The sequence below is a fragment of the Diadema setosum genome, chromosome 20 (genome assembly GCF_964275005.1).
Source record: "Diadema setosum chromosome 20, eeDiaSeto1, whole genome shotgun sequence".
In the NCBI taxonomy this organism is placed as follows: domain Eukaryota; kingdom Metazoa; phylum Echinodermata; class Echinoidea; order Diadematoida; family Diadematidae; genus Diadema; species Diadema setosum.
In genome coordinates this window covers 6,130,711-6,202,799 of record NC_092704.1, presented here as the reverse complement: position 1 = coordinate 6,202,799, position 72,089 = coordinate 6,130,711, and the positions used below count along the sequence as shown (strand labels likewise).

The window sequence follows — 72,089 nt, the reverse complement described above, 5'->3', positions numbered from 1 at the left end:
GCTGGTGGAGCCCCCACTTGATAAGGTTGTCTCACTGCCGGTGGAGCCCCCACTTGATAAGGTTGTCTCACTGCTGGTGGAGCCCCCACTTGATAAGGTTGTCTCACTGCTGGTGGAGCCCCCATTTGATAAGGTTGCCTTACTGCTGGTGGAGCCTCCATTTGATGAGGTTGCCCCATTGTCAGTAAAGACTCCATTTGACGAGATTATCTCATTGGAAGTGGAGACACCTTTTGATTGGGCAAAGGCTGGACTTTTTAGGGTTTCCCCAATACCGGAGGTTCTTCCTTTTGAAGAAGTCGTGTCATTGCTGATCGTGACTGAAGTCGATGGGAATTTCTCACTCCCGGTGGTGACTTTAGTTGATGGGATGTTCTCATCGCAGCCGTTAAAATTTGTAGCAGCAGGGAATGGCGACGGCGTTGACAATGACGGAAGCATGCACCGGATCGACGTGCTATTTGAGAATCGGTCATGACTGATGTTGAATGATCCCGAGTGGTGTCTCGGACATTTTTGTTTTTTCTCATACGTGCATGAGCCACCAGAGAGATTAACATCGACCTTCTGTCCTAGATCATGGATTAGCGGTGTAAATGAACAAGTATACTCTTCACCTCTTTGTCCTGTGACGTTACATCTTACAGTATTCGATTGGTTTCTTTTGATTTCATCTGGAAAGCACGAGCATCGAAAAATGCGAACGTGAAACGTCGCCTTCTGAATATAACTCCCGTCATTCACGGCTGTTGAACATGTATAGTTGTCGGAGTCACTGAAGGATATATTGGTGAAAGAAAGCTGTAAAGAACTTGATTCTTTCGTATTGTTTACATACCTGCTGAAAATACGATCACTTATATTCTCATATTCCTTTAGATTTTCATCTAATGTCGAGTAAAATGCAAAGTAATCGTGGTCTTCACTGGTCTCATTAGTTTGGTGTCCTTTTTTGGAAAACCGGAAGCTGCCGTTTCGTGCAGCGCCACTGCATTCTAGCGTTAAATTATCGCCTACGTTGACATATTTCACGACAAAATTCGATCCGTCAGAAGACACACAGACCTGCGAGAAAATCAAAGAAAACAGCAAAACACGGCAAATATTCCAGTGCAACCTGCAAACACCACGAGACTTCATCATGCACTTGGCGATTTGTTCAAATCAAAAAAAAAAAAATCACTGACGTTGCGTGTTGTCGCCCATCAAATCATTCAAGTACGTCGTATATGTCACGGACGCAAGATTCATCAACTCAAAAACATTCACATTAGATGAATACAACAGAACTATAAGATGAGCCCTTGATTACAGTTCGGTAGTTCTCAGCAGCAAAAATTTGTTACGACGAAGTTTGTGCGTTATGTGATAAAAATCTCTGTCACACATGCTGCTACTGCTGCATTATGGGGTTTTATTAACAGGTATCAATAGGACATGGAATCCAAATGGAGAATAAAACTGGCACGTCCCAATCTTCTGAATGCTGTTCATTTGTTTTATAGCTATCAATCAAGGAAGTGTAATGAAGGCACGATGAACTCCTGATAGACATGGTTAGGATGGCAAACTGAAGAAGGCGACAACTTTCATTTTCGTAGGTGTCATCCACCCCCTCGAAACATTTGTAATTTCGTTATATGCTGTATATCCCTATGTAGACATTTCGATCATTTTTTGTTTGTTTGTATGCTTGTATGAATAGGACCTTGTACTGCTTGAAAGGCCGTACGTGCTAAGAGATATTTGGTTGCGGTATCGATTCTCCTTCTTAAGAAGTGCTTGTACTCTTAATTGGCGAGAACAAAAAAGATCATCTGAACGAAACCGTAAATGGTTGCTGCCATCGAACAATTCTTCGCGTGTTAATTCAAGGGTCTCCCACGTCGTGGTCAATTTTGAGTACTTCACTACATGGAAAATGGAAGAACTTATGGCTTAAGAGGGTGTCTTAGGGAAGTGCTTATGGTTAATTTCGGTCAAGGGTCAATCCCCCCCCCCCAAAAAAAAAAAAAAAAAAAAACAGCAACAGCAAACAAACAAACAAAGCCGCAGGTTGTCGTCCGTTTGCTGTCAGGGCTTTTTGGGGGAGTTAGTTGTTGCTTTTTTTTTATTGTTGATTTTTATTTCTTTTATTGCTGCTTTTTTACTAAATTTTTCTACTATATTTTAGTTGACTTAGTATACTTGAATGTCCAGGTAAACAAACGTACAGATATTTGCGTAGTATGCCAAATAGATATTCACGGCATAATGATATGTATCTCCTGTCATGGAGTATACTTCAATCATTCTACCTTCTTGCTAATGTTCAGATAACAAAATAATGCACAAATTTTCAAATGTACGTACAAAGCATAATATCTCAAGTCAACAACTACAAAAGACCAATTTGAATAAAATCTTTTGCATAAAAAAAGTAACAACTTCCCATCCCCCAACACAGACAAAATTTTGTTTTCCCTCAACATTAATGATTTGATCTGTCCTTTATGTAAAGGTCCTGTCACACCTTTACGGGTAAGCTACGCAGACTTTATCGAGTAGGGATTTTCCAGCACGCAGGAGAATTGAGAATTTTCTGCGGGCGGACAAAGATGTTGGCGAGTTCCGTACTCGCGTCTTACTCGCGTCTTACCTGCCTAGGCGCGTGCTACTTGCCTGCTTTGCGTGTATTCCATGTGATGTGCGTGAGAGCTTCGGAACCAATCCGTTTTCAGTTACGAGCGACATACGGGGACTGCGAAGTACCTGCGTGGGAGTTTCCTGCGAGGTACTGCCGCTATAAGGGCTTCCTACCGGTGTTCTATGTGTACCTCTGCGGGCAAATCCCCGCGACTCACCCGGAACAAGCTTCGAGTATGCTCAAGGCCTTGTCACACCGTGTCTGGGGAAGCCTTGCGGGTTGACTTGCAGTGATTATTTTTTTCTTTTTTGCTACCCGGACCTCCCTGCAGTTGGCCCTCACCTGACTGTATCTAGCGCGTATCTCACTCGTAGTTGCACGGAGGTGCGCACGCGAGTCCGATTTACCCGCAGCCAAGTTCTGAGCATGATCAATCCGGGTGAGTCGCGGGGGTTGTCCCCAGAGGTCTACGCAGAACACCAATAGGAGGCCCGTAGCTGCCGCAAGTCACAGGCAGTTGAACCGCTTGAAGCACATAAGTTGCTCATGGATCTATGCCTATGCGCCGGAAGCGTGTGTCATCTGCGGGCATTCTACGAGCATAATACGGGTGATTTTAATACTGGCAAGGAACGGTGTCAAAACGGGCATGGAGTGAGCTATACGAGCTGGTTACTAGTAGCTGAGAGTCGGCTGCGGCCAAGATAATGGCATTCTGTGGGACTTTTGCCATATCAAATTCCTTCAGAGGGATTCCGTTACCCAGTTGTCAGCCCTCACTTGCAACCCATGAGCCTGACACGCAGGTCACACGGAATGCACGTAAGTAGAACGTAAGTAGCACGGGTCCAGCAGGCGAAACTCTCCAAGATCATTGTCCGCCAGCAAAAATTGTCCTGCGTGCTGGAAGCCCGCGTAGCTTGCCCGAAAAGGTGTGACGGTGGCTAAACTTGGCTGCGGGTATATAGGACTTGCGTGCGCAACTTCGGGTAACTACGGGCGAGATACGTGCTAGGTACTGTCATGTGCGGGTCATCTGCAGGGACCTGCGGGTAGCAAAAAAAAAAAAAACACCACATAATGTTCAGCGCAAGTCGCACGCAAGGCTTGCCCGGAAAGGTGTGACAGGGCCATGTAAGCCGCCGCCATAACGAACTAACATTAATCTTCTCTTATCCCCCTAATCTATACCTATGCCATAATCCTACACTTCTTTCCTACCCCGCACACCCCCATCCCCATACCCCGTGCACTCACGCACACACACACACACACACGCACACACACACACACACACACATACACACACACACACACACACAAAGTGTCTTGCAACAGATTTACAACATATCTCATATGGTTCAGTTGTGATATCAGGAAAAACATCAGATAAAAATTAATTAACCAAAATGCACAAAATCAAACGGTCACCCACACACACACACACACACACACACACACGTACATTTGTATTGCAAAGGAACTATAAAGCTACATTATATCGCGCTTCAAGAGCTCCTCATTACTGATACACAAGTTGAAAATCGCTTCACAAACTTTATACAGATTGCATGTGATTATCTTACCTGATCAAATAATAATTAACATGAAATCGATCAGTGAAAAAGGGGGCGGGGGGAGAATACAATAGTGAAATCTTGAATATCTCATTCCAGTGATGCACTCTTATTTTGGGTTGAGATATTAAATTTTCTCAATAAGTTGTCTCAAAACGGTAATGCTGCGTATAAAAACATGCGATTACCAAAGACAAAAGATGAAAGATACTCATTAATATGTTATGTATTTATAACATATTCACAGTGTGAACATACCTCTCTCTCTCTTATATAATTGTACATATGTTAAGTATTTAATATATATATATATATATATATATATATATATATATATATATATTACATAATATTATGTGTATATATATATATCATATATATATATATATATATATATATATATATATATATATTACATAATATTATGTATATATATATATATATCATATATATATATATATATATATATATATATATATATATATATGAAGAGAGGGAGACAATGGAAAGAAACAGAGGGTTCGCAATGGGGGAAATATTTCTTTTTATTCACGTTTCTTACATTTGCTTTGATGCATGAAGAGTTACTGAGTATTCACTTTAACTGCCTGTACAGTGACGGGGCGATTGAACGGGCCGTTAACGATCGCCGGTCGCGGTCACTATACAGTCATGCTAACCTGGAAACATTGAACTGCATATTACTTGAATATGAGACCATTCTGAAGCAATTGATTTTCACACAACAATAGATATATAATGCACTCTTACATTGTCTTAAATGAATCCCACAAGGATTGGAACAATCATCCCCCAGCATTCCCACTGATTCCCAGTGATCAGTTACTGCCATCCCCTTTAACAAGTTGAATTTCCAAGAAATTACAATTACAGTATAACGTTTACATAATGGATAATTATGCAAAAAAAAAAATCAATGGAACATTATCATAAAGGGAAATAATATGAACGGAAATACAATTATACTACAAGTGACTTTTGTAACTGTACCCATAACACTTCAGAATTTAAACTTACAAACGCGCAACTGGAATCGAGCAGATGTCGAATCAGGAAATACATCCGATTCTAAATTAGATATTCAACGTGATTTGAGAAATATGTTTCGGAAAGAAAATGCGTTTCAAGTTTGCTATCTGACTCAAAACAAAGAATAACTCGATTAGTATGAAACACGGTTCTAAACATCTTTTCAACCGAGTTCTATATGCCAAGCTATGCCTCATATACTCGTCATGGCTGTATCCATAATATTGGGCGATAAATCTTTGACACCATTTTTGCATATTCTGCTGTCACATCATAGTGAGATCTCACACTCAACCGCCTTTAAATAGCAGGCCGTCACCAGCCAGAGTTAAATGTGTCCACGTCGGCCTGTCCAACAATCAATTATGTTAGTCAATATCCAATACAAGCTCAACATGATATAATTGCTTACTTACTTCATTCATCAGAAAGTGCTACTTTTTTTTTTCCTCAGGAGACTGGGGCGCCCCCTTAAATTCGATGAAATTCAAATTCAATTCTATTTTTACATCAAATTTTTGTTTTCGATGCAATTTCAAGGAAAACAAACGAACAATACATATTACAATATAAACATATATTTTGTAAGGAAATCCAACAAACATATTCAATGCGCATCATGATACCTACTACGGTGATTTCAGCCAACAAATTAAGACCACAGCAAGATATGGAGAGCACGTTCTGAGTCGAAGATTATAGTGCGTATCTAGTGATATACATAAATGATATAATGATCCTCTCATTTCAATATTTTAGTGCGAGATCAAGCCTGTACATTAAGAGAGAGAACAGCATCGAATTAAAGCAATTTAAAACGAAACGTTAACAAAATGATTACAATAATTTGAACAGGTGTGATTTTATCATTATGATTGATAAAGCTTACGACTATTATCTCACAATATTATTGACATCTTTAACGGAGTAGAGTTGCTGGCGATGATTACAAAGCATAAACTACCTTTTTTTTTTCCAAGTGTGACAATAACACTGTCGACTAGATTGAGCATCGTTTTTTCTCAGGGTGCTGTAAAGGTATAAACGTATGTAATCTCTCTCTCTCTGTTATATATAAACATATATATATATATATACATGTGTGTGTGTGTGTAAAACCATTCATTCATTTTTGTTTATTGACATATGCACAGTAATGTTTTAACTATAATCTATTATGACATAATGTTATTGTACAAACACCGATACTACCTTCACTGTAACAGCTTGCATTATAGGGAAAGTCTCAGTTCTTGTACACTTGAATTGCGCTTGTTTTGTTTGTTTCTGATTATTCATCTCTGTCTCTTCCAATTGTCAAATAGATTATAACAACAATAGCGATAATAAGAACAGCTAATACGAATACTCCTGCTATCACTGTCATTGCTACTATAACAAGTTCGTAGAGGTAAACGTAAATATTGGGAGTACTCCTTTTAGAAAAAGCAACCAAAAGTAACTCTCCATGACCCCTTTTTATCCCCTTGTTATACTTTTTGAATCTGCTTTCCATTTCTACGTTCGCTATTTCTTTAAACTTAAACAGTTTCGTCATGTTCGTTCTTTCGTTTGCCTGGGTAACACACATAGTTCAAAGTCACATATTCATTATTTTTCTTCCTTGTTTCTATGACTTCCCAACCTTCTCCCATCCCATCTCCTCCTTCCTTTCATCCCCCTCCACCACCATCGTCTTCCGAACCGATCTTACAACCGCCCCTAGCTTTCTCCTACCCCCGAGCTCCATCAATGCAACCTTAATTGAAGCTCACCGCTGCCCTTCACCTACTATTTGTCTCCTTGTACACTCCCTATGTCTTCCCCTTTATTCTCTTTCCTCTTTCTCTGGCATGTCTGGTATTTTGTTTCCTCCAAACAAAAGTCCTTTTAAAAACTACTATTTCCACATGGTGTTCTTATAAACCCTCTTCCTCAAAACCTACGGTAAATTTAAATAACACAACACAAAATTATAGTACAGTTTTAACTATTTTACACGATGTAAGTAATATTCTCGGCACTACTAACACCATAAAAACCTATGCTACTGCTGAAGTGCAGGATGTATATCTGGGATTTTATGACGAATCCACGCTTTAGGAACGTACTTTGTATGCAGCTCATCATCTCTGAAAGACAAGCCAGATACATGTATTTCTATCGTGTTCTCCGCTACCTCCAACAGCGCTTACCGTTGTATTTGAATGTTACATCCACTAGAACATGGATTTTTTTCAATTTCTTAAGCAATGACAACGCGTACCACGTCCTTGTGTAAGATACCGAATCTTCGCCGATCACCGAGCGGTCTGTACCATGTTCCCCGCTCACCTCCAGACACATCTGACGCCGAGAAGAGAACCACCACTTTTTCGTCGGGTGTATGACGTCTGTATATCCCAGGTTTTGTGATTTTCGTCATCTGCCTCATCAGATCCTTGAGCCATGCGGAGATACATAGGAAAAGCTAGCCGGCGTACACTCATACAAGTCGTTCAAAACGACCTCCTCATCTTCAGAGAAGAACTCGCTGCGAATAACGTTGGACTTTCTTTTTGCGTCCTCGACCGTCCCCGATGGTGACCGAGCCGCGGTTTCTTCGCAAGAGTGGGATCTCTCTTCGTTATGCTCACGCGTATCGCTAATCTGACCGCGTTCACTTTCTCGTTTTGACCGCACGCATTTACGTCGATAAAATACTACTCCAATGTTTACTGCAACGAGTAGTATAACAAAAACTACAGTAACGACTGGACAAGAGACTGGTGCCTTCGTTGAAGAAGAACATGGGTTAGTTGGAGAGCAAGCAGGAGAGCTGCATCTTACAGTAAAATTGCTCACACGTGACAAAAAACCTACGGTAAATTTATCGTTATGAAATTTATTTCCATTTGCTTGACCAATAAATGAAAAAGAGTTGTTTTTAATCACCTTTGCATTCCCGTCGTATCCAGATTGAAGGTCAACTCCTGCCAACTCAGGTAAAGTGCAATTAAGTCGTACGTCATTACCCCTGGATGCTGGGCCTGAATGGCACTTCTCTGAACAATGGCACTCTATCGAGTAAACGAAGAAATGACGAATGTCTGTGGGCTTGTTCATCACATTGTGTGATGAGCATGTGTACACGCCCGAATCTTCCTTCTTAAACTTGCGTAACCACACAACTAGTTCTGGTTGAAGTTTAGCAATTGACATTCTTACATCGACCATAAGTATCTTTGCTGAGGGTTTACTCGACGTAACATTTTCTTCGAGTAAGACCATGTCAGTTGATTCGTAAAGTGGAAACACTTTTCTGGAGAGTGTGAGGGACTTACGACTCTGTGAATCTATTTCACAAGTAATCTTCAACTGGTTGCCTTCGTTTACAAATATTATCTCACTGGTCATGATACAATACGACCCAGACAGCGTAGCCAGAAGAAATATCGCCACAAAATTATACACTTTCACTTGATAAAGTGGAAATAATCCCCTCATTAGTACCATTTTCGTTACCTCCTGAGTTTTCAGTTGCCTCTAAATTTGTAAAAAAAAAAAAAAAACCAAGCCCCCCCCCAAAAAAAAAAAAAAAAAACACGATGAATAAGTAGCACGATTTCGTCGGTCAACAATAGTATGCTTTCACGATTCGTCGAGAGCATGCGTCAATTGTCAGACATTTAACACCAGTCCCACGGTCTTTGACACCATGGGTAAATCCTTCGCCGCCAGTTATTACAACTCAACAGCATTATAAACCGATACTCCATGCAGTCGTGAATCACGTAATCGTTCATGAAAAGGGGCAAAAACATCCTAGTGCTTCATCAACGGTGTAGGGAAGCAGACGGTTTATCAAATACTCGGATTACGCGTTCGTTGCAAACACAGATCGAAGAATCATAGACAGCTATAGTGTCAGTCACGTAACCATGGATGACCCGTTGATCAACTCATGCCATCAGAGTTTGTTGTCCTTTGCAGTTCAGCTATAAATTGGGCTTCACCAGGAGGTTGTTACGGGAACGCCTGTAAGGATTGAGTGTGTCAGATACGGTATCGCAGTTAACAGTGGTGGGGCTGACGACTTAATGCGTGATGCTGCAGTAAGAATCCAGTCTCGGCATCATACCGTGTTTCGGTATGTCGCTGGAAATCATAATGGCCACACATTGGTCCTCTGTTACGTCATGTACCGCCTTTCTTCGATGGCTTTCTGATTCCTTTTACGAATAACCGCCGCGCTATTAAAGTCCACCGCGGAAAGAGTTGCACGGTAGGCCTGTTTCTTCGGATACAACTGCGGATACAACTTTCATTCAACTGGCTCCTGTGCTCTGTGTTCGTCCATGTATAAACTACACATTAGATATACATTGTATACGCTTTTTTTTCCTGCCCCGCCCACTTTGCTGGCAATAGACACTCATGATAATATTATGCTTATTCCGGCCATATTTGGCATAATCAAAGAGTCAAAGCGCTTTCATTTTTGGAGAGGATACGTGGTAAAATGATATCCTTTCCGGGTTCTTTTGATTTTTTTTTTTTATTATTACATACATGTATTATACATAATTGTAGTACTTGGAAAACCGCGAAATCATAACAGCATGTGTTCGGTTACGTGTGAGTAGTTTGTCAGCTCGTGTAGAGTTGTATTGGTATTTTATCAGAAACGTTGAATGCTGATTCAAGAATCCAGGAAAAGGGGACATTTCAGAAGTGTGACATGAGAGCGCATGAAGCGATCGGTAGTACCTGATCTTGAGAATGGATTCGTTTCATATAATTTCCGTAGTCACACCGATGAATATCTTTCCCACGGAGATGCCAGCGAGAAAAATGGAACAATTTCCCTACATATTGTGTGAATGATCTGGGTGTTTTGTCTTTTGGTACGCAGGGAAACGAACTTATTTTCACTTCAATTGGTCAAAATATCACTTTTTAAACCTTACACACTTTAAAGGATGTATGGTTTTGGTTGAGACCTAGCTTCATGTTTCTATTTTTTTTTGTGTGTGAGATAATGAGAAAACATCTCATGAAATATGAAAGTACATGTAATTTCAAAAAGCTTCATTGCTTCACTTGATGAAAATTGGTTTTGAAATTACTGAGATATCCACAACGTAGTGATACTAATAAAAGGTATAGGACCCAATTTTATTATGATCACTTTATTTTACGTTGTTTATGGATAACTCAGCCATCTCAAAACCGATTTTCATCAAATAAACTTGTAATTCCTCTATGGTACGCTCTTAACATTTCATATTTTTTTAAAGATCTCGCAAAAAGTTAAAAGCTTAATCCTCATATCCACCTATACTATACCATCCCTTTATAGGGGCGAAGACAGATCAATTTATCATTGATGGGATGTACCTCCTTGTGTCATTTGCTTATACAGGGGCGGATCCAGGATTTCTGTAAAGGGGGCTCAACTAATATTTCTGGTGCCACGTCCGGGTTTCATTTTATTTATTATTTTTATTTCTTTAGTTTTTAACGAAAAATAAGGGGGGGGGGCCGGCTGCGCCCCCTCTGGATCCGCCACTGTTTAGCAGACATGATGTTTTGCATTATTAGCCAAGGCTCCTCTCACTTAAAGGTCCTGTTTACCTTTGGGAACAGTGATTTAAAATTCAAGATATCACGTTTGATGCATATGTGTAGGTCAATTGTATCACAAAACATCCTACGATCCAAAACTTTTGCAATAAAGCCTATAATATAAGAGATACACTGTGTCACTATTTTCTTATTCAACCATAACTGTAGACGGTTTAGTCTGGAAACATTTTTATCATTTTTAACTATTGTTCACATTTTGTATATTTAACAATACCTAACATCGATTAATAGTTCAAATTTTTACATTGGTTGTTCCATCACTAACTCACATTTAAGAACTAGTTTAAAGCACTAATACTGGGTTTTTGTTTCATCTACAAAATAATGATAAATTATGCCTTGAACTTACAGTCAACTTTCCCCTTCATCCTACACGGGTTATGATCCGATACAGGATTCGAGAATCTTTATTCGTTGTTAGGACAACCTAGAACAGTCTAGCGATTCTAGGAAGAATCTTTCCAGGTCTCGACGAAATTAAATCATTTAAACACACATTAGATAATGTGCCATAACACTGTCCTTACTATGGCCTGACGAGTTACATCAAGTTTATACCATCACAGTAGAATCTGAATACAAATGTAGTTCCTTTATTGTATTTTCATCTTGTATGTCACGTTGTCCTCAAGACGACCTAAAGAATTACATCAAGTTTATACGATGAGAGTAGCATTTGAACAATTCTTTTATCATTTATTGTGTCCAACTTCGCTCAGTCACTTTCGGGGTAGTGTGACGTCACACATCTATCCTTAACCTCGTAAACTTGTATTGTTTTCACTGTACGGCTATTCCCTGGCGGTTGTACCACTCGCAATTTACTGTGTGTTCTTAATTTTGGCTTCTCAATTCCTCCCCTTCGTTATCATTGTGAAAACGTAGGCACATTGACTTTATTTCTTACATTTTTACACTGTCTTTGTGTCAGCACTAATTTAGAAACATTGCAGTGAACGCCTTCCATAATTTGGGTGTTTATAACTGTATAAAAAATGTATGAATATATGTGTGAAAGTATTGTCTTTTTGTTAAATGTACACAAGACTTGATTATGTATAATCGTGTCTATATATGTTTATTATTTTTTTTTTCCTGGTGTAGGATCATCTTGCTATGACGACAAACAGGAACGAAAAGCCTCCAAAACACCGCCTTCGACCATCGAACAAAGTAAGAGTTGAATATAATGATGAATAACTTTTTTTTACAGCAGGAATCAGCATAATTGCTTTTGGAGGCACTAATCGTCATCATTCGTGGACTTAGTTAGGTTTAGGAATACGTTACTGTTGTAATAATTCTTTGATATTACAATAGGCCTAGCTGTAATGATAATAACGATAATAAAGGAGAAATAGAAACACTGGCATTTATAAAAGTGGCAGTGAAGATAAGAACATTTTATGATATTGCGAGAGATCATGGCATTAATGTTAATTTTAATGCACTAACATTGTTATCAACCAAATTTTTTGTTATAGACATAGCAAGAATTTACTACACACATATGTCCAAATTTCCGGGGAAAAAGAGAAAAGAGAGAAAATTAATACACAATTAAAACACTGGCATTTATAAAAGTGGCAGTGAAGATAAGAACATTTTATGATATTGCGAGAGATAATGGCATTAATGTTAATTTGAATGCACTAACATTGTTATCAACCAAATTTTTTGTTATAGACATAGCAAGAATTTACTACACACATATGTCCAAATTTCCGGGGAAAAAGAGAAAAGAGAGAAAATTAATACACAGGGCGTGGTGCTACAGGAGAAGAAGGCTTAACTTGAATGCATGTCGGCAAATGTTGAAAAAAACTTGGAAAAAAACCTGAGGTTTAGTATGACGAATATTCTCTTAAGACTAAATAACAATGTTTTCAAGAACAATTTGCTCTGTTTGGACACTGGTAAAGACAAAATTAGGGGCTTTGCATGCTGGCAAGTAAGTTATATGAAAAAGAGAAAAGCTGTATGTGTGTGTGTGTGTGTGTGTGCGTGCGTGTGTGCGTGCGCATGAGCACGCGTGCGTATGTGCGAGCGTGTCTTCCGTTACCTTGAATTGATACAGTATAGTGCAGAAGTGGCCAGTATTAGAATAAAATCGTAGTTTATGGATAAGCCACTATCTGAGAAAAACATAAATTTTCAACGGGACACCAAATTTTCCTCGGACTCTGCATCGAGTTGCTAACTAACCTGAATCCACATTTGTCTGTATACTTGAAGAGCTAACTTGATCGCAAGACGGGTTAGCTGCCATTTTTCAACATTTTATGGTAAGTCCCTCATCAGCCAGAACAAAGGAAAACATTTCTAGTGATACCTCACTTATTACATAACAAGGAATATTCTTGAAGTTGTGATAAAAAATAGTCCATATTTTTTAGTTATTTTCGATATATACGTCTTTTTTAGCAGCTTTAATCGCAAATACATTTTACCTCAAATTAACAAAAATGGAGCTAACTCGTTTTGCGATTAAACTCTTCACTTCATTGTTCTCCAGAGATGCAGCGGGAAGATTCTTGCGTGTCGATTGCTTCATTATAAACTCGCCTCCCCGGAAAAGGGCAACACGTTGGAATTCTACTAAACTGGTCGTGCTGGATGGAGCTGAAGACTTTCTTAATCAAGGGTGGTGATTTGGCTCAGTCCATTTATAGAGCGTCTGCCTCACGATCCAAAGGACCCGGGTTCAATTCCCGAGTCTACCTGAGCAACGTTGTGTGTAATCATACCGTCCCCTTTAGCTGTTTAGTAAGAGGCAAAGCATTCTGTCCCTCGGATAGGACATAAAATGGAGGTCCCGTATGTGAGAGTCACAACCCGTGCACGTAAAAGATTCCGCTTCATTCGTTCATAGCAAAGAACAGGGTTCATAACCCGGTGATGTGGTCCCGCCCCACATTCAAATGGACTACATGGAACACCAGTTAGTGCAGCTGAATATGGGCAATAAAGCTATCTTCTCAAGAAAAATGAAACAAAAATCATTAAAGACAAGACCATTGTTCACCAAGTGGCACGATACGACGGCATAAGATCCAAAGGGTTAGATTTGAGTGTCATGAATGCGTGACTAGGGCTTTGAGGAATCCCGAAACCAGAGTTCAATTTAATTCAATTATTTTATTTTCACTTCTTTCAACGTGGGTGGTACAATTGGTAACAAATTGTTTCATCTGTATACGCATTCGATAAATTTGTGTGCAAGGTATACTGCAGGTTGTCAATAGAGGACATACTTGGTTAGGTATGATGTCGCAAACTCTTCCATAGAAAAATTACCCAGTGTGTAAAATATAGGTTTTCCCGGCCAATTTCGCATTTTTGTCAGTCCATTTGATAGAAGGTTCATTCAATTAAGCGAAAATCCTCGTCACTGCACATTCTGTCATTCAAAATTGCAAGTTTTTCGTTCAGTTTAACATTTCGATCAATGAAATTTGCACATGTGCCTTTCGAATTCGTAAAACGGGCATTCAAATTGGCACGTGCTCTTCAGTCATTCAAATTCGCCAGCACTGGCCGAAAAGGGTATTTCAGTCATTCAATTTCGCGTATGGGCAGTCAAATTCCAAACATATTCATTCAAATTAACGTCATGTTATTTCTTTTGGAAAAGGTGAGAACATTTAAACGCGTATTAAATTTGTATGTGACTTTTTGTTTCATCCACGCACTGTTTAGCAATAAACGTACCATATTTTCGATCCTATAATAACTCTAGTTTGTTGTTCTGTAACGCCGCTTTTCTTTCATACATGTCATTTTAGGCCTACATGTATCAATACTACAGATTAACATACAGACGTATTTCTCAAGAAGACAGAAAAAGAATTATTGGAACATTTTGATGATCATAACCTTGACTTCCTAGAACTGGCCGACACTCTCGGAATAAAGCGCTCAACGGCCAGATAAGTTGTGGCCACATGCACTATCTTCGGATTGGAAGACTCAAAAAGCACATTGAAGAAAAAAAAATGTTGCCAAAATCTCTAAAATGAATACGAAAATATGAAATGTAATGACGCTTGCAAAACAATAACTATGTTAAAAAACAAAGAAAGAACCAAAGCATAAACATGCGTGCTAAATTGAATGCAAAAGATGTTAAATTGGATGCCCCAAAATGAATTCGAATGAACGCTTGCAGCATGTCCGTGATCACGTGACTATATCATTCTAAATTGAATGAACGAATAACGAAATGGTGCTTGCTTTACGAATTTCAAATGAAAAAGTGTTAATTAGAATGAGCCTAAAAGTAATTTGAATGCTCCAAAAAGCAATTTGAATGAAGAGATCATAAAATTGAAATACCGAACATGTCATCTACGCTAAATTTTGCAAAATTGAATGCAGCAATTGGGAATTGGACTGACAAAAGTGCCAAATTTGGCCCGTAAAACCTATATTTAAAATTCAAGTTACAGTCGGATTTGAGTTCATAAATAATCTTGACGAAGTAATAAAAGAGTTTAACCGTATCTGTATCCGAATTTCACTTCCCCTTTCTTTCCCTATTTCTCTCTGCATGATTATATCAAGGCTTGTGACACAACCAACCTGTGTAACAAAGACCCACACACAAACAACTACAATACATGATATTATAGTTGTATTTGACATATTTTATTTGGATTCTTTGGTCCGGCAAAGAAGACGTGACTCCGTGTGTAGGCTTAATACATACTACAGTATTTTTACGTTGTTTGACGATAGTTCCACTTTGTTATACAAACATTGTTCGAGACTGAAAGAGAGCAAATCAGTCCTCTCTCTTTTTGAGGGGCATTTGTGACCGTGTATCACAAAACCAACAAAAAGTCGCAGCCCTTGGATTTACGTGAGGACTCAAAAAAAGGTGAAATGGGCCAACCGAGTCAATCTTGAGTTTTTCATATATTCTGAAAGAGCTATCCTCCTTCTACATTATTCTTTAGTTTGGGATCATAACATGAATATGAAAGTGTGCTTTCAGCATTTTCTTTTACAACCCTTTTTGGGGGAGAGTAGAATAATCAGCTATGTCTTAGAGGCCCCTTTTCATTTCTTGAAATCCTTTGCACACTCTTCACTTTCAAGTGTAATAACTTTCGAAAGAATAATGCTATTGCTTTGAAAGTTTGCGTTAATCATGGACAGAATATGTGAATAGAACATGCTCAATTTTAGCTTAATCTGATAATCTCTTCATTGTTGTTGCTCCCGTGGCTCACATCCTGTGTTTTGTCTCTTTCCTGGCACTGCTAGCACGGCTTGGTAAAGATTAAGTGCTTGAGTTGACCCTGTACTTCAGAGCCTCTTTTCTAAGTAACTTTTCCAGAGTGTGTGCTTTGTTTCCAGTATTTAGGTAGGTTAGGGGAGTCCATTTGAATTGATACATCATTTTAAAGCTTAGAGTCTGCTCTTTCAGAATCTGCCCTTAACTAAAAATCCATGTCTGGCGACTTCTTGTTGGTTTTATGATGCAGGGTAACATTTTATCCAACATGTAAATGTATAATATATACATAAAATATATATGACGTATTCAAGCTATATTTCATATATTATTGTACATATACGAATAAATTCAATGTAAGTATGCGCAGAGATGTGAAATATTTCAGACACAGAACGCCGCCAAATGTGAAAACGTTATACTCCTCTGAATGTGGTACCGTTAAGCCTTTGACGGAGAACTTTTTGGAATAAAGTGAAAGCTAAGTTCAGCCTCGTAAGTAAATCGATATATGATCTGCTACTTTAAAAGGATCGTATAGTTTTAGCTGAGAGCTAACTTCAGGTTTCTAACATTTTGGAGCTAGATAATGAGAAACCTCTATGAAATATGAAAGAGTGTGTAATTCCAAGAGGAATTCAGCGTTTTGTTTGATAAAAATTGGTTTTGAAATGGCCGAGATATCCAAAACAGAGCAATCCTAATAAAAGGTGGGACCCACCTTTTATTACAATCGCTTTGTTTTACTTTATTTTTTGATGTCTCATCCATTGCAAAACCGATTTTCATGAAATAAACTCTAAATTCCTCCTAAAATGGTATGCTCTGTACTATTTCATAAGTGGTTTCTTGATATCTCGCAAAAAGTTAAAAGCCCAATTCCTATCTTGACCAATACCATACTATCCCTTTAACGTCCTTTTCTAACATCCCTAGTCGAATCACGTAAACACTAATCTCTCTTCTAGTCAGTAATATTATACCTCGATCAGAATCCTCATTATTACTGCTGCTGGCATGTTGAGAAACAAGATATAGAATAAGAGGGCTTTTGGACAGTTTCCATACATCCCAGTCTGACGACACAGCACATATGTGTGTATAGGTGTGTGTGATTCAATGTAGTGCCTTTTGGGGGTACATAGACATGACAGAGGAAGTGATTGTCGAGGTTCGATACAAGCAATGTTGAAGTTCGCGTCTTCAAATTCTGGGGATAAAGAACTGTGTTATAGATCCTATCCCAGACGCCGACTGCAGGCACACGGGACTAAGCTTTCCTCTCAAAAGAATCTCACGTCTGTGGTTGCATTACATTTTATGCAGGTTATGAGGATTATAAGGGTTGAAAATACGAGTGCTGTCTAATGAAGATTTACACGCTTCAGCAGAATTGTCTTGAGATTCTTTTGAGATTAACACATTACAGAATTTGGCAGATGACTCCACAACAATATGCATCATAATATATTATTTTCATCAAAGTCAGGGGCTCATTTTCAACTGGTAATATGATGCTGTGGACGATGAAAGGCAACATAATCTGACAGAATGGATAGATCATGATCTATTTTATGACGTAGTAGTGTTTCTCTATGATGTCACATGTCTTTCCATGGCTTCAACGTTTGCATTACTGTTATCAAAGTAGCTGTAAATTGGAGCGGCGAGGTGGCTCAGTCTCCAGCGTAGTATCTGCCCTTTTTCTGACCGAATCGAATCCAAATGAGTCTTTAGAATACTGAGCAATGTTGTGCGTCATCGTGCTGTCCTCTCTAGTCATGCTAGTAGAGGCAAAAAAACTCCGTCCCTCTGATACGACATGAAACGGTGGCCCCGTGTAAGAGAGAGTCATAATCCATAATACTTGTCAAAGATCCCGCTTCATTCATCGCAAAGAGCAGGGTGCACGATCCGATAAAGTGGTCGGCCCCAGATACTTCACAACTGGATCCAATGGAAGATCAGCGACCGCAGGTTAAGATGGGCTATCCAACTATCTTCATTTGTCAGATGGAAAATCAGAATTTAACATACAAATCATAACATCATAATACTCCATATTAAGACAATCCTTCCTATGGCGGACAAAAGACTGGGAGGAGCTCGGATTAACCAGAGATCCCTCCTAGATCCTCCTCCCGGTTGCCATGGGCATAGGTCATCTCCATGGAGATTCGATGGGCGTGTCCAATACGGTCCACTGTTGGGTGGGACGAAAAGAACAGTCCTGCAGAACAAGGAATGATTTCATCACGGATCGATCAAGCTCCGTCGCTAGACCCATACACAGTCCGGTCAGTTGGTGTTCTATACTACGGGTCTGAAAAATAGAAGCAAAGATATCGAACAAGATCAACAGACCATTTAGATTTTATCCATATCTTCATAATTGTTGCATACTATATATATACATGCATATATATATATATATATATATATATATATATATATATATATATATATATATATATATTTATATATATATATATATATATATAAAGGCTGACCCGAATTTGTCTCACGTAGCAATAGGTAATATCGCATACACTACATTGAAAATAATTCAGATGGATAGGTTCAAATGAACAGCCCGGCATGTATTCAAATTCATGAAAATGTTGGGTTTTTCTCTCTCTCTCTCTCTCTCTAAGGACCTTGTGGCAAAATCCAGCTACTATGAATTAGTTGTTGCTAATCGAGTAAGTTTTAGGCAAGCTCGCCCGTTGCCAGACGAAACCTGACAATGCCTGAGCTGTTACGGTTAGAATCATTTACTTCTCCGGTCTTTTGCTCGTTATTAGGTTTTCAGGTATAAAATGTCCACAAATTTGCAAATATTAATTAGTTTGATAACGCATTCTCCGTCACTACTTCACAGGAAGTGCGGAGTGTTAGAGCACCCCCTATAAACTATATAAATATAAAACATTACACATTTTAATCAATCAACATTATACCACATAACAAAATCAACAAAAATTATAGTGATGGAGAGTTTCAGGACCTCAGAAATAGGCCATGGAAGATTTTGGCGGTTCTCCCCCCCCCCCCCCCCCCAAAAAAAAAAAAACAACAACAACAAAAAACAAAAACAACAACAAAAAAAAACCAACCAAAAAAAAAAACAATCTTCTCGGGGGGGGGGGGGGCAGATAAAAGAGTGTATTCTCACTTGATAAGGATTGGAAATGATAAATGGAGACACTAATTTGTTCGTTCGTTTGCTTTCCTACAATATACACTGTTTGCAAGTCGAACTGCAGTGTGTACAGAAAGCACACACTTAAAGATATAAAGTTTTGGTATCACCTCAAAAGTTTCCCTGAATTTCCTTGTCTTAGTTTGTGTTTCAGGTTAAAGTACCTTTCATATAACTAACACTGTGAGACTTACTCGCCCCAAAGTGCTCTCATGTCTTAGTAATCATGCAATAATGGTTTCGTACCAGAGCCGCCGCCGTACGGCGGCGAGGGTAGTACACGTATTGTACGAAACCATTATTGCATGATAACTGCGACCAGCAGCGTGCAGCCCCATACGCTTAAGCCCCAGTCACATAATACTCTGCGTCCGGCGTTACGTCCAAAAAGGTCATTTTTTCTGCGGACTCCCGCGGATCCTTTGCCGTCACCAGAAAATTTGAATAAAACATACGGGGGAAAAATGCGGGCGATACGAACAGATACGACCAGATGCGAATACTTGCGTCCACTTGCGGATATTCTTACGGATTGGCACATAATAGTTTTGAACACTTGCGGAGAGTTGCGGAAATTTTCGGATAGTTACGGATAGTTACAGATTGTTATATTGTGGACAATATGGTTTTCTCTGACGATCCCTGCTAAGTCAGTGTATTATGACAGCAAGGCTATCACATACTGGACTGTCTTGCATTGTACACTGGGGGAAACTGAAATTGAATGGCGTATAATACAAGTTGTGAAAAATCGTAATCCTATAATTTGCTTTACAGTAATAAAAGGTATATGAAATTTTGTAATTTTATTTGTGCAACTCAAATAATATATGACTAGGCGTCATAAATGTAAAGAATACATAACATAATTATACCACAAATAAAATACAATATAGATCGATAAGTTAAACATTAGAGAAGCAGTCATAGAATAGACAAACTGTGGTTACGCTGTCATTGTGCAGCGATATTCATGACTTTTATACTGGGTTATGTTAAGGAGAGTTTTATAATAAATCAGTGCTTATCAAATTTCAAGAAAAAAAGACATAGGGACTTTCAAACACCCCTCCGACATACAAGTACAATATATATATATATGTATATATATATATATGAAGAGTTTGTTTGCAAAAAACAATAAGTCCATTTTTGACGATTTTGAAGTACAGTCTCTGTCATAAAGTACAAAATAATACCTTTTAAATGATATATTGGTCATCACATATAAAGGTATATTTTTGAAGTTATTATCAAAAGAAGCAAAAATGTTATTATTATTCTCTTTATTTTTCTTGACCTTTAATCGCAAATTTGACAAATATGGACTTATCGGTTTTTGCAAACAAACTCTTCATATATACATTCATATGTGTGTGTGTGTGTGTGTGTGTGTGGAGCATAAAGTGGGTAAGACTGCAGAGAAATATAGGTTTTCCCGGCCAATTTCGCACTTTTGTCAGTCCATTTGATAAAAGGTTCATTCAATTTATCGAAAATCCTCGTCACTGCACATTCTGTCATTGCAAGTTGGTCGTTCAATTTAGCATTTCGATCAATGAAATTTGAACATGTGCCTTTCGAATTCGTAAAACGGGCATTCAAAATTGGTATTTCAGTCATTCAATTTCGCGTATGGACAATCAAATTCCAAACATGTTCATACATATTAACGTCATGTTATTTCTTTTTTGGAAAGGTAATAGCATTTAAACGCGTATTTCTATGTGACTTTTTTGTTTCATCCACGCACTGTTAAGCAGTAAAAGTATCATACTTTTGACCCTATATAACTCGAGTTTGTTGTTCTGTAACGCCCCCTTTCTTTCATACATTTCATTTTAGGCCTACATGTACCAATACTACAGATTAACTTCATCTTCTTACAGTCATGACAAGACAAGCACAAAGAATTATAGGAACATTTGATTATCATAACCTTGACTTCCTAGAACTGGCAGACACACTCAGAATAAAGCGATCAACGGCCAGATAAGTTGTGGCCACATGATGCACTATCTTCAAACTAAAAGACTCACTAAACACATTGAAGAAAAAAAAAACTGTTGCCAAAATCTCTAAAATGAGTACGAAAATATGAAATGTAATGACGCTTTCAAAACAATAACTTTGTTAAAAAAAAACTGAAGAAAGAACCAAAGCATAAACATGCGTGTTAAATTGACTGCAAAAGATGTTAAATTGGATGCCCAAAAATGAATTTGAATGAACGAGTGCAGCATGTCCGTGATCACGTGACTATATCATTCTAAATTGAATGAAAGAATAACGAAATGGTACTTGTTTTACGAATTTCAATTGAAAAAGTGTTAATCAGAATGAGGAGAAAGGTAATTTAAATGCTCCAAAATGAATTTGAATGAAGAGATCATAAAATTGAACTACCGATCATGTCATCTATGCTAAATTTTGCTAAAGTGAATGCAGCAATTAGGAATTGGACTGACAAAAGTGCGAAATTGGCCGGGAAAACCTATATTAGATTCGTTCTCATTTTATGATATAGTTATCGTTGTCCCACACCTTCCCCGGCCAGAAAAGTGAATAAAATGCTGTCACCCCATCCCCTACCCAAAATATTGCCTTTTTCGAAAAAAAATACATATTCAAAGAGTGCAACAAAAAAAGTTCAGCACAAGGGACAACCGATGTCATGAGTAGGCCTATGGGTGCCACCTGAAATGATCATTTCATAATTTGACCATGCGGTTCTGCCTCTCCACCGCTCCGACTGTGTTGTAGCATTCCTTCAGGTAAATGCGCTGCAGCTTGGCAACATGAGTTGTGTGGCTTCCCACGAGTCTCTGTGTTCCCATGCGAGTGGAAAACGGAAAACGTAGAAGGATGTAATCGTCCGCAGCATCCGTAACTGTCCGCAAATATCCGTAAGCCGTCGAAAGTGTTGTGATACGTTAACTTGCGGTTATTTTCGGATACTTACGGTGGACGTAAACGAACGCAAACGGACGGGAGGTAAAACTATTTGCGGATGGTCTGCGTCTAAGCTACGGGTAGTTACGTTCAGTTACGGATAGTTACGGATAGTTACGTTTGGTTACGTTTACTTGCGTAAGTTTGCATCCGTGGAGTCCCTCTGCGAAATTTTGAACATTTCAAAATTTCGCAGGCTTGCCGCCGTCATTTTGCGTTTCTTTACGGACGAGTTACGGACAGTTACGTCTACATACGTCCCTGCGGATGCCCGCGTCCACGCTGCGTCACCCTGCGTCCACTCATTCGTATCTATCAGCGACGGACGTAACCCATCGTAAAGCACTATGTGACTGGGGCACTGAGTAGCTAACTGCGACCAGCAGCCCCATACGCATAGCTAAATGGGGCTTCGCATAGTAGCTTACATGATCATGACAGATGTAGTATCGCGGGTAAATATCAACTTAAAATCCAAAAATTTCTTCCATTTGAAGACTTACCAGTTAAGTTAAAGTGTTGAAAACAGGCTTCGGGCAACGTTTGGTTTTGCCAATAGTCCCTTTCTGTTCGAATTGATGACTGAATGTGACTCGGTCGAGAGGACCTTGGGAGAGCTACACTGAATTGACGGCCAGCTCATGCGCACACAAACATCTTATCCGTTCATGGCTTTGAAATTTGTTCGCATGTCATGACAATTGTGTGCGTATGCGCTGGCCGTAGTAGTCAGTGTATGTTGCTCTCTCAAGGTCCTCTCGACAGAGTCACATTCAGTCATCAAGTCGAACAGAAAGGGGCTATTGGCAGAAACAAACGTTGCCCGAAGCCTGTTTTCAAGACTTCAACTTAATTGGTAAGTCTTCAAATTGAAGAATTTTTTGGATTTTAAGTTGATGTTTACCCGCGATACTACATCTGTCATGATCCTGGATGCTACAATGCGAAGCCCCATTACGCTATGCGTATGGGGCTGCCTGCTGGTCGCTATGCGTATGGGGCTGCTAGTCGCAGTTAATTGCATGATTACTAAGAAGTGAGAGCACTTTGGGGCGAGTAAGTCTCACAGTGTTAGTTATATGGAAGGTACTTTAACCTGAAACACGGAAATTCAGGGAAACTTTTGAGGTACCAAATCTTTTTATTATCTTTAAAACCAAGACGTTTCATGATCAAATAATACATACGAAAAACAACGACACACATTAGTACACGGTAACAGACACAAGCACAATAAACAACAACAAATAAATAAGACAAACAAACAAACATAGGAAAAGATGCCAGTGTTCGTGGACTGTCAAAGACACAATAAATAAAGCATGACTTGGACCACGTCATTCAAATGGAATGTACCAATCAGTTCGACCTGATAACTCACTTCTTCATCATATCGCCACTGCTGATTGGTCAGCTGTCTGTTGTTTCGCGCGTCGTGGCAGCCAACCAGCATAACGTGATTGTCGCCCTCTGTCGACGTCAGGCAGAAGTGGTCGTGCTGTATCTGACTTCCCATGTTCAAAGAGAAGGTCTGGTTGAAGAAATAGAAGACGATAATTGTCGAAATAAATATAGATACATCTACCCGTTTTCATTACGCTTTTTAAACTTTCATCTCTTTTCTCTTTCTACGACATTGTATCATGTGAGAACGATGTTTATTCGTCTTTAATGTTACTACTGTAAGGAGAGTGTTTCCATCACAAAGAGTAATCAGCGAGTTCCGTTTTAAGTACGGGTCGAGCATAATGGAAGCAAGAAAATATCATTCTCTTACCAATAAATCAGTGCGTTTAATCTTTGTACCCTTGACATCTCTAATAATTAGGGACTAAAAGGAATGGAAAGCAAATGCTGCAGGAATCAAACATTTTCTATCTGGTGCTTCTTTGGTGTCCAGTCTGACGTCATAATACCTATCACGTCTACAACAAAACACTACTACTAGTACACTACAAGAAAACATCGCAGATATTTTGTCCCATTATACTCACTAATGCAACCTTTCAAACTGTGGGGACCTTTATTCCTACATCATGGAATCAAGTAGCCATTTCAATTATCCAGCTTATTACTATGATTATCTTAAAGAAAAAGAAAAGAAAGGAGACAAAAAAAAAATGAAGATGCACATCCCTATTCGCTGACGCTCAGAAGAACTTCTCGTAACGTGTGTATTGCATAGTACTGTGCCGTATATAAAGAGAGTCTCAATTGCCAACTGCTAATAAAATTGGACGCCATGTCGTTACTCGGCCTATTACGCGTTAGAAGATTGGCAGTGCCATGCACGCTGTGGTACCTGTGCTAGCGCCCCCTCTCGGCAGAGATTGAGAGCCAAGTGAGCACCAATCCGCCTTCCATTGCTGGCGTGTAGCACATCAATACAGAGATTGATACCCTCGTTCATAATCTGGAAGAAAAAAGCACATCATATCACTCCATTAAATACACGAAATCATGACTGCACTTCCTCTTCAGATATCACGATATATAGATTATGTTTCAAAACGCTATTTTTGTTTGAGCGGAAAATGACATTATTAACACACGCATCACGCTGTGACGCATTTTGTTGTCATATTCAGTTTCATGTTATCCAAGATGTTGTTATGCTGTTATTTTAAAGATCGAAAGAAGAGAGACTAATGAAACTTATCCCGTTCCCTTCGAAATTCTGAAATTCCCATAGATATTACTCATGCATGGCTTACCAGGATCCCATACCAGAGGGTTAGCAGAATGAATTAACTACGTATTGAAGGGACACGGGAATTCATGAACAATCTGCATTGTCAAGGGTTGATTCGTCTAAATCTATAGATTGCCAGTAGGAAATGTTTATAATTGAACCAGCAAATAGAATTAGCTGCATAATAAAGGGATAGGGGATTTTAGGAACAATCCGTCTTGTGTTGTTTTAAATCTATGTATTAATTTCCAGTAAGAAAAGTTCATTAAGAAGAATATGAAAGTAAAGAAAAATTATACTACAAGAAGACATCTTTTCACGAGGTCGTGGACATCCGAGGAAATTAGGTGTCACACGAAGTCAATGAGCTGACAGGCTCAGAAATGAATATTACTAAAAAGACTGAATTTGTAGTACCAAAGCTGTTCGTTTAGGGCTGGTAAATCTTTGCAAAGTTCCTCACACCATAATGGTATTGATAAATAGACTAGCCCTTAATGCGACGTTGCGTTCAACGTAGGGGACAAGAAACAGAACTGAGTCTCACTCTGCCAAGAAGTTGGAACTCTGTCGGTATGATGTGATGCGGATAAACCTTTTCGAGATACCACTTAAAGCTCTTGCATCTGAGACGATCCCTGAGCTGCAACCTGGGCGAGATGTTCCCCGAATCCACAGTGGCGTACTCCGGCATCAAGCTGTAGAAGAGGTGTTTGTATTCATCCGCCCACACGTCCAGCACTCTTTTGTTGTTGCGCAGGAGCATCATTTTGGGGTCACCGGGAAAATCGTACGGCGGCTTGGCGCGAAAGACGTGACCTACGCGGGAACACGGCACGACTTCCAGACTCCCGCCACACTGCCACACCTGCGGAAAGGTATTCCCGGAAAAAAAAATGATCATGGTTTTGCATGTCGGTCACCATAACTACAAACTCACCTATGACGACTAATTAGTTTGGACTCTCCCACCTCGCAGTCTCCTATGTATGATTGAATGATAAAAATAGATAACCATGACATGGTTACCTACGGGTGTGATGTCTCCTTTCGTACTTAAATTATCATGATCCCTCTGAATCTTATCTCTTCTTCATGATTCCTAAGAAACAGAGAACAAGATTACAAGTGGGTTTGTCCAATTGCACGTTTTTTCCCCAAGTGTTTTTCTGCTACCCAAATATAATTCGTTTCTATCCCCTCCCCCTCTCAAGAAACAAACATAAACATAATCATCAAACCAACAGAATTACGAAACGATCTGCTGACAGGTTTTTGTTGCGCAGAAATTGACAAGTATGTAATTTAATGGCGACGACGTCATTGCTCACGTGATCCGCGAGCTTTCACCTACATGGCCAGTGTTTACATCTCGCGAACATAATCAAACGGAAATGGCCATCATTCATACGCCGAAGGAGACGTGTTTGTGAAAGAATCTCACGCCATTAACAAGTCTAGCTCGTATCCTCGCTAGTCTTGGGTCTTACAGACGTCTTTTTAGCTCGACTAGTTGTACCGTATGATACAAGGAGACGATAAGGAGACGGAACTACTACTACTGCTACTACTACTACTACTACTACTACTACTACTACTACTACTACTACTACTACTACTACTACTGTATACTGAGTAGTTATAGCAGTGTAAAAAAATATAGTAGATAGTATTAGTGTAGCAGTAATAGCTACACACGTAGTAGTAGTAGTAGTAGTAGTAGTAGTAGTAGTAGTAGTAGTAGTAGTAGTAGTAGTAGTAGTAGCAGCAGCAGGTAGTAGTAATAGTATATATACTATTACTAGTATGGCAGCAGCAGCCAGGGCGGATCCAGGAATTCCGTAAAGGGGTGGCGCCTTTACAAGATTAAAGGGGGCGCACGTCACCCCCCTTTTTTCTTTTGATTTCTTTTGTTTTGACCAAAAAAAAAAAAATGAAGAGGGGGCGAGCGCCCGGTGCGCCCCCTCTGGATCCGCCACTACAGTAGTCGTATGAAATTGTGTTGCTGTTGCTGTGGTTGCGGTCGTTGTAATGTTGATGGCGGTGGGGACTAATGTCTACTATCAACAATAGCAGTAATAATAAGAGTAACAACAGAGTGAAAATGAAAAAAAACTGGCACACGTACTGCAGTAGTTGTATTGATTTTAATCGGTTGTGGAGAAAAATTGCATTTTCTTGATTTAGGATTTACAAGTTAAAACAAAATACACTTAAAGGGACAGGTTTTTGAGTATTAGTGTTTCAATAAATACACGTAGCATTCATTACGTAAATGATGTTGTGGTAAACACAATCACAATCAATACATTTTAGCGTCGGCGGCAAACATGATACCCGCATTTTATCAATTTACTTTCAACATCACAAGAAATCGAGTTTCGAAGACGCAGACTACAATCCTAGATGAGCGGGAAAATAATGTCTGACACTCGGCACGTCTCTGTCTAATCTTAGAAGAGAAATCTCATCCTCTAAATCATGGCAACAACAATTGGAACTAAATGATAGCAGGAGATTGTTCCCGCTATAAATAACAATCAGATTACAATCTCAGCGTATTTATGTGACATTCAGTTTATACATGTACCAGTTTGGTAGTGAAAAAGCTTGCACATGTAGGCCCTACTAAGTTAAAAGTGAGGGGCATCATTCATATTTTTTACACACCATGGAAAATGTTACGGTATAGGCGTGGAGTCAATGTGCACCCTAGAGACACGATTTGAGTGAACATGGATCTACCACAACGTCCAGAGCTGCTTTAGCATCCTAGCACTGTGTAGTATAACCCAGGGGGCATTTCATTTGTTCATTTGCTCTCAGCCAATCAGATGCAAGGATTTCAGTAGCTTATAACAGTTTGTCAGATGAAATATCTGACAAAACGCTTTATGAAATGCCCCCCCCCCCCCCCCGCCGACATACCGCTACTTTCTATACCGAAAAAAAAAAATCATCTTCCCCCTGCTCACCTTGAAAGACAGTTCCAGATTTTCGCTCCCCCAGATTTTCAATTCCGGGTCGTAATAGCCCAGCCTCTCGAAGAACTCTTTATCGATGGCAAACAGACCGCCAGCAATGGTCGGGGTCCTGTGATTGATAAAGAAAAAGGTGCAGATAACTAATAGCGAATAGTAGAGCAGGTCACTTCTATGATAAAGGGTGAAGGACCTTGGTGTAACAGCTTAATTCGATAATGTTCATGCGTTTAGGTATTCATGACGGCACTGGCTTACGGCGTGACGTGAGGGGCGGTCTGGATTCCACTTCTGGCCACATTTCATGTCCACACACTGGTCGGACGCCATCGGCATTGTAATTCAGGGGGGAGAGAATGAATTCTTATTAAAAAAAAAACCGAAATACTTGAGATAATGTGTTAGACCTTCAGGAATTGTGAGCTAATAACAATAACCATACATGATTACATTCAAACCGCAAATACAGTCATAAAGACCTATACCACCAGGTCCTATACAAGAGCATCCAGTTGAATCTTACAAGATATTTCAAATAATCCAAATTGATAGATATGATGTTCATATACCGATTCCAAACGTGGCTTAAGCGTCGGATCATCCATGCAAGTCTTAATACAATCAAACGTGTTTCTCGGGGAAGAATAGTAGGAAAAGATACAAGTATTTGAAGCGCGTGAATTGCAGACATACTAACAGAGGATCTAATATCGTGCGCGTCTCAAATGACAACGCTGACTAACGTCTTCCATAACGTCATGATCATGGAGTACGTGTGTTCTCTGATATGGTTGTCAGCACTGAATCGTGAAAGGTTTCACTTCGTTTTCATCTTTTCCATCTTTCCTTGTATTCCTCTTCCTCCCCCTTCTCCTCTTAATCCTCCTTCTTCTTACTTGGTTTGAAGATTTATCTGTATATGACATATCCATCGTGATGTATGCAGATTCCAGAAAGAAAAGAAAAACACTCGAAGCAAATACGCTGTTGCTCATTATTTTTCGGAAATTGCAACAGTGCACAACATTGCCTCACGACAGCCCATCACGCTCGTATATTGATAAAGCATAAGCACAGCTGCGCGATTATAGTTGGGGCTTTGTCATTTTCCAGCTTACATTGTGTTTTGTTTCTCATTGTTGTATTTTAAATCACCTGTCTTAATCCCCCCCCCCACCAATGTAAGAAATTCATTTCCTTTGAATATGAGGACGCCGCGTATTATACTGTTTCGTCCTTGTCTTTCATCGCCCATTCATGTCAGTCTAATACTCGTTTACTTTATTTGAAATCATTCAAAAACCATTGTCTACTTCATATCCCTCCTTTCTTTCCTTTTCTTTAGGTATTTAATGGGTGTTTGGTGTTGTTGTTTTAATTCCATTCTGTTTTCGTGCTATTTCTTCATTTTCGGTGATTGCGTACATAAATATAGATGGGGATAAGTGTTTGAGTGAACTTAGCACTTTTGCAGGGCCGCCACCTTCCAACGTAATGTTTCTTTCCCCCTATCTATCTACCTAGGATGAATGCATACATACATACATACATACATACAAACACACATACACACATATATTACATACATACATACATCCACATGTACTTCGTGTAAAGAAACACGATTATCTACCCGCCAGATGGGAAGGCTATAAGCATATCTGCCCTACGCCGTCGTTTTGCAGAGCCGAGACCATGGAATTTTGTTGTAGGTCCATGCCGAGACAAACATGCCTGTGTTCTTGGCTCCTTGAAAGGAGGGCGCTCATTACGTTGAGAGCATGTTTCCTCCTCGTAACACTCGGCAGTCAAAATCATCCACGTAGGTAAACAGGAAGTATCGATGTGTGTCACCATGGCAACGAGATGTGGGAGGTGCATCTACAACGGGGAAGTAGTGGAATGTGAAATAAAGAGCGGCTGACGAAGAAAATGTTCGGTTGGTACCTTGTGCTCACAGGGAAAAGACAAGGGTGAAATATGAGTCGTGAAGAACTAAATCTGCGGTGCTAGCAACTATAATGTAATGGAGTCATCTGTTGAAGTCTATAATAATCCTTTCCTGGACATTTTATATCTTTGTGTGAAGCGCACTAGGCGATTTCTCTCGATATACCGACTGTTCACAAATATTTTGAGAGAGATATGTTACTTAGGGAAAATACGAAAATGATAGCAGCATATGAAGTAAGACAGGGTTTCATACCTTCACATTTGTCTTCATTGGTGTAAAAAAAAAAAATGTTATTCCTAAGGAATGTCGCGTATCAACGTTTCAGCCCTTTGGGATGTTTTTCTTGAGTCTAGGACGTGCGAGATCTATGGAAGCATGAACCCACATGTGGGAACATCACCGACTCTCTAATGTACCCATGCACCGGAGGGTCGGAGGGAGGTGGAAAGGACCCGCCTGATCGTCGGTAGACGCAGTCCTCTTTTCCGCCTCCCTCTTCTTCCCTCGCGGCGCTGTCACATGCCATGCACATGTTTTCCAGCAGCCTCTGCGCGTAGGTGCATTATTGCGTCTGACACCGGCGAACGGATTACCTCTTTCCCCCATTTCGTGACTTGACGTAAACGAGTTGGGACGGAATATTTCGAGAGAGAACCAATTCGGCAGGAGTTGTTGATTTGTCAGACTTTCCCCCTTTTTATGTGTGGTAAAGATAAGAGAACGAAGAGGGATTTACTACAGACCCCTTGAGGATTGGCAACAGTTCACTGGCAAAGAGATTTGATGTGTTTTTCGGACTCGTTGAAAATGATGTTGAAATGGAAAAAATGCGGGATTTTTATTCTTCTTTCTCCCTCCATCTAACCTCATGCTGCCTCCGGAAGAAGGGAGAGAGAGAGAGAGAGAGAGAGAGAAAGAGAGGGGGAGAGAAAGAGAAAGGTGGATAAAAATGGTCGTAATATCATCACGTACATACTTGCTGACGCTCTGATAATCCAACAGAAGTGATGAGTAAGAATACATAAGATGCATATATATATATATATGCATCTTATGTATATATATATATATATATATATATATATATATATATAATATAATATATATATAATATAATATAATATACATATATATATATATATATATATATATATATATATATATATATATATATATATTCCACGTACATACATGCATATAAGGCTTATACATACCGATGCTACATAGGTGTCATCAACAAAAACGAAGAGGTCCCCATTTCTTATTTTTCACCCAACATATAATAAGGAAGTAAAACGTTCTATCTGTTGTTCAAAATGAACATTTTGACAGTTAGATGCATTTTTTTTTTCAAATTCAAATTCAAATTCAAATTCAAATTCAAATGAATTCATTCGGAATTTTCTGCATTGAATATATCTTACAAATGAAATACAGTCATTTCTTCTTCTTTTTTTTTTGAACAATTCAATCCCGTTTCTCTTATCTATTCATATTAACCTCCCTTTTTTACCTGACCATACATTCTCCCTCAATCATCTACTCATTTTCCCGAACATGCTACCGGACTGGAAAAAAAAATATGGTAATTTACCTCTCTTGTACTCCCATTCGGCGTGTTTTTATTTTCCCTACATACCACGAAAGATCTGGCTTCCAACGACAACATATTAGTACGCGTCCATCGATCGTCCCATAGGGTCCGTGATCGTCCTAATAAACACATGCGTAATACATCACTCCACATCATGTCCTAATGTTACACGCCATGACTCTACGGTAAATATACATTCCTCGTGGGAGGGTGCACTGTTTGCCGTATTAGGTCTCACTTACCACCCACGGACTGATTTCTATATGATCCCCACCCCCTAACTCCAATCCCTTCCCCTTTCTTAAAGGGAAATTCCGGACCAGTTAAAAGTTTAATCTGAAAGTACAGAGTGCACTATGTTACAAACATTTGATCAAAAATTTGATCAAAATGCGATAAAAATTTGGGAAGTTCTGAAATCGATAAGTTTCGCTAATTTTCATAAAACACTCCTTGAAGAGTTAATATGAATATGCAAATGAAAAACTGATCATGTCATCACCTCACAAATTCCTATTGCTTGTGTACAAAAACCAACGAAAATTCATGTTTTGTTTCGTTTTGTTTTGTTTTGTTTTTCCTGCTATAGGAGTGTGAAACGTAATGTTCTTCCTGGCGAAATAACTTTAAAATAATAATCAGTAAGATATATTCAAGTTCAAGTTCAAGTTCAAGTTCAAATTCATATTTATTCGTTTTTTTCCACAATATACAAACATAAATTATTATCATACGATGTGAGACTGGGACATGATTGCGCTCGAACAACAAAACTAGAAAATGTAAGATTTTGTGTGCAAAGTATATGGCACGTTGCGAGGCGATGACATCAACTCACTTGCATATTCATATTGACTGGTAGGTTCCTGCAAAAGTAGCATATTTCATAACATTTCATAACTATTTTTCATCCAATTTTGATCATTTTCCATTGTTGTGCTTATAAATTTCTACTCGGGTTTTGATCTGACTAACTTTTCACTACATGGTCCGGAATTCCGCCTAATGGACGATTCTACACCTTGTTTACATTGGAACAAATAAACTGAGTAAATTCAAACAATGGTAGATGTTTCGTCATTTATAATCACGCCAGAAGGAGGTCCTTTGTAGTAAATGCTGTTTAATAGAAAAGGTTATCTCTACACCAGAAAAGACTGCTTGTGTGATAATACCCACACAAATGGCTCTTTCAAACATCTAACTTGTGGTCTGAAAATTAATTGAAACCTTTGCACCTCCTACTCTGCAATGTTCCTTTTCGTCAAAGCATTCAACAACATTGCGACTGAATTATACATCCCTTGATTTTAAAAAAAGGAAAAGAAAAACACCTATTAGTCATCAGTGCCACAACAACTTCCCATCGGGCAATGTGTCGGGCAGAACTGGATAAAGAAGGTACTGGCGGAGGTACGTAGGTAATAATCAAATGCCTACAGCTCTTCCACTGCAAGGAGGGAAATTGATGAAGTCACATGCTGCAGGCTGAAATTTACTTTCCCCACCAATTCACCCTGATAACTAAGGATGGGCCAGAAACTGGACATGACATGCCCAAAGGACACATCTGTCCGAAAATCGCTCCCTGGACAAGAGCTGATTTGACACTCGGATCCTTGGTTAAATTGAATTGTCTGTCTTTTCAATCCGGTGTCCACATCGTCCAGCGCGTTGGCGATTAGAATGTGACCTGGGGAAAGTCCTTTAGTAGCCGCGAAACTGATTTAAAGTAAAAGTTCCCTGACATTTCTTTCGAGCCACACCTAGAAAGAGTGACGTCATACTGAAACTGTGCGCACTATGTGTGTGTCGTCGTCGTCGTCGTCGTTGTTGTTGTTGTTGTTGTTGATTTCGTTACTTTCGTTACTTGAAACAAACTCATGGTTTAGACCAGTCTTCAGGACACATCGTACATACTGATACTACCATGTTGAAGGTGATTAGGTCTTGTGTATCTCCGAGAATTTTGATGGAACGCAACTCTCATAGAGAAGACTTCATTATTGTAACACTCTAATGTTTTTGGATTGTTTGTTGTGGTAAGCGTGGACTTGTAGGCGAGTGTCACTGGAGTATAAGTATCAGGATCACGACGGTGATAATAATGCAAAGTCACCACTCGTAACACTTGTGTAACTGAGTGTTACTATAAACGTATAACAGTTCAGTAGAATGTGCGATGACAGTCTCAGCTGGATAACACAATGATAATGATGACGAAGAGACGCGAAGGAAAGTACAGTTCAGCCAGAATGTATACTTTATTTGTAGTAATACAGGAACTTGGTGAAAGTACAATCTCAATATATGAACACTTGGCACTCCCTGGTATGCTCCCAATCGGGGCTAGAGTGTATCGCTGATATCCCTCTGCCGGGTGGCAAGAGGCCTGGCCGAACCAGTGTAAGTTTGGCTGAACAAGAACTAAGAGTATGGATGTACAGGGACATTTATACTAAAACCTGTGAATACATTATTATTGACACTTTGCATAAAATAAAAGGGGAGAGTATTGTTTAGTAATACATATGCAGGATATCTCTTAGAAGGCAATCCAAATTTGGGAAGGGGAAAGTCCTAATACCATATTTGGTCATGAGAGTTTATGAATGAACTCACTATTCTGTAATAGTGGTCGTCAGCACAAAGGAATGTGCTGGTCAAGTGTTTTAGGGAGAAGTCTAAACAAAGGGGCTCATAATCGGTGGGTGGCATGGGTCAGTGGGGACTGACCACTTTCCAAATAAACCAGTGCGTCCTGCGTCATAATGCACTGCAAGGACATCTACAGTGGGGAAGTGAGGAGTGGGGAGATAGACACAATTTTGGGTCTTACATTCGTCCGGCATTTCAAAAAGAAACGTCCTCGTTTCATATAGGAAATAAAACCAACATTATTCTTAAATATTGCAAGGGAATGTACAAATTGTAATATCAAAAGTGTATACTCGAACACACATAGATGTGATTAACCTAACAAAAGTAAGCAAAATTGGCAAACTGAGTAAAAATGGTGATCAAAATGAGTGACTGACTGATACTGGAAACATAGTTCAACATATGAAATATGATATAAATACAAACATGGTAATGTAATCAACTGATTACAGTAAACAAAATGGCATAAAAACACAAAACAAACATAAAATATCAATGTAACTCAAGTACACGTAAAGTTATTGTACCAACTGTCGGCTATGTAACATTATGAACATACAATAAGGACTTAACCTGTTGTATGAAAAACTTTGAAATCGGTGGATTCAGCTTTCACCTAATCAGGAAATGCTAGTTAAAACAAGATTAACCATCACATAAAGTCAGCAGGCATAAAGAGACATAACATATAGGCAAAATCAATTTCTATGAAGATAAACATATCGTATAACTAGGCATCAGCATTAGAATTACATCATTATTAGTGTAGTACCGTTGTACATTTTACATCCACGTGTGAATATCTTAATAAAGGGGAATACCATAAAAATCAGGTCTCTTAATTAACCTACCACTACGAGTGTGGGTGTGAGGGTCATGGTTTCGGGCATGGGCATCATGGGAAGGTGGAAGAGGAGGAGGAGGAGGAGGAGAAAGAGATGGAGCTTCAGCAGTTGGTTGAGAAGACGAGTAGGTAGGAAATGGAAACACAGGTATGTGAAAAACAACTTGTTCCTCGGATGTAGGTGGAGAGGGCGGGTTGGGAGTGAAAGGGGGTGCGGGTTGTGATGTGGGTTCAAGATAGGGTTTGAGGCGGTTGTAATGGAGAACTTTAGGGGGAGAGCTGGGATTAGACAAATCTGATAAGTGGTATAGAATGCCATTGTTATCTTTCCGCATTATGCGATAGGGGCCTTTCCATTTCGCAGAGAGCTTGTCACGAGTTGGGACAGTTACAAGCACTTTGTCTCCTACTTCGTATGGGATGAAACGTGTGGTTCTGTCATAATGCGCTTTTTGTGAGTGTCGCGCCCGTTCGGTCTTTGCGTCGGCATGCTCAAATGCTGAGTGCAAACGGTGGAGGAGGGTTGTTGCGTAATCATCTGGTGTGTGTGATGTTGCAACGGGGTCAGATGAGGTCAAGACTGAGAGAGGGGTGGAAGCTTCACGTCCGTGGACAAGAAAGAAGGGGGTGAAACCAGTAGTGGAATTAGGTGTAGTGTTGTACGCAAATTGATGCTGGCTGAGGACAAGGTCCCAGTCAGTAAGGGCGGAGGAGAGGCGTTTACCAAGTTCAAGTTTGAGGGTGCGGTTATGTCTTTCGACTAAACCATCTGACTGAGGGTGGTAGGGGGTGGTGCGTGTTTTGGAAATTCCAAGTTTTGCACACAACCTAGTCATGAGATTCGACTCAAATTGTCGACCTTGGTCGGAATGAATGGAGTCCGGAATGCCATGTTGACAAATGAAATTGTCGAATACGCAGTCTGCTACAGAAGTCGCTGTCTGATTTGGCATAGGGTAGAGGTTGACATATTTCGTGAAATAGTCAACTACGACAAGTACGTATCGATTTGCACGAGGGGTGAGGGGTAACTCAGTTATGTCAACACCAATGCGCTGAAAGGGACGGGAGGAGGGATGGGTTTGAGGGGGGCTCTGTGAGCAGGGACAGGGTTGCGCCTTACCTGACATGGGAGGCAGCGGTTGCAAAAATCTGCAATGTCGCTACGCATTCCAGGCCAGTAACACATCTGATCAGCCTTCTGTAAGACTTTATCAGCACCGAAATGACCAGATAGTGGTCCACCATGGAGGATAGAGAGCACCAATGGGATGAGTGAATGTGGAATGACAACTTGTCTGTTCATAGCGCCTGAAGGGAGGCGTCGAATGCGACATAGCAGTCCGTCATGAATTTCTAAGCGTTCAAGTTCACTATGAAATTTACGCAGGGGAATTTCATACCTAGGGATGGCAGATCGAGGGGGAATGGAACCAGATCGAATCCATGACATTACTTTGCTCAAAGTGGGGTCAGATTGTTGTGCTTGATGGAGACGATGACCATCAGCCAACAATGATGCACACAGTGTATCAAGATTACCAGGAGGTGTTGCTGTTTGTGAGGGCAAGCTGGGGGTGGGGTCAGTTGTGACAGCAGGATTGTCAGTTTGGGTAGGAGGAGGGGAGACAGGTGAGGAATGGTGACATGAACATGATGATGATGATGAGATAGGTGGAGGTGATGAGAGGGGAGGAAGTGAATGAGATGGAGGGATGGAGACGACAGATATGATAGGAGGTTCAGGTGGTTCAGGTGGAGGTGGTACACGAGACAATGCGTCTGCATTGGCATGACGAGCACCATCACGATGTTCGATGACCCAATCGAACGTCTCTAGCTCGAGGGCCCATCGGCTACGTCGTGAAGTTGCCGTGCCAGAGTCGTGACCAACAGGCAGCCGCCTGAGGCCGACAAGAGGCTTGTGATCTGTGATGATGGTAAATGGGGAAGTCAGCAGATAGTGGCGGAAATGACGTACAGACCAGACTATTGCCCACAATTCACGATCATAGGTAGACCAACGTCGCTCAGTGTGCGACAGCGCACGACTAGCATACGCTATTACATGTTCCTTGCCATTGAGGCGTTGCGTCAATACTGCACCTACAGCAAAGTTTGATGCGTCAGTATGAAGTGTGAATGGCTCAGAAAAGACAGGGAATGACATGATAGGGGGTGAAGTGAGTGTGTCTCGCAATGTGCGAAATGCTTGTTCGCACTCATCTGACCACTCAAACAAGGCACCTTTCATTGTCAGTGCATATAGCGATCGAGCTACATGCGCAAAGTTCTTCACAAATCGGCGGTAATACGAACACAAACCCAGGAAAGCTCGAAGTTCAGTGACATTGCGAGGGGTGGGCCATGAACGTACCTTGTCAATGTTGGTAGGGTCAGGGAGGACACCAGCAGCAGAAATGACATGACCGAGGAATGTAACTTCCTTCTGAAAGAAAGTACACTTGTCAGGACGTAGTTTGAGACCAGCTGACCGAAGACGATCAAACACTGCACGCAATCGACCAAGCTTCTCATCAAATGTGCGGCCAAATATGATTATGTCATCAAGATAGACCAGCACAGAATCCCAGTGCAAACCACGCAAAACTAATTGCATGAGTCGTTGGAAGGTCGATGGGGCGTTTCGAAGTCCCATGGGCATCACAGTGAATTGATACAAATCAGTACCAGTAGTGAAAGCAGTTTTTGGTTTGTCATCTGGATCCATAGCAACTTGCCAATACCCACTGGACAAATCTATCGTACTGAAATAGACATTTCCAGCAAGTGCATCAAGCGTGTCATCAATTCTGGGGAGAGGATGGGAATCAGGACATGTAACTCTATTCAACTTGCGATAGTCAACACAGAACCGATATGAACCAGACTTTTTCTTCACCATAACAACAGGTGAGCTCCAAGGGCTAGAACTAGGTTCAATAACTCCAGCCTCAAGCAGGCGATCACATTGCTGTTTGATTTCTTGGCGAATGTTGGGAGAAGTCCGGTATGCACGTTGTCGAATGGGAGGAGCGGTGTCAGTAGGGATGACATGTTGAACAAGATCAGTGCGACCATAATCATCAGCAGACTGGCTGAAAACATCTGCATATCCATTGAGCAGAGCAGTAACCTGAGCACATTCATCAGAAGTCAATGATGTTGAAGAGAGATCAAATGAGGGAGAGGTGTGAGAGTTAGTAGAGGGGATAGGTTGAGTGACATTCGAAGCACAATATTGTTCTCCAGAGCGGCCAAGGAGGGGGTGAAATTCACCTAGCGGCATCCCAGGGTACAACGTGACTGACGATGATGTCGGATTTGCGACACGAACTGGGATTGCACCATCAACTACTGAGGAGAGAGTACATGCAACAACAACAGGCAACTCATTAGTAGGTTCAAGCACACCATCAATGTCTGATGAGGAATTGACAAAAGTCTCGCCAAGGGAGATGGGGAGGACTGTTTCACTCCAAGGAGGGATAGCAATTTCGACATCGACGACTGCGGACACAACTAGTGGAACAGTAAGGGCAGGTTCTACGAGAGGGAGGGAAACAGATGACAGTGAAATAGAGCCTTGATTCAAGTCTAGGCAAGCCTGATGAGCACATAGGAAATCCCATCCCAAGATGACTTGAGGATGAATTCCACGTGCAACCTGAAAATGGTGTGAAAACTGAGCCGAGTGAGAAGAAAAGTCAACCAAAATAGAGCCTAATGTATCTAAGACATCACCTGAAACAGCTTTGATAGGAGTAGGCAATGATAGATATGGTCGGGAAGAGAGTGAGGGGAGAGAGAAGCGAAGTTGCTCACCAATGAGTGACACCGTAGCACCAGTATCGATCAGAGCATGTATTGCAGTTGAACCAATGGATATCAATAGACGGGATGAAATGGAGGGAGGAGGGGAAGGGCGGGGTTGGGTCTCAGTGGAGGATGCTGACAGGTGACCCGTGCTCTCAGCTTGTTTTAGTTTCCCTGGTTCTGAAATGATACGCGGGCAGGAGAATTGCGGCGCATTGCACTAGGCACTGATCGGGAGGAAGGGCTTTGAGATCGATGACGATACTGGACATCGTCTCGACGTCTATCTTCTGAGTAATGCGACTGTACATCGTCACGACGTCTATCGTCATGACGTCTATCGTCTGAGTAACGCGAGCTATAACTGTAGCGGGGAGAATCGCGCTCTGACGCAGGGTAATCACGCGAATAGGGATCGGCAGTGTAATTGTTGCTATGACGACGAGTGGGGTATGGGCTTGGGCTTCGCCCGCGGGAGGGCGGCATAGGGGAATAATGTCGTCGATCAGGAGTCGGTGATCGAGGTCGGGGGTATGACTGGCGATGATATGTATCACCATAGAACCTATCATGACGGTCATGGATAGAAGGGGAGCGGTAACGATCACGAGAATGAGACCGGGTGTAATCAGGACGATAACGAGGACGGGAACGAGATGCGTCGCTCTGAGCATTCTGAAATGAGTCATATTGTGATTGTAGGGCATGGACTGACAATTGAAGAGAGTCGATTCGTTGTAAAATTTTGTCAAGGGGATCGCCAGGAGCAGTTGCAGTAGCAGCAACATGGTTATGGTTGGGTTGTGAAGAGAAAGGAGAGGAAAATTTTAGTGATTCCGAGGCACGCTCAATGCGTTGAGCTATGCTCAGCGCTTCGTCGGTGTTGCGGGCTCCATGCTCGTGGCATTTCGCCTGCATGCCCGGGCTGAGTCCAGCCACAAATCTCCGAAATATTTCGTCCTCACGGGCGGCAGTATCTAATTTGGGGAAGGCTAGAGTTGTCAGGCGGTTTAGTTCCGACAAAAAAACTTCTAGGGGTTCATTTGGTTGTCTGGGGCGAGCATTGAGCATTCTACGGAAAGAGGTAATTTCATCTTGTCTTGAAAAAATTCTCTCAAGTTGCTCTTTGGCCTTCTTGAAGTCTTGTTTGGTTGCTGCAGGGAAAGCATCCCAAACTGCGAATGCAGCGCCCTGTAGACGGGACCCTAACATTTTTGCCATATCGATATTATCTGAATTTGGGCAGGCATCAATTGCTACTTCCAAGCGTCGACACCACTGGCGAAAATCAGTGGTGCCATCACCCGAAAAGGATGGGGGGAACGTGATTGGGACAAAAGCACCAGGAAGGGAGGGGGAGGTAGAACCAATGTCAGAGTCAGGCATTGTGAAAGTAACCAAATAACGTAAGTGACAAAAAGGCTACGAAAAATAAAACTATGAAAACGGATCAGGGGACTGGAGGAGGATGAGAGCACTATAACTTTGCAATGCAAAGCTATGGAATCACATGTACTATGCTTAGTAAAGTGTCTGCCGACAACACAAAGAAGAAAACAATTGCTACAAAGGGAGGGGTAGTATAGTGTATAGCAAAGAAAACAAACTATATGATATACTACTATAAGCTATCACAATACCTATATCATATATGTATAAATCATGGAATGCAGTGCTAATGACAGCTAACATAAAACTTAAAATAGAACGTATGGTACTATACACACAAATGCAATATGATTCAGACAGTAGAAATAATATACAATGTAGAAAGAGGGCAAATAAAGTTCGAAAGTAGACTTAACAATCTGGAGAGATGTAACAGATGAACAGGCGAGGTTTGCCGGGAAGACTGTGTTGAGGAGCCCACGAAGGCAGCTTCCTTGCAGGCGCAGCTTCAGGTAGCACAAGTCCAGAGACAGGATGAGGAGGATGACCACAGTAGAGGGAAGATGATGGGTTGACAGAAGATCGTCAGGCACAGAAGATCGTCAGGTAGAAGCCGAAGGTAGACAGGAAGAAGATGAACAGGATCCCAGAAAGTCGATGAGAAGAGATGACCAGGGGGAGTTGAACAGGAAACACAGACAGAGTAGACGGAAACACTGACTAACTTGAGTTAGTCAACAGCAGCAGAGCGTCCAAAAGAAAAATTATCGTACAATTGTACGATATGCAGGAAACATACACATGTACCAGGCTCATATAAGTTGACGTCCGGATGAACAGCAGCACGACGAGTAGTCAATCACGCCAACGGGTTGCAGGTCACCGTTTTGCTGCTGCCACCAAGAGTAACGTCGAGCGGGTAGATGGCTCCGCTTTACCGCTGCCACCACTGTAACACTCTAATGTTTTTGGATTGTTTGTTGTGGTAAGCGTGGACTTGTAGGCGAGTGTCACTGGAGTATAAGTATCAGGATCACGACGGTGATAATAATGCAAAGTCACCACTCGTAACACTTGTGTAACTGAGTGTTACTATAAACGTATAACAGTTCAGTAGAATGTGCGATGACAGTCTCAGCTGGATAACACAATGATAATGATGACGAAGAGACGCGAAGGAAAGTACAGTTCAGCCAGAATGTATACTTTATTTGTAGTAATACAGGAACTTGGTGAAAGTACAATCTCAATATATGAACACTTGGCACTCCCTGGTATGCTCCCAATCGGGGCTAGAGTGTATCGCTGATATCCCTCTGCCGGGTGGCAAGAGGCCTGGCCGAACCAGTGTAAGTTTGGCTGAACAAGAACTAAGAGTATGGATGTACAGGGACATTTATACTAAAACCTGTGAATACATTATTATTGACACTTTGCATAAAATAAAAGGGGAGAGTATTGTTTAGTAATACATATGCAGGATATCTCTTAGAAGGCAATCCAAATTTGGGAAGGGGAAAGTCCTAATACCATATTTGGTCATGAGAGTTTATGAATGAACTCACTATTCTGTAATAGTGGTCGTCAGCACAAAGGAATGTGCTGGTCAAGTGTTTTAGGGAGAAGTCTAAACAAAGGGGCTCATAATCGGTGGGTGGCATGGGTCAGTGGGGACTGACCACTTTCCAAATAAACCAGTGCGTCCTGCGTCATAATGCACTGCAAGGACATCTACAGTGGGGAAGTGAGGAGTGGGGAGATAGACACAATTTTGGGTCTTACATTATGATATCGAAATAATTAGCATCACTCTAAAGAGGAGACTCAAATCTTCACACACTGAGGAACATTCAAGGAATAATTGCTTTCTATTTCATGGATCAGACGCTACAAAAACTCTTTCCAGACAGTAAGTATGTCTGGGATGTGTTTCATGAAGCGTTTTGTCCGACAAATTCGTCCGACAAATTTGCTCTCAGCCAATCAGATGCAAGAATGTCAGTAGCTTATGACAGACTGTCAGAAAAAAAAAATATCTGATAAAAGGCTTCATGAAATACAGCTGAAATACCCCCCCCCCCCCAGATCTGATCATTTTTGAATTGACCCAATCACACAATTTCTTATGATATATGATCTTGCGGTTTTTCCGGATATAAGTAATTGCGAGGCAAAATAGCGCAGACAACGTGTGGATCTAATCAATGACGAGTGTCATCAACGATAACACGTGTTGAAATGTAGGATATTATGAAATAATGACCAATGATGAAATCTTGGCCCAGTGCTAGCCATCACTCTATTCATTATGACAGACCAAGGTCAATATCGAAGTAGGAAAGAGGAAAGATGGTTGCAGGAAGAAACTTGATATTTAAAAGGGGATGAAACCAAAATATACATGTGGATTGAGTAAATGCAGCAATCTTAGTAGAACACATCACCGAAGTCTGAGGAAAATCGGATAATCGGTTCAAAAGTTATTGATTTTTGATTTTTTTTTTTTACGTTTCGGTACCGCCATCGCTGGATGAGAAAATTACTACCGTTCGTGACGTCAGTTAAAGTACAACGATAAAGAAAATATAACTGGAATTTCACAAATTTAATTCTTATAGACAGCACACTTTCCCTCAACTTGTTACTGAAAGAGGTAAGTCAAGTGCTCTTTCATCATGCTATAGAAAAATGAAAATATGTGGAATTTTCTTTATACTTTTTATGTAGTTGTACATACATGACGTCAAGAAACGTTGTAGTCTTCTCATCTAGCAATTGCTGCACTGAAACTTTAAAATTGCCTGAACTTTTGAACGGACTGCCCGATTTTCCTCAAACTTTCACCAATGTGTTCTACCGGTATTGCTGCATTCCCTCAATTCACATAATGCATTTGGGTTTACTCTCCGTTAAGTGATGAAAGTGCACTGACCTGAGAGGAGTGCTCGGTTCGTGCCACACCCTTCTGATCTCGGTAGCCGAGGCGTGGGTCCACATGAATTCAGGAAACCAGGTGAAGCCTCCTGTCCTCGCCATTCCCGCGATGGCGGTGTAGGCGAAGTCCGTGTCGCTGATGGAATCGATGGCCGGGCTGACTACACGAGTACTTCAATGGAAAGACGTTGAAACGACAGATGATTTAACTATACTACAATTTTAATATAGCAATTGATAAGAAATTATCACAAGGTAGCGAAAAGTAAAATATCAGGAAGTTGGTCTCGGAAGAGCCTTCGATATCTCAGCTGAACTTAATGTTTCCCCCAAAGATAATGGTAAATGCTTAAAAACAAAATCAAAAGCATGTCCTCTTATCTTGAAGTGGTCGACATTCATTTTAGTATTGTTTACTTGCGAGTGAATATACTGACAGAAAATTGATATAACGAAAGGACAAAAATATTTGCGTTAACAAACTTCGACGGATTGAACAGATGACCCAAAACCCACTGAATACACTGAGAAGTTCCCAGTATTAATTTTTGCTTCCTTTTCGTCACACAGGTATAGAAGATAAGCATAAATATCATTGAACTGGAAAATTCTATTTTCTTACACCTCCCTACTTAAAAGAATTAAATAGACACATAAAAGATAAAGTACCTGTTTTTGCTGATGATGTCGAGAAGTGGTTCCATCCAACCAGTGCCGCATTCGCAGTGAGAATCGAGGAATATTAGCACCTTTGAGTTGGGGCTAGCCGCCGACACTCCGGCCAGCCTGGCTCCCACCACTCCGCTTCTTCTCGGCATTCGAAGCAAGCGTGTGGGTACTGCAAGACTCGACACGTACTTCTCCAGCCAATCTTTGTACCAGCCTACAAAGGGAATGAAGCGGATTAAATCATCGCATTATTAACCCTTTCTTTGCCAGGAACTTTAGACAGTGTGTACAATTGTGTTATATGGTAGTTTTCTGCGCCAATCGACACTCAAGGCACACAAAGAGTTGAGGCTTGATGGATCCTGCCAATCACTAACACATCAAGATCAGGGAGTTTCTAGAAAACAATCAAGGAGACACTTGTGTATTACTATATGCATCTCGCGAATGACCTCTAAATCAGGGAGATTACTATTCATCTCTTGTCACGATATAAAGAGATATATTTGAGTGTTCACGGAGCCGCCTCCTCCATCCAGTCAGGGAAATTCGACAGCTCTGTAATCATGTAATCATTGTCTGCAAGACAACTGAGTAACCGATTGTTTGAGCAGAAAGTAATTTTTCTACTACTTTTAGAACTCTCTGAAGTCTCTTCTTTGTTTTACAGCAGCCAGTCTGTGCAGATCTCCATGTACACTGATGATGAAATGATCAAGTCCAATCAATTACTGAATACAGAGACAAATAAAATAATCTGATAGTGAACATTGTAACAAAAGTGATATATGCAATAATTTATTGATTCAAATGATTTCCGAATCCCGACGTTGTCGAGTTACGTCGTTTTATAAGGTCCAAGCAGTGCCCGCCTGTGGTGTGCTGCACATAATATATCCTAAGTGTATACTCGTGATATACATTCTAACTGGATTGGCCCTGCCCTATGTTCTATCAAATTTTAAAAATGATAAAACACCATGACTATTGTTCACCCTTGTTATTGAAAACATCATCTTCCTACAGAAATATTGGCACCACTTCTCCGCCAGGAAGAATTGTGTGCCTACTAGCACAGTGCTGCCTAGCAGATTATGAATCTTTGATACCTCCATCGAGGTCGCTGGCGTCGTCGACGACGATGATCTCCTCGAGAAGATGTCGAGGTGAACGGGTGATCACGCTCGTTATCGTCCGAAGCAGCACGCTGCGGGCCTCGTTGTGGAAGACGATGACGACCGACGCGCGGGGGAGGTTGCGTCGATATCTGAACAAGCGACATCTTTATAGACGGTGTTCGTGGAAGATATAGGAAGGGAGAGAGGGAGAGATTGATATATCACACATAAATTGGAAGATACGGATAGACAGGGAAATGAGATATGACAGATAGACAGGGAAAGGAAATATGACAGATTAACAGGAAGATGACAGGTGCGGTATATATGCGGAGAGAGATGAATCGTTCAGATATAACACAGAGAGAGAGAGAGAGAGAGAGGGAGAGGGCGAGGGTGACAGAGAGGAAGATTGTGAGATAAGTATATAGACAGACAGAGAGAGATACACATGTACAGACGAATAGATAAAGAGTAACATAGAGAGATAGACAGATAAATAGATAGATAGATACATACATAGATAGATAGATGCATAAATAGACAGATAGATAAAGTGACAGATGGATAGAGGAAATAAATGAATACATAGATAGATAGATAGATAGATAGATAGATAGATAGATAGATAGATAGATAGATGCATAGACAGATAGATCGGGTGAAAACACATTGGAATGAACAATCTTGAGTAAAACTGATGGCGGACTGAACTTATAACTTGCGCATAATTATATCAACAGCACCCAATTGCACAATTGCATGTATCATTACCTCCAATAGATTAAAAGAACATCTTGGCACACTGTTCCACTGATAATGCTAGCCGAGCATGGATTCGACCGATCACATTCTGTAAACCTAAACTACAACTGTATATGGCCAAGGGACAAAGGCCATAGGTTTTCTTGCAGTACAATTCATATCATCAAGACTTGATCAACCTGAACGAAAATATCACCAAAAGTTAAAAATATAACTATTTAACATTTTGGGTGTATTTACGTTATATGTTGTGACAGTTGCAATATTCGATTCATGACCGATATATGTTGTGACAGCACAGGGATGTCGTAAGCATTCTATCAATAATGGTCCACATTTCCTTAAAAACGCACAAAACTTGACATTGCGGCCATTCTTAGGATTGGCTCGCCACGTCTAAAGGTTAATACCTCGGCGGTCGACCATCAGGTATCGATCGATTCAACGCGATCCGATCGCTGGCAAGAAGGTTGAATTGATGTCTCGTGAAGAGAGCTTCAGACAGTCTCTTGTCTTTCGTCGGGATGACAACACCTCGACCCATTTCTCCTGGTCCGTTTGGACTCCACACGTACCCCGGCTCCTCGAATGGTAGAGTCTCCTCCGGAATATCTTCTGTTCTCGGCAGGACGAGCCCATTCTCGCTTCCAGGGGTGTAAGCTGTTGCCGCGGAATACTTGGACGTGATGGCTCTCGTGCTGTTGATCTGGATGAAAACCTCGCTTCCTTCCTCGGCATTTTGACCTGGTTTGGGCGAATACAAGAGACAATATAATAATAATATGAGCTGACGAATAATCCGAAATTCACCGGCTTGTTTGTACTGTATTAACCTGTCATGCCTGTCATGACAAATGCTCCCTATGGAGGCGGATCGCTGTCGATCAACTTTGGTAGTTCAGCAAAGGTTATACTCAACGTTTTGTTTTGTTTTGTTTTTTCTCCTGTGTCATATCAAGAAGTTGAGATTCATCGCTCGAGCATGGAGGTTTGACAGAAATGCAACCCATGTGCTTAAATTCCCGAGGGAAAATTCTTGCGAGCATAGAATAATGTGAATTCAGCTAACGCAGAATGATCGGTAAAAAGCTCAGCCAAAGTTTTAACAGTGTCGGGAAATCCGTGTTCGAGGGTTGTAATTTTTTATAATTGTGGTTCATTTCACGTATCATGCACATCATCACATCTAAATGGGAAGTCCACAACAATTCGTTAAGTCACAGCAGTGAAATGATGTATAACGTAAACGGTTTTTCATACACAAACCTACACACGCACACACACACACACACACATACACATAGTATGCACAAACCTTCACACACACAGACACACAAACACACACAAAAATCATTCTTTTAAATGTATTGGATATCCGCAAAGAGCACTTCACCTGCTCTTCTAAAAGACGGATTTTCAGTGAGAACAAAGTGTAAAATGGTTGAGCATGCACAAATATGATATGAATCACCTCCCCTCCCCCCCCCCCAAAAAAAAAAGAAGAAAGAGTCGTGGTATTAAAAATTCTGCAATTTGAATCACTATCATCCCAATCGAGATAAGTATGATATGTAAGCACATACATAACACGTATGTATTATACGTGTGAATACGTCGACAGATAACGGTGATCTATAAACAGATACACATATAGACAGACAGGTAGATAATTCAATTGATATAGTAATATAGATAGATATTAGTTAGATATTAGTTAGATATTAGACAGATAGATAGATAGATAGATAGATGTATAGATAGATAGATAGATAGATAGATAGATAGATAGATAGATAGATGGATTTTGAAAGTGGTGATCATTGTCATCAAACGTGTCCGTAGGGTTACCTATAGGCCTATATTTATCATCAATAGCATGGATGTGAGCATAATGATTATTTTTGTTGCGTGTTGACCTTCATGTTTTGAGGTGCGTATCAAGGAAACATCACCAACCACAATAAATCGGAACTCATTAAGCGTAGGTCTCTCAATGAACTTTCCGGAAAATAAAATTTAGATTAGATGACTACCGAGATGCCACTCAACTGTATATTATGAATTATTTGTTTCTGACTCTATTTGTTTAGTTTCGTATTTCGCCCTTTGTTTAATCTCTGAGGGCACAGACACAAACTACACCATCAACTCGAAATATTCTGTGAATTTCAGCATTTTGAATTCAGATTGCATGCCATAGTGACTGCTTTGTAGGGCGAACCTCGGACGAGCTTCCTCGTTGTCAAGAAGGGCCTCTCCTTGTCCTAAACGTATACATTTTGAATACGTTAGCAAACCGTTTTAATATTACCATTTCGTATTTTCTAGTTATTTTGATTCAATTTCTATTTATTGAATAATGCGATTTGGTAATTAAATCTGAAAATGCCACCGTTTTTTTTTTTATTATTCAAATATCAGTTACAGAGGTTAGGCTTTAGAGTGGATATGTTTATTTCAGGTTGCCCTTTTCAGGCATAATCTCTCCTCATTTTATTTCATTCAATTTCATTTTCTTTGTACGTCTGTCCTTTGCTTCCCCGCAGTGAAGTCAGCACCCCTAATAATGTTGACGAGGTCAAGGCAGCCCACTCTATCGCCATGCCCCTACCTGGCAGATTATTAGCCCGGGAACTTCCTGTCTGACATGAAACAGACAAACCTAGCTTTCTACAATATATCCAAAAAACACCAACCACTGTGCACGTTTAACTGTACAGGGTCAAGTAATTCCGGTAACCATCGGCAAGTTTCTTAAATATGACCGAGCAAGACACACATACACAGAAATATGCATTCCCTTTTAACTATATACATGTAAATTTAAACAAATGGAGTCAAAAGGTGCCTGAGCTTTCGATCCTATAGCAGAATCTTCGTCAGAGGCAAATATGGTTACACTTAAATTTAAACGAGGAGGAAAGAACGAGAAAGAGAAAGCGACATTTCGTACCCATAATTTCTTGATGATCAGAAATTACTAGAAAGATTTTTACCAATACAGTGCTGCATTCAGTCGACATGGTCTTCGGACATACATACTGATGTTCTTTCATGGATTGAAAGGTAATATCTAGGAAGTCTTCATTTTGTGGCACCGTTTTCTTCGCCTTCGTATATTTATACAATCATGTACGTGTATATAGTAAGTTTGTTTTGAAGGGTGTAAGCCCTATCTTTATTTGTTGATCTTCACTTTAATTCCACCTCTATTATTCCACCTCTATAATTCCACCTCTATTATTCCACCTCTTTAATTCACCTGTGTAATTTGCCACTTGAAGCATGCTGCACTGTATCCAGAGTAAAATATAACATGTTCATATGGGGGGGGGGGGGTGATGGTTGATATCTCCTTGCTCATACTTTCTTAGGCGCATTGACACAATGAGAAAAAAAAAAGTAGCAAATTATAGATATTCAATAAAAACCAATATTCTCCCTTACACCTCCCTGGTATCACAATTGAACCAGCCGTGACCTGATTTAGAGGGCATGTCGTCATTTCGAATCCCGTCCATTCAATCTCAGCTGTAGGCCTACTCTCTGTCTGCCATAACAGTTTGCTGTAAATTGCTATGGGGTTAAATTTGGCTATGGTCAAGGCCAGACGGTCAGTGAACTTTCTCAGAAATCTACTGTACTTTATATTATGTATACGTACATATAATATATATATATATATAATATATATATGATATAACAATATAATATATAATATATAATATATGATATAACAATAATATATAATATATGATGTAACAATATAATATATAATATATGATATAGGCCCTATGATATATAATATATATCTTTTTTTATTGAAAATGTAGAAGACAGCAGTACATTACGCACCAACAGACAATACTACGTAGAGGGAACTGTACAAATAGGATGAAATCAAATCAATGTTTCGGCTTTAATAAAATAGCTACCTGTGTAATCGATCATGTAGAACGACATCTCGATTCTCACTCTTCCCCTCCCCTCTCCCCCTCCACCTTTCTCCCCTTCACTCTATCTTCCAGACTCTTTATGGGGATCTATACCCACCACCACTCCCCCCCCCCCACCCGTCCATTTTCACAGGGACTAGAAAAACGGGCATCTTTAGACCAATTTACGGGCGCGAAGAAAGAACAGGTCACGAATCATTACTACAGTTAATAGGGTGACGCCACCACAAAATGAGAAGCCGATTTTCTGTCGACATTTTGTTCCCTTTCTCGCTCCCCCCTCTCTCTCTCTCTCTCTCTCACTCTCTCTCTCTTTCTCTCTGAAATCAGCCGCAACAAATACTGACTGAATGCGCCATGCACTCACATGTACGTAAATTATTAAACATATCAATAGCCCCTTTCCCCAAAGGTACTCTATGACCTGATTTAACCTTTGCAAATTGGCTGTCAATAGCGATCCGTTCTCTGAGAAATTAAGCTGATGACCTTTAACCTTTACGGAAGCTAAGGATCAAACCTTGCTTACTCGCGAAGGTCAAAGAAAATTAACTTTAGAAAGAAAGAGAAGTTGAAAGAGTTAAATACATAATGATATGTGATGTCATTGCAGAACGCAAGATGGCGAAAACCCTGCACAATATAAACAGTTTTGGACAATGTTCGTTCGTGATGCTGTGTAACTGACCAATCAGGATGAAAGATACACTATGAAGATACCGATAATTTCCATGTGTGTCGTTATTAGCACACACACACTCATACACGCGCGCACACACACACACACGCACATGCACATTTCACACACACACACACACACACACATTCAAACACATTTTGATACCACTGCGTCTGGGTGTGGATTATAAAAAGGATTAGGTACGGTAGTCTAACATCTTGCGTATTCATGTATTGTCTGGATAAAAATCCTTGACGCAATGTGAAGAGGAAGCGCAGTTGTCATGTGATGTCTGCACCTTTCAAAATTAGCAGTAACATGTCTTCTGCAAACCTGGTAGATTTGACCTTCGTCTAACCTTCTTCCCGTGCATTTTTATTTCATTTTTTATAAGGACATAAGAAAAAGTTGGCTCGGGACGATAGAAATAAACGATTATAGTCAGTGGGTGAAAAATGGTATCCTTACGATATTCTCATTTTCCCCTTAATGGATGAGATTTTCGTTCTTTATTAATACTAATGATTGTCTTTACGATTCTTACTTGAATACAATGGGACAAAGGAGAGTCAGAAACACACGAAATAAATGTGGATATTGCATGGTGATAAGACACATTTGCAAGTAGCTAGCTCATCGTTTTTGAGCCACCATGGGGGGGGGGGGGGGTGCGATATCATAATGTGATAACGAGACCCATTGCCCTCCACGCTCCGAGGGCTAATGTTTCCTACTTCCACCACCCTTGGTCTTCAGATTACAGAGAGAAGGGGGAAATTTGGTGGCCCTGACGGAGTAGACAGTTAAGAGTCAGGCGAAAATTGAAGAGAATTGGGAATCCTAATGGTAACCTACTAACCCAGTCTATATGCGTTCACCCCCCCCCCCCCACCCCCCCCCCCCCCCCCCCCCCCCATGCTGGACCACTCATGAGATCCAATCCGGAGGACCCAGCGAATCTCTATACGGCTCTGCGGTACAAGTTGAGGAATACGTGAACATCGTGGAGATCTGCGCACGACAACATGTGCAACAATAGCAACAATAACATCAACAACAATAACAACAACAACTAGAAAACAATGACAATTTCTACGTCTAGTTACGGCACTGATGACGGTAATGGCAATCGATAAAGATTACATTTGGGTGCTAATCACAGTAATGACAGAATGATTTTAAAATCATCAGCATCATTAACTTAACAGTAGAACTGTTGTCATTATCGCTCTTCTTTTTCTCCTTACTCATTGTAATCATTATGGTGACATGATTATTGATATATAATCATCGTAATTTTATTACCACTGCCATCATCGTCACAATAGATTAATGTAGCCCTACATGAAAAGAAGAAGAAAACAGCGATAGCTCCAATTGACAATACCGCTTTAATTTGAGGTGCTGAATAAACATATAATGTTCAATTCTAGCGTAGCTTTGACAAATTAAAGGTGTGAACAATCAAAATATCCCTTTGGCTAAATGCAATATGTGTCAAAAGACTTGCAAATAGAGCACATTGATCGCATTAAGCTGACTAAGTGATTAGTTGACTAGCAATATTGTCGTTTTCTTTCATCACGTGGATCGAAGGGACAGGCAGGAAAGAAGAAGGTGTGACATGAAGTGAATCGTATCGGAAACTAAGCAACCTAGCCACAACCGCCTCCTGCAACTTTAATGTAGATCGGTTATGACTCACTGCTTTTCCTTCACGTACTTGATTGATTTCATTCCACCGAAAACGATATTATCTCTTTTTTGTTTATCGGGCATGATGGAACTGTAAATACTTTTCCGAGCCGGACGATACCAACACTACCAATTTAGAAACGTGGATCTGTGAGAGTGAATAGGGCTCGAGAAAGTAAAGGCGATTACCTAAACACATGGCTTACGACTTCATAATGAATGAAACGTGCACATAAACACAACACTCCCTCCCTCCCACCCCACCCCACCCCCCCCCCCCAGGCCACACACACACATAATTTTATACATACAATCACATACAGTATGCAGTGACGTTTTCATGTCAATAGCCTTGGGCCAGTGGTATATCGATGTTTCGCCGAATGCTTCGGGTAGGATTAAACCGACACACTCAAGAAAACGATTCAAGGAAGAGCCCAGCGGTTTCCTTTCATGAATATAAATTCATCTGAACAGTACAGCAACATGGGACATGTTTACAATTCAGAATAAGAAAAAAAAATATGCAGCAGTCTGAATGAAAACTACGCGAGTGCGGCAAAAAAAAAAAAAAAAGGGGGTGGGGTAGGGCGAGGACGCGGGGTGATGCGTTGATAGGCTTGCGTCAGACAGACGTAACAATGCTGCGAATGTTCGAAAACTATCCCAGGCATTTCGCTCGGACAGCCCGCCAATTTATCTCTCGAACGATTAGATGGACCTGGTCAGGCTTATTTTCCATCTGTCACCGTCTGCCAATAATTATGCTTATCGTATCAAGGGGAAAACAGGCCTACATTAATATTAGTTGGGATGGGGTGGGGGCGGTGACAACATCAAGCTATTGGCTAGTCCGTCGGCTTGACCTTCAAAGAGCCCATCATAGTCTGTCGCTTCCATATTTGTATTAAAGATTACCGCCTGGAGATTAGTGTAGACATGACAGGCGTTTGTATGAGTTTGCAAGTTCCCGTCTCGTCCGGAGGGAACGCGCCTGTAATCGCAGTAAAAATACATGAATGAAAATTTGTTGTTTGTTTGTTTGTTTGTTTGTTTGTTTGTTTGTTTGTTTGTTTGTTTTCTAATGTAAGAAAATCGAATTGGTTGGTATGCGGGGATTTTTTTTTCTTTCTTACGCCAGTAACATAATGAAATGTATCTGTTATTTTGTCCTTCATATAATTAATGGAGCTTAAGCTTTTGTGACAATTCTCAAGGACGAAAACACCCTATTCAGCCTTCAAGCAACACATACACTATAATGACCCTTTCAAGTTATGTTGCGAAAAGAAAATACGCATTCCAATACAGATCATACCGGCGTGCAAGACTTCAAGCATGAGTCCTTAGGCACCGTAAGCCACGATAAGGCTCCTTATACGTCTCAGTATAAATATGCTCCTAAATGTCACGAGAACGTTCCCAAAGTCGTACAACGCTCCTTATAGGTTACGATAAGGCTCCGTAGGCCGTGATAAGGCTCCCTTGGTTATGACAAGGCTTCCTCATGTCACGATCCGGCCCCTTGGGCAATGAGAAGGCTCCTTAGGCAAAGCTGTGTGTATCCGACTTTCCCTTAAGACACTTTTTAGATACACACATATAAACTAGAGATTGTAATTTGTCATCACTGACAAATTAAGGTGATCCGATTTTTTTTTTTTTTAATCAATGATTCAAGTCCTGATCGCAATAGGCATGGCCATGCAGGTTTCATCTGTGTTCGAGACATTGGCCGTGTGATGTTTGGATTCTCATTTAGAAAAGGGAGTCATATCTGCCATCTTTGGTACCAAATCTGTATACACTATAACGAAGATACAGCAACAAGTACATATGACCTTTGACCCCACTTTGCACAACCTAGATGGCATCTGAGCAAAAAGTGGTTATTTTGTGAAATGATTCTTGTAACATGATCTTTGCGTGTGCAAAATATGGGAAAGATAAGACATGTATTCACCAAGATACAGGATGAAACATTTGTGACCTTTGACCCTAATTTACATACCCAAGATGTTGTCCGATCAAGTATTTGTTATTTTATGAAATAATGTGCGTGACATGAACTAAACATGTGCAAAATATGGGGGTGATAGGGGCTGTTTTTCTTGAGTTATTGCAAAGAAAGTTGCAGAAACATAGAAATAGCTCAATACATCGAAGATAAGCTTTAATTTCAACCAAGTATTGTAACATGATCCCGACATCATATGAAAAAACAAAGGGCACGGAACGATAGCGCAAAATCTCAGTTACAACATATTAAAATCTGAGAAAAATTCACCGAAGGGTAAGTGAGCTAGTGCTCGATAAAGACAATCATGTCAATTTTCACATCTAGAAAAATTCCCTCCCATAGAGATAACACGTCATAACGAAGAAACAAAAAGAAGTACATACAGTGTATGACCTTTTGACACCACTTTGCACAGACAAGATGGCATCTGAGCAAAGAGTGTTTTTTTTTTTTTTGTGAAATGATTCTTGTAACATGATCTTTGCGTGTGCAAAATATGGGAAAGACAGGACATGTATTCACCAATATACAGGATAAAACATTTATGACCTTTGACCCTAATTTACATACCCAAGATGGCGTCTGATCAAGTAGTTGTTATTTTATGAAATAATGTTCGTGACATGAACTAAACATGTGCAAAATATGGTGGTGATAGGGTATGTTTTTCTTGAGTTATTGCACATAAAGTTGTAAAAAGAAAGAAATATTACAATACATCGAAGATAAGCTTTAATTTCAACCAAGTTTTTTCACGTGATCCCGACAACGTATGAAAAAACAAATGGCACACTTACGATAGCCCTACGTCTCAGCTACAACATATTAAAATCTTAGAGAAATTCACCTAAGCATAAGTGAGCTAGTGCTCGATAAAGATAGTCATGTCAATTTTCATTTCCATAAAAATTGCACTCCCATAGAGATTATACGTAAACTGGTCAAATTTGACAAGGTTACCTTCAATCCATTTTTTCGAGGTGATGTCGTCATCTAATCAAATTTGTGTAATTACATTTATGAAAGAGCATTTCATAAGCTACAACATATTGAAATTTAGGTGAAAATTGGCAAAGGATAAGTGAGATACGCTCGAGCAAACTTGAAATTTGATGACGTCATTTTGAAAATTTACTTTTTTTACTTTATTCAGAAATTTGATATCTTTCAATCATTTTTTCAGCATAGCCAGCCCATGAAATGACATGTACAACTCATCAGCTTTCAGAATATGTCAAGAAAATGGGGGGTCACCGTCCATCCTGACGAGTAAAATCCGATTTAAAATTGGCGGTTTTTTGGCATAGTTGCACTGTGTATCCCCATTGACGCACGCGCGGAATTTTGAATTTGACGGGTGTGTATGACGTCATATTGAATCGGATCGACTTGAAACTTGGCATAAATATTCCTTGACATTTCGGACATCCGATCCGTGTGAAAAAATTGAAAATTTCTATTTCATATGAGCTGTGCGTGCGAATATGTGCGCGCGCGTACGCGTCCGTCCAATTTTTTCAATTTTTCAAAAAATGCTCCAAATGGTCTGAAACGTGTGCAAAAAAGTTTTGAGCTCGATTTGAGCATACAAATATTTCAACGCGCGCGTACGCGCGCGTTTTGAGATTAAAATGAATTTTGAGAATATGAGTAGAATTCGCATGACTTGAAATATATGTGACGTAAATTTCACTGAAATATTCTATTCCATTAATGAGATATGCCTGAAAATGTGTTTTCATATAATGACGTCATAGTGACGTCACGGTCGACTGATCACTATGATTTTACTTGCGCTGTCGTCTTTGCGACATGATACATATATGGTATAAGTTTGACATTGAGAGGCAATGCACTTTCTGAGCTAACCTCTGCACAACTTTTGAGGAGAAATAAAGAAAGAAACTAGAGATTGTAATTTGTCATCACTGACAAATTAAGGTGATCCGATTTTTTTTTTTTACTCAATGATTCAAGTCCTGATCGCAATAGGCATGACCATGCAGGTTTCTTCTGTGTTCAGAGACATTGGCCGTGTGATGTTTGGATTCTCATTTAGAAAAGGGAGTCGTATCTGCCATCTTTGGTACCAACTCTGTATACACTATAACGAAGATACAGCAACAAGTACATATGACCTTTGACCCCACTTTGCACAACCTAGATGGCATCTGAGCAAAAAGTGGTTATTTTGTGAAATGATTCTTGTAACATGATCTTTGCGTGTGCAAAATATGGGAAAGATAAGACATGTATTCACCAAGATTCAGGATGAAACATTTGTGACCTTTGACCCTAATTTACATACCCAAGATGTTGTCCGATCAAGTAGTTGTTATTTTATGAAATAATCTACGTGACATGAACTAAACATGTGCAAAATATGGGGGTGATAGGGGCTGTTTTTCTTGAGTTATGCAAAGAAAGTTGCAGAAACATAGAAATATCTCAGCACATCGAAGATAAGCTTTAATTTCAACCAAGTATTTTAACATGATCCCGACATCATATGAAAAAAGCAAAGGGCACGTAACGATAGCGCAAAGTCTGAGTTACAACATATTAAAATCTGAGAAAAATTCACCGAAGGGTAAGTGAGCTAGTGCTCGATAAAGACAATCGTGTCAATATTAACATCTAGAAAAATTCCCTCCCATAGAGATAACACGTCATAACGAAGATACAGAAAAAAGTACATATGACCTTTCACCCCACTTTGCACAGACAAGATGGCATCTGAGCAAAAAGTGGTTATTTAGTGAAATGATTCTTGTAACATGGTCTTTACGTGTGCAAAATATGGGAAAGATAGGACATGTATTCACCAAGATACAGGATGATACATTTATGACCTTTGACCCTAATTTACATACCCAAGATGGCGTCTTATCAAGTAGTTGTTATTTTGTGAAATAATGTTCGTGACATGAACTAAACATGTGCAAAATATGGTGGTGATAGGGTATGTTTTTCTTGAGTTATTGCACATAAAGTTGTAAAAAGAAAGAAATATTACAATACATCGAAGATAAGCTTTAATTTCAACCAATTTTTTTGACGTGATCCCGACAACGTATGAAAAAATGAATGGCACACTTACGATAGCCCTATGTCTCAGCTACAACATATCAAAATCTTAGAGAAATTCACCGAAGCATAAGTGAGCTAGTGCTCGATAAAGATAGTCATGTCAATTTTCATTTCCCTAAAAATTGCACTCCCATAGAGATTACACGTAAACTGGTCAAATTTGACAAGGTTACCTTCAATCCATTCTTTCGAGGTGATGTCGTCATCTAATCAAAATTGTGTAATTACATTTATGAAAGAGCATTTCATAAGCTACAACATATTGAAATTTAGGTGAAAATTGGCAAAGGATAAGTGAGATACGCTCGAGCAAACTTGAAATTTGATGACGTCATTTTGAAAATTTACTTTTTTTACTTTATTAAGAAATTTGATATCTTTTAATCATTTTGTCAGCATAGCCAGCCCATGAAATGACATGTACAACTCATCAGCTTTCAGAATATGTCAAGAAAATGGGGGGTCACCGTCCATCCTGACGAGTAAAATCCGATTTAAAATTGGCGGTTTTTTGGCATAGTTGCACTGTGTATCCCCATTGACGCACGCGCGGAATTTTGAATTTGAGGGGCCCGTATGACGTCATATTGAATCGGATCGACTTGAAACTTGGCATAAATATTCCTTGACATTTCGGACATCCGATCCATGTGAAAAAATTGAAAATTTCTATTCCATATGAGTTGTGCGTGCGAATATGTGCGCGCGCGTACGCGTCCGTCCAATTTTTTCAATTTTTCAAAAAATGCTCCAAATGGTCTGAAACGTGTGCAAAAAAATTTTGAGCTCGATTTGAGCATACAAATATTTCAACGCGCGCGTACGCGCACGTTTGGAGATAAAAATGAATTTTGAGAATATGAGTAGAATTCGCATGACTTGAAATATATGTGACGTAAATTTCATTGAAATATTCTGTTCCATTAATGAGATATGCATGAAAATGTGTTTTCATATAATGACGTCACAGTGACGTCACGGTCGACTGATCACTATGATTTTACTTGCGCTGTCGTCTTTGCGACATGATACATATGTGGTATAAGTTTGACATTGAGAGGCAATACACTTTCTGAGCTAACCTCTGCACAACTTTTGAGGAGAAATAAAGAAAGAAACAAAGAAAGAAGAAAGATTCAGTACAGATACAGAAGGTGATCCGAGAGGATACTCGGATCACCTAACAAAGAAAGAAGAAAGATTCAGTACAGATACAGAAGGTGATCCGAGAGGATACTCGGATCACCTAATTACGCCAGTTAGCCCTGATGACGTCATGTCAGCACAGCATGTAGGCCTATAATATACGATGATCTGGTGTCAGAAAAGCATTATTGAAAACGCCTTGTTTTCTAGTTCAGGTGTGCAAAATCGTAATGATAGCACAAAATGTGTAGTGAGAATGTAGCAAAAAATTCCATCATCATAATGTTGCATAATATCCACTGTTGCTTCAGATATTTTTATAATTAGATACTGCACGTTGTCAAATTTTCGCGATAAAATCGTTGAGTTACGTTTATATGCTTGATTGTTATTTCAGTTAAATATGTCATAATCAAAGCTAACTTCCATTCTAGACCTCAGCAACATAATAGTTAATACATACTTTGAATTCTAAAAAGCAGTCCTACAGGAAGTTTCTACATGCGATTTTCTACACAAAATGCAAGCTTACTTATTTTGTACTCTAAGGCCCGAATTCACGAAGGTGGTACAAATGAAACCATGGTTTCAACCATGGACAAAAACCATGGAGCGCCAAGTGTGGCATGGAATATTTCGTTACGAAATCAGTCATTTCGTTGATGAAATAATTATTTTGTAATGCCCCAGTCACATGGACATCTCGGGTCACCCCGGACCACCCGGGATCTGATCCGGGGAGAGATCCGTGTTGACGCCGGGAGGCCAACACGGCAACTTTCGGAGGTCAAAAACATCCGGCGTCATCCGGGGATTGCCGTGTTGGCAGAGCAATCCGGGGTGGTCCGTGTGGCTGCCGTGTAGCTGCCGTGTTGATCCGTGTAGATGCCGTGTTTGTCCGTGTAGACGCCGCGCTCTTCCGGCCTTATCCGTGTAGCTGCCGTGTTACCGTGTGTACAGTCATACCAAAATCCCGGATCTCCCCGGATCCCCCGGACGTCCCCGGATCACCGTGTAGATCCTTGAGCATCCGTGTTTATATGTGACTGGGCATAAATGAACATTTCGTCCACGAAACGAAACGGTCATTTTGTCGACGAAGTTAATGACCAATTTCGTAACGAAATATTCCGTACGACATTTAGTGCTCCATGGTTTTTGTCCATGGTTTAAACCTTGCATGGTTTCATTTGTACCACCTTCGTAAATTCGGGCCTTAGCGTGCTGTATGATGCATTGTACAATATTGCTACACCGTGATAAAGCGTTCAGATCCTTTGAGTAGCCTTACCATGCACGGCCGTGCACCAAACTTGTACCAAGGGGTACATCGATTATTAATTATTTGCCGAGCTATGACAAGCGTACCTAATACTCCTAATTCTACCTAATTTTCATCTAAATGGGGCATTGCAAGAAAGTTGCAATCAATTGCAAATCCCCTAAACCAATTGAAAGTCTAGGAACTGATTGCAAGCTTGCTTCTTGCAACGGAAAGTTGCGATTGATTGCAAGTTGCGTTTGGTCGAGATATCAATTGTGGAATTTAGAGTTGATATTTGCAGGCAGATCGATTGCAACTGGACTTCCTAGCAACTCCCGTGACGTGTTCAACGCACAGTATACATACGACAACTGCTTTGTCAATATCTATTTGTATAAAGTGAAAACACTAAATCTACAATTTTTCAATGTGAATGGGGGATTGTAAAATACTACTTTGCTCGACCGAGCAAGGTTTACACGTCTAAAGATCAGATGTGGGTGATTTACTGTGGATCGAACGTTGACATGAGATTTAATGCATATTTTTGAACTTGGTGCAAACACAAAAAGGAGGTCATGAAACATGTGATTGTCATTCCTTTCTTCCGAAAGTAATTCACACTCAATTTCCGTCTAACCTTTCCTGTAGTCAGTGTATGATCTATACCTCGTTTCAATCTATTGCCACAGAGTTGAATGTCTGACTAAAACGTTTGACATTGATATTGGAAGCGACACTCAAAGAGTCATTTGCATCAGGAACACAATGGTTACGTACAGGCTAAGCTAACTTCGAGAATACGCTGTCGATGGGGCGCCAAGTGTAGCACTGTCCATTTCGTGACGAAATGGATCATTTCGTCGACAAAATGACTGATTTCGTTACGAAATTGACCGTGCGACACTTGGCGCCCCATAGAGCTTATCCTCAAAGTTAATGATCACCGTCTGAACGTAACCATTGTGGTACCTTGCTGGCCATGGCCTTGGAAAATTTTGAAGAAAGCAAATGGAAAAGCTTGGGTGATGACCATGACACCGACGATACGGGCAGTGTTAAATGTCTATAGTCGTAATGAAAGATCAAAATCATCACCGTCACTGAATTCAGCTCTGCCTCAGTGCTATGCAGCATGACATTAAAAGCAACAGATACATAGCGCTCTCGTGAAGGTTTTTTATGATTAGGACTGCATTGATCATGCTGATCATGATGAAAAGAAAGAGAGAAAAATTAGTAGAAGCAAGAATTTCCAACAGGAAACACTAAACACCAAATCGTTTACATTTTCCAGTTCGAGTCACACCTCACGTCATGGTTGTATAGGGCTCACACGGGTAAATGATTCCCCATAGAGACGTGTGTTAAAATTCAAAATTAAAAAAAATTCTCTAAAATAGGTGGGAAAAATGAGGTGTTTCACCTTCACTAACCTGGATAAGTGAGATATACCCTTTCATCCATCAAACTCCCAAGGCGGGTTCTTCAGCTCAAACTCTGTCCAAGGGTCTGCAAAGCCAGACTACGAGTTCTTTTCACTAAAAAAAAAAAAATATCTACTTTCTGTACATGCACCCAATGAAATATAGTCCCCTCAAATTCCATGAGAAAAGCTTTTATCTTCAAACCAAAATGCAGTTTGTAGATGAATTCATACTCAATATCTCCAGCTATTCAGAATTTTGCCAAACTGAATTACTGATTTTAATTAATTTTTTTCTTCATATATTTTGGTATCTTTGGTACGAATTTGTGAAGGAGTCTGGGTCATTCCATTTTATTTACAGGTGTGAGCCCTATAGCGCCATGCTCGTCACGAACTGTTACACACAAACACATGCACGTATACTATCATTTAGTATTTTATAAAAAGATAGGGTGCCTACACACACGCACAGAACCAAACACACACACACACACACATACACACACACACACACACACACACACACACACACACAAGCAAAACGTGCACCACGCATGCTGATTTAATTACATTTCGACGTCTCGACTGTGTTCTTGGAGACTCTTCTAAGCCTATATACAACAGTTGAATAGTGACAACATTAATAATTCCTCCTTCTTTTTATTGTCAATTCCCCTCCCCTCTTATGTATCCCTCTTGAATAATTTATCTTGGGAAAATAATTTGCATTGATTCAATCCATAAGATAAGCCACTGACAAATGTATGAAAATTTTGTGGCAAACTATCAAAGCAGATGGCTAGTAACTGATCAGTGGGAATCAGTGGGAATGCCGGGGGATGATTGTTCCAATCCTTGTGGGATTCATTTAAGAGTACATTCTATTGTTGTGTGAAAACTTTGCTTCAGAGTGGTCTCATATTCAAGTAATATGTGCAGTTCAAAGTTTCCAGAATAGCATGCCTGTACAGTGTCGGGGCGATCGTTAACAGCCCGTCGATATGTTGGTCTGATTTCGTGGGAAGAACATGTATTCCCGTATACACAATCAAGTACAAGAGCAAAATCAGTGCGTCATTTTTATTTTACTCAACGGACTGGACGAAATTTTGTTCTGTTATTGTGTTTTTAGCACAAACTACCTTCTGAATCTGCACAACTATTCGTAGATAGGACAAATTTAGGTAACCACCAAGAGAATATGAAACCTTTTTATATCCATGAGTATTGTGGAAATTTGATTCTCAAACCGTTCTGCATGTCCTCTCACCAGGGAGGTGGAAGATCTCTTCCACCTCCCTGCTATAACTTTGACTGCCTATTGACTGATCGTATTCTTCTTCCGACTAGCTTTCTGTACCGGTTCACAAGTTCACTCCAAAGTAAATTTGCACTAACAGTCACGTATTTTTATTCTACCCCTGCATACCTGGCCAAAAAAAAAAAAAAAAAAACAATCCTGGCAATACAGTAAAAGGCACGCACCTTTGTTGTTCGTGGCGGCTGGCCGTTCACGTTGATACCCGGGTGATCCTGCCGGACTCTGCACCTGAGCGCCGTTCTCGGGCAGCGACTGGAGATGCAAATCTCCAAACTCGAACTCGTAGTCCGTAATGTCTGCTTTCTTCCTCAGCGTCTCCTTCGCAGCGACATCATTCCGAGATTCGCGGGGACTCCCGGGAACGAGGAGGAGCTCGACGAGACAGAGGAGCAAGGTTGCGAAAAATCCCGTTTTGCAAGCTAGGCGAACCGTCGTCAAGCGACCACCGAGACTATTCCGCGTCATATCCGAATCTAAATCTCCTGGAATATATTCCCGACGTCTTACTGGCGGGTACTGGCGGCAGACTCCGCACCATCAGCTCCGAGGCTTGCAGGGGTTATGATCCTTGTGTCCGTGTACAGCGCAGCCAAGCTCGCATCATTCATTCACAATATACCGATCTCAAAATATGTACCGCTCTCCAATAGAGCAGTGAGTACAGTGCGTACCGAAATTTCCGTTTGGTTCCTGGCCAGGTATCAATAGATAGCCGCGTCGCTTCAGTTTACGGCGATCTGTCTTCCTCACGAGTTCGTGCAAATCACCGGTATCATGCTGAGCGGACTTTTAATGACCGTGTATTAGCTCCTTTGGCCTTTTGTCATATCGCTGCATCACATATATCGTGAGCCTAACGGAACGGGCGTTATCTCTCCTCTTCCTTTTCAAAATGGAGTAGCTGAAATAGTGTGCTCGAAAAAGAACCAACTAATTGTAGTTTATCCCGCGCTCTGTGGGTGGTGGACCACTCGATGTTAGCAATTAAAATCCACTGATCTCTCACGATTATCTTTCAGCCGAGTTATCCCCTCGAAAGTTGTGTTTCGCTCTGCGGGACCAGGAGCGCAATCTTCTTGGCTTGAGCGCACATGAACATTCTACGCTAGCTCCAGCCACTTGAAGTTGAACCATTGAGGTATATATCTCCAGCAAGCAAGATGAGTTCTTTACCCACTCGCAAGCCGAAAGTACGCGTTTCACCACGATGTTTACTCGACACACACTTTATCATCTTTCTCATCGACTTGCCCGCTTGACAATAATATTCTTCCAACAATTATATTTCTAAATAACTGACTCAACACAACTTGGTATATCGCATTCGTCTGAACTCGTGTTGCAAACAATAAGGTTCAGCTTGTTGCAAACAAGATTAAAAATGGTTCACCCAAAAAGTGTTCGCGATATGAAACGCGGAATGAACTTGTGACGTGCAAAACTTGAGAAAATAAATCCACGTGATGAAAATCAGAGCAAATTCTAAACAGAAATGAGTAACATTCCACAGAAGATAGAGCTAAACAGCGAAATATCCAAACCCACATCGAGTTCTATGAAATATCCCGGTTAGTCCCGAGTCGTCTGCGAGGGACTAAATTCTGGAGCCATGTTTAATCGGATATTTTTGGTTCCACCGCAAGGTCAAGATAATGAATTTCCCAGGTGTGTCTCCAACGAAATGTGTCCCACGCAAAAATGCATGCATACTCCATAACAGGTTCATGAAATTTATCAGCGTGCCCACTCGCGTTGCTAACTTTTGACACAACTGATGTATGCGAGAGCTAACTCGCTTTGCTTTTAGTTAGCTAGTGCGAGGTTGATTTTGTTGACTCTTCCCGTTCACGGAACTGTCAGTTTCTTTATCAGCATTCTGCTTTCTACCCTGATCTCACGAAGTGTTCCCGAAGTATAAACCCAAACAGTTTGTCATCTCAGGTTAAACAACCGCGTTTGCTTTTCCCCCGCCGGTTTCTCATGCGTTCAATCAGTTGCGCAAATGGTGTTTGCTGTGTGGTGTGGCGTCAACTCACGTTCGGTGATTACCCTCAAACACTGGTATCTCCCGAGACCTGGTTTTCAGTGGAGAGAAGGAGAGAGAGAGGAGGGGGGGGGGTGGGTATTGAGGGGAGGAGTGAGAGGCGACGAAGTAAGAGAGTTGATATGCATGCAAAATTCACATGTATGTATACGTTACATGCAATAGGAGCGACCGGGTTAAACTGCGGAGGTGTGAGAAAACCCCTGAACAAACGGAACAAACACCACCATCTGAAACTTCTGATTACGTAATGAACGGTCATCTAGAATAGTACTGTAAAGGAATAACGCATGTCTGCAAAGCATGAGAAAAAATAGCTCACTTTCACAGCAAAACTATCCAAAAGACGACCCAAAGCCAAATATCCCACTCTTATAGGTCTCACCATGGAGGTATATAAGCCAATGCCTATAGTTCCTCGTCGGCGTAGGGTCGGACTCACCATATTGGTCTCACATACAAACTACTGACGATACTGTTTTCAAATGCCGGAAAAGCACGGTGAAGATTCGTACCGTGTAGGACCCCCTAACGTAAATAACGTTCATGCTAAATCATTAGGATCGTGGAGTTAATTTCTATCAATAGCTCTGTTATTTTTTCCCCAAATCTTTGTGCATCATAATTAATTATTCACCAGGTCACATATACTTGAAGATATCATGACTACCACCTGACTACTCTCCACTGTTTCGTCAGTGATAAAGGGAGCTCCCTTGAAACCAACAATTAATTGATGAGCCCCGTCTCACAATAACAACAACTATATTGTATCACAAAAACAACAACAGGTTGATATGACTGTCAAACTAGCACGCTTGTAGGCCTACATATTTTCCATATTGGTACTTATAGCTAAAACAACAGAGGTGCAATGCCGCTAGACAGTCGGTTCAGGAGATAATGGCAGTATGACTTCTGAAAGGTATATGGCTCGTTTCGAGGTTGAACCATCATGTTACAATTGTGAAAAAAGAACAAAAATGTCTTCCAGGAGAATACATGGCATTTATGATAAACAAATGACAAAATAATGGAAGAAATGGAAGGGAAACATACTGCAAACCCTGGGACATTTAATTAACTTTTCATATCTATTCGAGGTCTGGTCTAAAAATGTCATTTCTTCAACCCAGGAAGTGTTATCGCTTGAGACAGGTCAAGCGTTAGACACGGTGTAAACAAGACCACCAATTCATCTTAGATAAAATCTTGACCACATGATATGACCTCAAATCTGTTTGGTATTTCCAGAAGTCGAATCATGGGCCCGTTAAATACAGCTTAACGAAGAGATTATCACAGACAAGGTGTTTGCAATAAAACGCTCTTCAAGACTGGTGAGGTGCGGGCAACAACGATTACATGTTCTTAACCATGGTCACTAAAAGCTATTGTTCACAACTAAGAGGCCTTGGTTCCGTAGATTTCGGGGTTTTGTCGTTGTTTGGAACATTTTTGTTAATAAGCCATGTGCTAGCTAAATTACATAGTCTTTTTTTCTGTACCGAAAGTTGTATCCAACTCATTAGTAATGGGACGGTATTAAACAGCATCATATCCTCTCAATGAAAGACACACCCTTCGCACTGTTCTAAGTTCAAATAGCAAAACATCCAGCAACTTTATGTTCTGTTGATTCAAGGAATGTAAGCCTAGTATTGAAAGTTCGACTCACGCGATGAAACTACTAGACTTTTTTTTTTTTTATATTACTAGGGATACAAGCAAGTCTTTTTTTTTTCATGAGAAATTATTGTCAAAGGCAAACCCAAACCTACAATGTAGAAGTAGAACACATTATGATTTAGAATCACGAATTGTTTTCTTAATCCAAATTTGGTTACCACTTGTAAAATACGTTTAAAAGGGTCGGCATACCAATTGTAATGAGAATGTTTCTGTTCGAATCCCCCACGATGCCAAGGAGAAGAAAAATCATGAGCTGATATTTTCAGAACGATTTCCACTTGTCATGTCCCGTTACAAAAAAAAAGGAGCAATGTCGAGGTCGTTGGGGTGAGCTCCGCTGACTCGGGCTGACCCTCCCCAAAAACGCTGCTACTGAAATGTCAAACTCGTGTTGATGCGATGTAACCCAAGCCCGAGGAAAACCGAGACGTTCTCTGGAATGATTCCGTCGACGCCAGAACGAGAAAGAAGCATGGAAACACGGGAGAGATATCTATCGAAACAGCATAGGGGTCACACGACTACGTCGTTCATACGACAAGACTTTGATTTACAGGCGTCTAAACGTCAAGAGCAAGTACTTGGGTGTTGAGATGAATAAAATTGCCCAGCCGCGTCTCCCATTCCGTGACCTCAAGTTCGTCTCGTTCATTCCAAGCGGTTTTTAATGTAAATAGAAGTGAAAGTCTACATCACGTTCGTGTCGACACAAATGCAGACAAACAGACAGGTATATGCTTCATCACAATCAAATCTAAAAACAGCGAAATTAGAAAGTTACGTATTTTAAAGTTTGACACGTTTACGTGCAACAAGAAGACGTAAATTAATTTGACAAGGCAATGTCATCGTTTCCTCACATCTCTCATCACGTTTTTAGTCAATAATTCAACACCAAACATATCCGTCTTCCCCCTAAAGGTCATCCTGACTAGGTCATTACAAGACTATCATGATTTGATGCTATATCAAAAATGTAACGTTTCCTTTTCGTTTCGTGTCAAAATGATGATGACGTTTCGTGAAGATTTTGTGCGCAGGTCATTGAGAGAATTGCGAGATGACGAGATCACCCCCACTTCGAAGTTTGAGAGGAAGGATGATCACTGAAAATGATTCATTCTTACGAGCGAGCTACAGGAGATCCTGCTCTGTACAAAGATAGACTTCATACTTCAAGGTTAGCTGTCATAGCAGAAAATAGAAATCACGGTATGATATCCAGGGAGGTTGAATTTGAAAGAGATATTTCCACCCCCTGTGGTACATGTATATCTATTCCTCGACCTGGTGCACCCTGGTGAACGGTAAAGTGATCGATACTCATGATAATTCCTCAGTGACCTGCCCTGGATATCACGATCTAAACAAAAAACTGCTCTTCTAGAGGAGACTGGTTTTCGGGTTTTTTTTTTTTTTTTTTTTTTTTTTTGCTCAATGCACAATTTCTACATGTCTGTGTTTCTCTTTAGACATGACGTGTATCGTTTGCAGTTCATATCAAACGTACCTTCATATACAATGAATTGTAGTCATCCGGTTTTTTTTTTTTGTTTTTGTTTTTGGTATTATTTCATATATAATCTCATTAGACAAGTCATATGGCCTATCTATTCGTCATGCTTTTACCAGATATATGTTCTTTAATGGCACATCTCGAGTAATCGCAATTAATTAAGATGTTTTTGTATTTACCACATTCACTGTTGCCTGTCGATTCTAATACGCAAGTCATCCAAAATGACAAAAAAAAAAATGATGCAGTGTTTACTTGACCTATACGCACATCGCTGCATTCTTGAAAACTTGGTTTAACCAGTACGAATACTTCCTTAACCCTTACTGTGCCAGGGACTTTGGACAGTGTGTTCCACCATGTCCACGCTATAGGGTTTTTGGTTACAGCTCGTTATTCCGAAGGTTCGTTATTCCGAAGGCCCTTCAATCCGAAGATTCCTTATTCCGAAGGTTCGTTTTTCCGAATTTCATTTTCGGATGAACAATTAATCTTCGGAATAACGAACCTTCGGAATAACGCCACAAATGTTCGGATTAACGAACCCTTTTTCATTTTCGGATTAACGAACCTCTAGGTATTGGGAATTTGCGTGTTTCGGATTAACGAACCTTCGGAATAACGAACCTTCGGAATATCGAACCTTCGGAATAACGAACAGCACCCGGGTTTTTTGTGCCTCAAAACACTCAAAGCACATAGGATTAAAGGGCCCGTCTCTCTATTTCGTACGTGAGGCAGAAAGCCATGAACATAATACATGTACCTGATCTGTGTTGTTTCAGTGAGCCTACGCATTCAAAACACTTATCATTTTCCTTTAGGGGAAGCTTTATCATTATTTTGCTGTTATTGTTGGTGGTGGTGTGTTTTATTTTTCCTGGATTCTTCCTTGTGTTCTGCTGAATGTCCTGTCGACATAAATCCCCATGAATTTCCTGCCGGGATCTGAGTGACAGACAGCCTCACGCGGCTCGCACTGCTTCAAAAAGAAGAAGAAGAAAAAAAAAAGTACGCTTGTGAGAAAATGGATAATTGTTAAACGGATATCGAGTATTAAAATTTAGAAAAAAAAGATGGGAGGAAATAGCGCAGCAACTGTTAGGTAAGTTGCTATGACAGCACAATGGATACAAACAAAGGGATTTTTGACAGTATAAAGACCCTTAACAACTAAGAATAAAGATCGGATAATTGCATGGCGGTGTCTTTTAAGCATGCTCACGCTTTCACATGTAGTCGTTGAACCCGTTGTTTGTCTCTTTTTCTTTTTTTTTCTTTTTTGTCAAGTTGGTTGACGTGAGCTTCAGGTTAATTCATTTCATTAGTACTATAATTATGGCATTAACACTCATTGAGTAAGCCATCCGCGTCTGTTCCTGTTTTTCACCAAGACACCGACTTCCAGAGCAAATCTTATCGCAAATATAACATATTGTGCGTCCCTAAAAACGCTACTATATCCTTCACTTTGCGTTGCTATGCTGAACGCCTTAGTTTTCGATGTGTCAGAATTCAAGATTTTTCTCCCTGAACAAGATTTTTTTTTCTTTACTTGCAAGTGAGACGGTGAGTTTTAAATGTGAGTAAAATGTGATGCATGATAAGGTGGGGGTGGGGTTCTTTTCATTGAAGCAAATAAAAACTCAAGTTGGCGAAGATGTGGAATCCACCCAATCTTTACCAACAGCGACAGACAATGAATGGTAAAGTGGGAAGTGTGAACTAAAAGCTCTGCTTTCGTAGCTGAGTGTGGGCAAAACAAATTGTGTTTACTACATGCAGGCATCTCTCTCGTAGACCATGGTAAGACCACAGAGGTACTCTTCCACCTCCCCGGTAAGACCACGGCGCTACTACAGCCCCACGGTAACACGATGTATGGAGCTTCGATATAGCTCCATGTGATCAGGGAGGTGGAAGAAAGCCCCTCCCTGATGTGATGGTAAGACCATGGAGCTACTAATCTCTGTTAGTAGCTCCACGGTAAGACCAAAGGGGACGGAAAGTATCACTTTCGTTATAGGTGTCTTTTTGTATGTGTGTGTTTGGTTCATGTTTGTCTGTTTGCTTTAGTTGTTTGTTTGTGCATCTGTGTGTGCAGATTGGTGTGTGTCCTTTAGTAAAAGGAACTCGACCAGTGATTTTTCTATTATGTAACCTTCTAGACCCAAATCGGTGTGTAAAACTTTTCTCTACAAACGTGTAAAGTTGTTTTGCACAGTGATGTCATAAGAACTAAACTTTTTGCATTCCTCACATTTTACCGTAATTTCCACACAGGTTATCCCCTTGGCTTGAACGCATGAACTATAGGCCTACTTGAAGCAAAATCACAAAAGCACTACGGCATTAGAGTAATTACATAGTCGATTTTCCCTGAATGAGCTAAAGCCTCTAATTGCTTCACCTACTTCTGGTTAAGCGATTTTATTCAGTCTGTTGACCAGACACTCAAACTCGGGGACTTATGGCTGTCAACTTATCATTCAGGTGTGAAAGTGTTTTAAACCTACAAAGAATGCATGATCCTTCAGGTACTTTTGAGTTTGAAGAGCGGGGATTTCAATATTCTTTGTCCAAAGACGGTTTAAAGCTCGGCGAAATGTGGCGACCACACTTCACTGCGCTCATGTCAACAGAGAAAAATAGGATTGGATTTAGTATCAAAGATCGAATCAGTGGTATGTATTTTTTATGTTTATTTGTTTGTATGCGTGTGAGAGGTTTTTAGTTGTTTGTTCCGGGTTTTTTTTTTTTTTATAACCTATCTCAGGTTAAAAGGAAATTACACTGATGAAGATGGTCTTCATTGACAACACTCTGTATTAAACTTACATCACATCAAACGCTTTGCGGGTATGCCTATAGGCTTGGGATCTGAATATAAAAACAAGAGTGTTTTTTTTTTTTTCGATATTACGTTTTTCTCATGAAGTTTATCACCAATGACAGTGGATATGGTACTCGTAATAAATGACCACCTCCAAGGTTACAACACTTTCTGTCATCCTTTCAAACCATGTCTGTGTAACTGGACCAGTGTAAAGTCAACAACATTTCACCTCTTCACTCAGCCACTCTTGATTTTCCCCAATTTGTAATAGTGAATGATGTGCTCTACAACATAACAGAGCCTTGAAGAATGGGGCAACAGTTAACGGGGCATCCCTATACTGTATTCTCCTACATTGTGATCTCGTGTTTTCGTTGGGCAACATTATCCGTGAGTGGAGAAAGGCGAAGATAGCAGTGAAGTCGGCTTCATTGCCTGTAACAACAGAAGTCGCAGTAATCAAAAGACATCCCCGAAGATCTGGCGGAAAGTGCGGAGGATTAGGGGAGGACGGCGCAGCGGCGTTTAATGGGCTATGTTTTGTGCGATGTTGAAATAAGTGCACATGTTTGTCTGGAGCGGTGGGGAAATGAAAACATGTTCACACCGGAAGACACATAGCGGGAAATGACGTCATAAAGCGTAAAAGTTGTAAGTGGTTCAACCTCGGCACCGAATTAAAGTGACAAAGGACACCATGCCATGGATGTGGTCGTCTTCTTTGCTGAGATCTAACAAAGGGTTATTTCAGGCGGAGCTAATTTTGCTCGGTGCTCCAGAAAGTCCCGACTCATCGCGAAAATAATGTTATATACTCCATCGCAGTGGATGCAGTGAGTGACACATAACAGTACAGGCTTTCCGTCGAAAAACTGCTTAAAACATTCATAGAAAGAGAAGAAAGATAACAGCCAAATTGTTAGAAAAAAAAGAAAGCGAAATAGAAAGAAAAAAAAACACAGCGCGTCAGAAAAAAAAAAGGAAAATAAGGACAGCATTTTGCTGGGAAACGAACAAAAAAGCTATGAGAAAGGAGGAAAGGAGAAGAAAAACGTGGAAGAAGAGGAGAGAAGGAAAGGGAAGAACATAGAACGCTGGGAAATGGCAGAGGACAGAATGAAAGAACATAAAGATGTCAGGCTATGGTGAAAAGATATCAGAATTGGTTGCCATGGTCATTGGCCGTGATGGTGAGTGACTTGAACGACGTATATCAAACTAGCAGGGAAAAAAAAAAAAGAAACCAAAGAAAAGCTGGAACAAAAGAGAAGGGTAAAGACAAAATCGCTTTATTCTCTCACTTATCCGGCCACTTGCTGTGCTAATACAAAGCAACGACAGGTAAGCTTCTCTGCAAATGAAGGCCCATCTCAAGATGAGTCCATAACTTATGCCTTGGTGGTTACCTAGCAAACACCTAGAGAAAGAGAACACTTTGAGAGGATCTACGATGCTTCTCGTATGATTGTGCAAGCTTCTTAACTTTCCCTCAGCATGTCCCTAACAAGCTGGATAGGCGATTTGCAGAAAGTCGCTTATACATCTCAAACAATGGAAAAGTGGCGATTTTCATAACAAGAAGCTTTATGGAGGCAGTTCCACTTTTCTCGGCATTATCTTTGTATCAAATGCTTTCTTTGACCCTTCAATCTTACAACAACAACAACAAAAGAAAAAAAAAGAATCTGCTCTTGCATTCGTCAATCTTCC

The 72,089-nt window shown here is 40.3% G+C and overlaps 1 protein-coding gene across 1 annotated transcript; it reads right to left on the bottom strand.

Annotated features, from left to right (window-relative positions):
• Positions 1-18,281: 18,281 nt before the first annotated feature.
• LOC140244046 (polypeptide N-acetylgalactosaminyltransferase 13-like) lies at positions 18,282-62,756 on the bottom strand. The gene is made up of 11 exons (XM_072323696.1): positions 62,456-62,756; positions 46,102-46,435; positions 44,918-45,090; positions 44,451-44,453; positions 43,809-44,022; positions 43,138-43,311; positions 27,942-28,059; positions 25,514-25,834; positions 24,577-24,687; positions 23,656-23,805; positions 18,282-18,443 (listed from the first exon to the last, which is right to left on the bottom strand). Exons 1-11 carry the CDS (start codon positions 62,754-62,756, stop codon positions 18,282-18,284), a joined length of 2,061 nt encoding a protein of 686 aa, XP_072179797.1.
• Between the last annotated feature and the right edge of the window lie 9,333 nt (positions 62,757-72,089).

Bases quoted from the DNA above. Each gene is read 5' to 3' on its own strand.
- LOC140244046 (XM_072323696.1), bottom strand. From the start codon at position 62,756: ATGACGCGGAATAGTCTCGGTGGTCGCTTGACGACGGTTCGCCTAGCT. The intron at 28,060-43,137 runs GTCAGTGCACTT...TATCAATCACAG, and splicing joins GAACCGAGCACTCCTCTCAG to GACCCCGACCATTGCTGGCG. The intron at 25,835-27,941 runs GTGAGCAGGGGG...ACCTTTCCGCAG, and splicing joins ATCTGGAACTGTCTTTCAAG to GTGTGGCAGTGTGGCGGGAG.